The following is a 72,089-nucleotide window of genomic DNA, read 5'->3' on the forward strand; positions in this document are numbered from 1 at the left end:
CTCCAATATCATGTATTTAAACCTGGTTACATCCTTACTTAAGAGGCTGCATCATCTATCATCTGTCCCTCCCATGAATACTGGCTTCCAACAACTCCTTTTACAGTTGTTATTGTGCTTCAGTGATAATGACCACAGTTGCAACACTTGCCCAGAGCATGCAGCAAAATGTGAATAATATTGTGTTTTCTGGTCATGGTCAATTTGGCTTTTGGAATGTGTGAGTGTGGAATAGCACATCTTCCAATTGCAACTTCTCTGGAACTGTAAGATTACAATCATTTCATTACCAGAAAGTGGTCTCTTTCAGTGATGAATGCAACTACTTCCTTCTGCATATTACCATTCAAGGAGCCATGGGTGGAACAAGAAGAGTAGTACCATCCGTGCAAGGAATGATCATCACTCCTGAAGTCTGGCTTAAGAGTAACCTGGAAAAGCACAGTATCACTCTTTCAATAAAAGGCAAGAACAGACACCAATGGGAAGAGCCCATGGCCTTGAAGAACAATAATCTGAGAAGTCCTTGAGTCATTTCAGGAAATGTTTGCAGCCACTACTGGGGGACTACCTGATATGTAGTGAGGCTCCTGTGAAAGAGAATGACCGATTTCAGTGTCAGTGAAATGGGTAGGTGCACAGTTAAATGTGGTGGGTACACAGGATAAAAGATGTCCACTGTCATTCACCTCTGCTGCCCTCAGGAACTATAGACCAGAGGTGGCAACATAGTGGGAACACTGACAAGTAAGTCCATACATGTGGCTTGAACTCAAGGCTTGATGATGTCTGCAAGAGCTCTGAAATTATCTCATGTCCCATGTAAGTGAGAATTATCCTAAACATTGTCGTCACCAAGGTCGGCACCATCCTGGTGGTCTAATCTAGCTTATTCCTGTGAAAGAAATATTGCATTTGCCTGAAGAGGAGAACTCTTGCCAGGGCCAAGCCATAGGGCTATAGAAACCTATAGCCTATAGAATCATATTCAAGGGATCTGGAACCTATGTATGGTGTAGAGACTAGGAGAGCATACTGAAGTGTTTTGAAAAACTGATATGGGTTCCCATGTTGGATCTGGAGCTAATATAGGAGCAGTTATGACCTTGGATTTCTTTGCCTGAACAGCACTGTTAATCTCTGCTGATCCCAGGCAGAGGAAGGGAAGCACTTCTTAATCAGGGGACACTATGAGTGTACTGAGGCCTCGAGCCCAGGGCAGAGGTCTAAGGGTGATAGCATAACTAGGGCTGAGCATATGCTAGGTTCAGTAGTAGCAAAATAATGAACATGGTTTTGTCTGCATATTAAGGAAAACATTAGAAATTTATTAATGTGATAAATTCTCTATTGTCTTGTAAAGGTGAATATATCTTAAACACTTGAAGTTGTTTAGTTATATATATGCATCTAGGTATACATATATATATAGAATATTAAAATTATAAAGAAAACATAAATAGTGAAGAGAAAAATAAGAAAAAATGGTATTTAAGTATACAATCTGTTCTTAATAAAACTATAGCATTATTGTACAAAGCATGCAAGTCTATGTGTCAGACTCTACTTTTTAGGGAGAAGCTAAGCTAAGGCAAATATACAAAATGCCTCTGCTGAGTCACCTTACTTTTCATGGAAATGTAGTGATTTAAGTATATTTCATAAGAATTTGTCTTCTTTCCCAAAAATATATAACTGGACAAATCAAATTAGTAATCATGGCTGTGATACAAATGTCACATTTACATATATGTATAATTCCACAGACATAATAAGCCTGCTACAGAGAAACAAGGATTTCCACAAGCACTCCCAGGAAAACAGCCTCACACCTGATCTGTGGCTTATGCCATCCACACCTCGCAGGCTTCATGTGGGAAAATTGCCCTCATAGAGTTTGGCCTTGTGGAAGACAACATAAAATTCTAAAAAAATACATAAAACTGATATCATTTTAATATGTTTTGGATTGTATCCTTTCACAACTTTCTAGTGTGGTATCTTTCAGATATTTTTATAAGTACCTAACAATTGATATACACAGGAGAGTACACACACACTAATCTGTGTACGCCTAAATACACACATACACACACATACATACACACACACACACACCCCCAAACAGGGCTTTAGATGTCTTAAAAGTGATATAAACAAAGATTTGCAGCACAGAAGCATCATGGTTTTACCTTTCAAAGGATTTGTTTTTATTTTCTCTAGAAATTATACATGATAATTTATATTCTTGTTCCTACATGTATAGTATTGGGTACATGCTTGCCTATGTGAATCTTTTAAATTGTTTTAAACTATAAAAGTCCACTCTATTTCTAGGCATGTTTTGCTCAGTTACTTAAAGTGGTTGAGGTGGTAGAATTAAGACCATAAGGTTAATTAGGACACATTTTGTTGCATAGCCACTAAGCATATTCCTAACAGCAGTCAGTGAAATCACACTGAATATGTAGTATATGCACTCAAATTGAACTTCAAAGGCAAATCGTTCTAATACGGTAATGGTCACATTTGTTCTATTTTTGACTGGAATGCTACAAATTGACCCAATATTTATGAAGGAACCTAAATTTGTGCTTTAGATATTAATCACAAATATGGCTCTTCATTTGTCTGATATCACAAAAGGTGATAAGTTTTAAGTGTTCTGGGCCTCTTTTAAGGCCTGGAAAGACTCTTCTTTTACCATTTTTTCCTGCTTTTATAAGCAATCAAAATATAATATAAACCAAAGTAGAATTCGCTGATCTTAGTAACTTAAAATCTAAAAGAGTCATAAAAATTGGTCACATTAAATACATTTTTACTAAATAAATATAAGGTAATACTATAACATTGCTTAAAAATATGAATATAGCCATGTTGAGGAAAACCAGTATTTTCAGTATGAATGAGAAATTAGCAGTAAGAATGATTATCTGTAGGTAGAAAACATTTATTATAATTTTTGTTCTTTTCTCCATTTTTCTCCTCTGAAAAATGCATTTATTTTCTTTATAAAACAAGTACAAGATAGGCTGGGCACGGTGGCTCATGCCTGTAATCCCAGCAGTTTGGGAGGCCTAGGTGGATGAATCAGTTAAGGTCAGGAGTTCGAGACCAGCCTGGCCAACATGCTAAAACCCTGTCTCTACTAAAATACAAATATTAGCTGGGCGTGGTGGCATACATCTGTAATCCCAGCTACTCGGGAGGCTGAGGCAGGAGAATTACTTGAACCCGGGAGGCAGAGGTTGCAGTGAGCCAAGATCCCACCACTGCACTCCAGCCTGGGCAACGGAGTTAAACTCCATCTTAAAAAAAAAAAAAAAAAAAGAAAAAAAGAAAAAAAAGTACAAGATATTAATATTTTAAAATTGCAAACAAACCAAAACCAGGTACTTCTCATTTTAACAATTAAATGTGCTGAAATATTACAGTTAAATACAAATTGTTTTAAAATTGCAATTAAGACCAGCTATATGCAGTTGTAAAACTTTCTACAAAGCAAATGATGTTGCTATAAAATAGTCATTTCCTAATTAATGTACAGATTTTTATACATTAGAGATAAAGGAGAATACTATATGTAGTGGTCTATAAGAAACCTTGGTTCTGACAAAATATAAATGATATATTTTGTCAATATACTGTGTTACAAAATACATATATTTCTAGATTAATATCAAAGATGTAAACAAAAGTTCTCTGAAAAGGAATTTGGAGAAAAGGGACTTTATTTCAGTGAACAGTTTGCAAACTGGTGAGAGACAGCCTCTGGTGTAAAATGAAGGTGCACTATAGAGAACAAAGAAAAGGTTTTGATTTTATAGTAAAAGTGTCTGTCCAGATTCCTAATCAAGTCTATTTATGAAAGTAAAGGATTGAAATCCACACAGTTCTAATTGGTCTGTATAGCTGAATTCTGATTCGTTGGTTTTCAAGCCCCAAACCAGAAGTCTCTGTCAGATGTTTATTTCAAACAGTCAATGGGAGTAGTAGTTTCTGGCCAAAGTTTAGCTTGGCACTGATGGCAGGAAATGGTTTGGCTTGACTATAGAAAGAGGTCCTGTGACATCTTTACAATGTCTTTCTGAGAACACGGACATCCTTCACCCAGCTATAACTTCCTGGCTCAGTTGTAACTTTGAATACCTCAATTAACCATGTGGAGTCTATTTTGGTTGTTGGCCAGGGCTTACTTTAACAAAGCTGTAAGAAAGATAAATTAAGTGGGTTCATAAAGGTTTTGAATATATAAAGACTATTTTATGTTTATAAATATAAAGCAAAATAAAACCCCTTATCAAAATTTAAATTTGTGTTTTTATTTGAAGCAGCCTCTGGATCCTTAAGCGTAATCTGTGGCTACATCATGAATGTTTCAGAGGGAAAACTGCTGGGCATGGAAGTATGACTCAGGACAGCCAAACAAATTAAAAGCAAACAAGTAATCAAAATAAAAAATCAAATTGAAACTGGTTATTGACCATTCAGATCTAGATTTTGCAAATGTACGTATGTCTGAAAGTTTAAATATTATAACAGTCGAAAAGTGCAAATAGAAAAGTAGGGTTCTATTTTTATTGCACCACCTACTGGAATTGTTATATAATTGTAATACCAAAAATATAGTAAAATAAACTAAATCAAGTGCCTTTTTTTATTTCTCTTTCTGGACTCTGTCCTGTCTATAACATTTATTTTTCTGCATAGTTAAACCTCTCACATAAAAAATGATGTATTATTGTTTAGCTACTGGCATTTTTGTACAAGATGAATGCTTTATTATTATGTTTTACTAGTCTCCATTCTTTTTTTTTTTTTAATACTTTAAATTCTGGGATACATGTGCAGAACGTGCAGGTTTGTTACATAGGTACACGCGTGCCATGCTGGTTTGCTGCACCCATCAACCCGTCATCTATATTAGGTATTTCTCCTAATGTTATCCCTCCCCTAGCCCGCCACCCCCTGACAGACCCCACTGTGTGATGTTCCCTTCGCTGTGTCCGTGTGTTCTCATTGTTTGACTCCCACTTATGAGTGAGAACATGTAGTGTTTGGTTTTCTGTTCTTGTGTTAGTTTGTTGAGAATGATGGTTTCCAGCTTCATCCATGTCGCTGCAAAGGACATGAACTCATCCTTTTTTTATGGCTGCATAGTATTCCATGGTGTATATGTGCCACATTTTTTTGTCCAGTCTGTCATTAATGGGCATTTGGGTTGGTTCCAAGTCTTTGCTATTGTGAACAGTGCTGCTCTGTTCTAAAATCAATGAGAATAAACACCAGCCTTCTAGGATTAATCTCTAGTGTGTCTAAGAAGCAGAGATAAAGCATTAGTATTAATTTCTGTTATTAAACCAAAGCTGATATTTTCTTTTCTTTTCTTTTCTTTTCTTTTTTTTGAGACGGAGCCTCACTCTGTCACCTAGGCTGCAGTGCAGTGGCACAATCTTGGCTTACTGCAAGCTCCGCCTCCCGAGTTCACGCCATTCTCCTGCCTCAGCCTCCCCAGTAGCTGGGACTATAGGCGCCCGCCACCATACCCAGCTAATTTTTTGTATTTTTAGTAGAGATGGGGTTTCACCATGTTAGCCAGGATGGTCTTGATCTTCTGACCTCGTGATCTGCCTGCCTCGGCCTCCCAAAGTGCTGGGATTATAAACATGAGCCACCGCGCCCAGCCCAAAGCTGATATTTTCATTCAGAAATTCAAAATTTGCAGTAAAAATGCTGGTTTGCTATACATTGGCATTTGTATGTGATTTGTTCCCTCTTTACTATTTATAAATATATGAATATGCTTATTATATTGTGTTTTCTCCATGCAATCACTTATTTTCTTTTCGTTTCCTTTTTTTGTTTTTTTTTTTGTTTGTTTGTTTGTTTTTTTTGAGACAGAGTCTTACTCTGTCCCCCAGGCTAGAGTGCAGTGGTGCGATCTTGACTCACTGCAACCCCTGTTTCCCGGGTTCAGGCGATTCTCCTGCCTCAGCCTCCGGAGTAGCTGGGACTACAGGCATGCACCACTATGCCAGGCTAATTTTTGAATTTTTTCAAAAATTAGAGACAGGGTTTTAACATGTTGGCCAGGCTGGTCTCGAACTCCTGACCTCAGATGATTTGGACTCCTCGGTCTCCCAAAGTTCGGGGATTACAGGCATGAGCCACCACACCAGGCCAGTTCTTCTTTTCCAAATGTAAAATGTTAGATATCTCAGTAAAATAAAAATATGCCCATGATTATTACAGTATGCTATAATTTCAATGGCTATTAAAATACTTTCAGGCCAGGTGTGGTGACTCACGCTTGTTATCCCAGAACTTTGGGAGGCTGGGCAGGCGGATCACTTGAGGTCAGGAGTTTGAGACCAGCTCAGCCAAAGTGGTGAAACCCTGTCTCTACTAAAAATACAAAAATTAGCTGGGCGTGGTGGCTCGTGACTGTGGTCCCAGCTATGTGGGAGGCTGAGGCAGGAGAACTGTTTGAACCTGGGAGGTGAAGGTTGCAGTGAGCCAAATCGCACCACTGCACTCCACCCTGGGTGATAGAGTGAGACTCTGTTTCACTAAAAGAAAAAAAAGAAAGAAAAATTACTTTCTATTTTGTACGTATTAAAAGGAAGAATTGGAGAACATTTAAGAAGGTAAAAATATATCCTTACGAAGTGTAGCCTAAAGTTTTATTTTATATCTAGATCAGATAGTTCATTTAATCAATATTACATAGTGGTTAAAAATCATAGCTCCTGAAAGCAACATGTCTGATTCCAACTCTGGCTCTGCCACTTACTGTTTGGCCTTAAGTTTCTTAACCTGTTTGTGCCTTATTTTTCTCATCTGCAATTTGTGTATTATAATGGCACCTGTTTCATAGAATTAATATAAAAATTATGTGAGTTATTATATTTGAACACTTAGAAAATATTTATAACTGGCAGTTATTACACACTATAAAACTGTCAGCTTTATCATCATTATCATAACTTAATACTATTGTTATTTAACTCACTATTTTTTCCTATACATTTTATTTTATTTAGTTATCTATTACTAATATTAATATTACTAGTACTATTATTATTTCCTTGTTTAATCCATTTATTTTACAAATGGAGCCAAGAATATGACTTGCTAATGGTCAACCATCTAGATTAGGGAACTAGATTTCAGTTAAGAAAAAGAGGAGGAGGAGAAACTAGCCTCCTGAAGGACAATATTCAAGCGTATTATTATTATTTGATGCTACAGAACAAAACATTCTTCAGTTTCTCTATTGGTCCTTGTCCCATTTTTTTGCTTTTAAAAGGAAAAACAAATATACAGATTCTTGCGTAGAGTTCTGAACAAAGCTTGTTCTTTAGGTTTTCCAAGAAATCTAAATCCCTGGAAGAAGTAATATATTGTATTACAATCTGAAAATAAAAGTCAGAAAATAGTTTCTACCAAGAAAGAATGATGACTCCAAGCATGAGGTCTGTGGGCACCCTGAGATCCAAGCTAAATTGGTGATGTCTGTTTCATTAGATTGTAGTTCATCCTTTTGCTTAAATGGCATCAAATGTAGTAAAACACAGTAGTTAAAAACATAAAGTTTTGTGGAATCATATCTTAACCTTATCATTTATTATCTGAGGGATATCAGGAAAGTTACTTGACCTTTCTGAGCTTCTGTTTCCTCATTTGTAATGACAGAGTACCATTCTCATAGATGTGTTGTGAGAATTGAGTAAAGGATGTAGTACAATTTCTAGCATAGGATAATTTCTCAGTATTTAACGTTATCATAAACAGGTATAAAATGATTAGTATTTTAGATGTTATTACTTATAGGAAAACATTTTTTAAAAAAAGATAATCTGGGCTGGGCATGGTGGCTCACGTCTGTAATCCCAGGACTTTGGGAGGCCTAGGTGGGCAGATCACAAGGTCAAGAGATCAAGACCACCTAGCCAACATGATGAAACCCCTTCTCTACTAAGAATACAAAAATTAGCTAGGCATGGTGGCATGCACCTGTAGTCCCAGCTACTCAGGAGGCTGAGGCAGGAGAATTGCTTGAACCCAGGAGGCGGAGGCTGTAGCAAGCAGAGATCGCCCCACTGCGCTCCAGCCTGGCAACAGAGCAAGACTCCATCTCAAAAAAAAAAAAAAAAAAAAAAAAAGATAATCTGCCATTAATTTGAATACTTCTGTTACAAAAATTTAAAGGCAATTTTGGCACATGCAACTATATAATATCTGTTACTATAGTCTCACAAAAATTTCCCTGGGTAATTAGTTTCAAGGAATATTGCTGAGTTTGCAGATCATCGTCCTTTACAGCACTTTTGAGAATAATTAAGTACAGCTCAGAGACAGTTTCTCTTATCACAGATTTCTATTAACACATTAATTAACACAAAATATTTAGTGCTCGCCAAATAACACTGAGAACCCTCAGTTTTACTTGCTATCAAGTTTCTCATCTCCTGGGGTCTCTCTATTTCTTATCAATGATTAAATATAGAGCAAGTCTTTCCTACACTCCTGGAATCAATCTTTGACTTCAAAGTAGCCTTAGCTTGCTCTTCTGAAGTCCAAGATTCAGGTGAATAAAATTTTTTTGTTTTCTCTGGAAAAGGAACTTTTTTTCCCAAAGATTGGCCATGTTTTCCTGTTTATTCCTGGGCTCTATCCCTTTACTGTCATCATCTCACCTGAAGAGCTTAGCTCTATCCACGTGTTAGGATCCTTTTCCTGTGGCACCTCTGACAGAACTTGCTTGTGAGTTTTCAGTTTTCTCTAGTGTGTATAATTTTCTTGGTACTAACGTGTTAACTAGAGTTGTTTGAGATTTAATGATTGAAATTATACTTTCCTGGCCAATGGATACTCCATCACAACTAGAGATGAAAGTTGTGGTTAAAAGTATCAGGAGGCTGTGTGTGGTAACTGGGATTAACTGTGAGCCTGGAATCAAGAGATTGGGGTTTTATTCTGTATCTGTCCCTTAATTCCCTCTGTCTGTCTCCTTCAGTAAATCGTTTAATCTCACTGAGGTTCAGGTTCCTCACAGATTAAATATAATAATAACATCTACTCAAAAGGTTATTCTAGGGCAAAGATCCTTAGAGCATAGTCTGGCAATCTCTTGCAGATCTCAGAGATGCTTTGACAGGGTCTATGAGGTCAAAACTCTTTTCATATTAATACTAAGACATTATTTGCCCCTTTCACTCCTATTATTTCACAAATGTGCTGTAAATTTTTCCAGTGGCTATCTGACACATAATATCACAACAGATTGAATATAGAAGCAGCTCTCAGAGCCCATCTGTATTCTATTTAGCCAGAAATTAAAGATATTTGAAAAAAGGTAAAGCAATGTCATTGTTCTACTTCTAAAAAATATAGTTATTTTTATTAAACTGCAATAAAATTGGTATTGTTATTTTGAATGAATTAATAGATACTTTAGACATTTCTCTATTTTAATTTCTAATATGGCAGATACTGATGGATATAATTGTCATAAACAAAAGTTCTTTATGGTTCCCAATAATTATTAAGAGTGCAAAGATCCTGAGACGCTGTTTGAGAGGTTTTGAGAACTGCTGTTTGTTCTAAGGATTAAATGAGATATCTCCTACAATAGTGCCACACAAAATAAGTATTCAGTAGACATGTTAAGAATTACATTGGCTCTGGTAAGATGAGATGCAACTGTATTTTTAGCTTCTTTTCTTTTTATTATCTATTTATTTTATAATTTTATCTTTTAATTTAGAATCAGTGGGTACAAGTCCAGGTTTGTTGCCTGAGTATATTGAGTGATACTGAGATTTGGGATAAGAAGAATCCCATCACCCAGGTAGTGAGCATAGTGCTGAGTATAGACACTGGGGACTATCGTTGCCATCTTTATGTCCATTAGTACCCAATGTTTAGCTCCTACTTATAAGTGAGAACATGTGGTATTTGGTTTTCTTTTCCTGCTTGTTTGCTTAGGATAATGGCCTCCAGTTGCATCCATGTTACTGCAAAGGACATGATTTCATTCTTTTTTATGGATGCATAATATGCCGTGATATGTATATTTTCTTTATGCAGTCCACCATTGATGGGCACCTGGATTAATTCCATGCCTTTGCTATTGTGAATAGTGCTATGATGAACATACACGTGCATGTGTCTTTTTGGTAGAATGATTTATTTTCTCTAGGATATATGTCCATAAGGGGATTGCTGGATTGAACAAAATAATGTTATTATTGCTATATTTCCTGTCCTTATAGTTTTTTAATTTTACTTTTAAGTTCTGAGATACATGTGCTGAATGTGCAGGTCTGTTACACAGGTATGCATGTGCCATAGTGGTTTGCTGCACCTATCAACCATTCATCTAGGTTTTAAACCCTGCATAAATTAGGTATTTGTCCTAATGCTGTCCCTCCCCTTGCCTCCCATCCCCTGACAGGCCCCAGTGTGTGATGTTCCCCTCCCTGTGTCCATGTGTTCTCATTGTTCAGCTCCCACTTACTAGTGTGAACATGCAGTGCTTGGTTTTCTGTTCCTGTGTGTGTTTGCTGAGAATGATGGTTTCCAGCTTCATCTATATCCCTGCGCAGGACATGAACTCATCCTTTTTGATGGCAGCATAGTATTCCATGCTGTATATATGGCACATTTTCTTTATCCAGTCTGTCATTGATGAGCATTTGGGTTGGTTCCAAGTCTTTGCTATTGTAAACAGTGCTGCAATAAACATACCTGTGCATGTATCTTTATAGCAGAATGATTTATAATCCTTTGGGTATATACCCAGTAATGGGATTGCTTGGTCAAGTGGCATTTCTGGTTCTAGATCCTTGAGGAATCACCACATTGTCTTCCACAATGCTTGAACTAATTTACAACCCCACCAACAGTGTAAAAGCAATCATATTCCTCCACATTCTCATCAGCATCTGTTGTTTCCTGACTTTTTAATGATCGCCATTCTAACCGGCACGAGATGGTATCTCATTGTGGTTTTGATTTTCATTTCTCTAATGACCAGTGATGATGAGCTTTTTTCACATGTTTCTTGGCTGCATAAATGTCTTCTTTTGAGAAGTGTCTGTTCATATCCTTCGCCCACTTTTTGATCGGGTTGTTTCTTTCTTGTAAATTTAAGTTCCTTGTAGATTCTGGATATTAGATGTTTGTCAGATGGATCGATTGCAAAAATTTTCTTCCATTCTGTAGTTTGCCTTTTCACTCTGATGATAGTTTATTTTGTTCTGCAGAAACCCGTTAGTTTAATTAGATCCCATTTGTCAATTTTGGCTTTTGTTGACATTGCTTTGTGTGTTTTAGTCATGAAGTCTTTGCCCATGCCTATGTCCTGAATGGTATTGCCTAGGGTTTCTTCTAGGGTTTTAATCGTTTTTGGTTTTACATTTCAGTCTTTACTCCATCTTGAGTTCATTTTTGTATAAGGTGTCAGGAAGGGGCCCAGCTTCTTTTTTCTGCATATAGCTAGCCAGTTTTCCCAGCAGCATTAATTAAATAGAGAATCCTTCCTCCATTGGTTGTTTTTTATCAGCTTTGCTGATCAGATTGTTGTAGATGTGTGGTGTTATTTGTGAGGCCTCTGTTCTGTTCTATTGGCTTATATATCTGTTTGGGTACCAGTACTATGCTGTTTAGGTTACTGTAGTCTTGTAGTATAGTTTGAAGTCAGGTAGCGTGATACCTCCAGCTTTGTTCTTTTTGGTTAGGACTGTCTTGGCTATATGGGCTTTTGTTTGGTTACAAATGAAATTTAAAGTAGTTTTTTTCTAATTCTGTGAAGAAAGTCAGTGGTACCTTGATAGGAATAGCATTGAATTTATAAATTTCTTTGGGCAGTATGGTCATTTTTATGATATTGATTCTTCCTACCCATGAGCATGAATTTTTTTTTTCATTTGTTTGTGTCCTCTCTTCTTTCCTTGAGCAGTGGTTTGTAGTTCTCCTTGAAGAGGTCCTTCACATCCCTTGTAAGTTGTATTCCTAGGTATTTTATTCTCTTTGTAACAATTGTGAATGGGAGTTCACTCATGATTTGGCTCTCTGCTTGTCTATTATTGGTGTATAGAAATGTTTGTGATTTTTGCACATCGATTTTGTATACTGAGACTTTGCTGAAGTTGCTTATCAGCTTAAGAAGTTTTTGGGCTGAGGCAAGGGGGTTTTCTAAATATACAATCATGTCACCTGCAAACTGGGACAATTTGACTGTGTTTCTTCCTCTCTGAATACTCTTTATTTCTCTCTTGCCTGATTTCCCTGGCCAGAATTTACAATACTATGTTGAATAGGAGTGGTGAGAGAGCATCCTTGTCTTGTGCCAGTTTTCAAAGGGAATGCTTCCAATTTTTGCCCATTCAGTATGATATTGGCTGTGGGTTTTTCATAGATAGCTCTTACTATTTTGAGATATGTTCCATCAGCACCTAGTTTATTGAGAGTTTTTAGCATGAATTTTCTCAAAGGCCTTTTTTGCGTCTATTGAGACAATCACGTGTTTTTGGTCATTGGTTCCATTTATTTGATGGATTACATTTATTGGTTTGCATATGTTGAACCAGCCTTGCATCCCAGGGATAAAGCCAACTTGTCCGTGGTGGATAAGCTTTTTGATGTGCTGCTGGACTCAGTTTGTCAGTATTTTATTGAGGATTTTTACAACAATGTTCATCAGGGATATTGGCCTGAAATTTTCTTTTTTTGTTGTGTCTCTGCCAGGTTTTGGAATCAGGATGATGCTGGCCTCATGAAATGAGTTAGGAAGGAGTTCCTCTTTTTCTATTGTGTGTAATAGTTTCAGAAGGAATGGTACCAGCTCCTCTTTGTACCTCTAGTAGAATTCGGCTGTGAATCCTTCTTGTCCTGGACTGTTTTTGTTTGACAGGCTATTAATAACTGCCTCAATCTTAGAACTTGTTATTGGTCTATTCAGGGATTTGACTCCTTCGTGGTTTAGTCTTGGGATGGTATATGTGTTTAGGAATTTATCAATTTCTTCTAGATTATTTTATTTGCATAGAGTTGTTTATAGTATTCTCTGATGGTAGCTTGTATTTCTGTGGGATCAGTGGTGATATCCCCTTTATCATTTTTTATTGTGTCTATTTGATAATTCTTTCTTTTCTTATTTATTAGTCTGGCTAGACGTCTAATTATTTTGTTAATCTTTTCAAAATACCCATTCCTGCATTCATTGATTGTTTGAAGCGTTTTTTTGTGTGTCTCTATTTCCTTTGGTTCTGCTCTAATATTAGTTATTTGTTGTCTTCTGCTAGCTTTTGGATTTGTTTGCTCTTGCTTCTGTAGTTTAATTGTGATGTTAGGGTGTTAATTTTAGATCTTTCCCACTTGCTGCTGTGGGCATTTAGTGCCATAAAATTTCCTCTAAACACTGCTTTAGCTGTGTGCCAGAAATTCTGGTACGTTGTGTCTTTGTTCTCATTGGTTTCTAAGTACTTCTTTATTTTGCCTAATTTTGTTATTTACCCAGTAGTCATTCAGGAGCAGGTTGTTCAGTTTCCATGTAGTTGTGCAGTTTTGAGTGAGTTTCTTAATCCTGTGTTCTAATTTGATCACACTGTGGTCTGAGACAGTGTTTGTAATGATTTTCATTGTTTTGCATTTGCTGAGGAGTGTTTTACTTCCAATTATGAGATCGATTTTAGAATAAGTGCTATGTGGCACTGAGAAGAATGTATATTCTGTTGTTTTGGGGTAGAGAGTTATGTAGATGTCTACTAGGTCCACTTGGTCCAGAGCTAGGTTCAAGTCTGGGGTATCCTTGTTAAATTTCTCTCTCCTTGATCTGTCTAATATTGACAGTGGGGTGTTAAAGTCTCCCACTATTATTGTGTGGGAGTAAGTCTCTGTGTTGGTCTCTGAGAACTTGTTTTATGAATCTGTGTGCTCCTGTATTGGGTGCATATATATGTAGCATAGTTAGCTCTTCTTGTTGCATTGATCCCTTTACCATTATGCAATGCCCTTCTTTGTCTTTTTTGATCTTTGTTGGTTTAAAGTCTGTTTTATCAGAGGCTAGAATTGAAACCCCTGCTTTTTTCTTTGCTTTCCATTGCTTGGTAAATTTTCCTCCATCCCTTTATTTTGAACCTATGTGTGTCTTTGCCCATGAGATGAGTCTCCTGAATACAGCACACTGATGGGTCTTGACTCTTTATCCAATTTGTCACTCTGTGTCTTTTAATTGGGGCATTTGGCCCATTTAAATTTAAGGTTAATATTATTATGTGTGAATCTGATCCTACCATCATGATGCTAGCTGGTTATTTTGCAAATTAGTTGATGCAGTTTCTTCATAGTGTCATTGGTCTTTATATTTTGGTGTGTTTTTGCAGTGACTGCTACTGCTTTTTCCTTTCCATATTTAGTGCTTCCTTCAGGAGCTCTTGTAAGGCAGCCCTGGTGGTGACAAATCCCTTAGTATTTGCTTGTCTGGAAAGGATTTTATTTCTCCTTTGCTTATGAAGCTTAGTTTGGCTGGATATGAAATTCTCGGTTGAAAATTCTTTTTTTTAAGAATGTTGAATATTAACCCCCACTCTCTTCTGGCTTGTAGCGTTTCTTCAGAGAGATTCACTATAGTCTGATGGTAGTCTTTGTAGGTAACCTGGCCTTTCTCTCTGAGTGCCCTTAACATTTTTTCCTTCATTTCAACCTTAGAGAATCTGATGATTGTGTCTTGGGGTTGCTTTCCTTGGGAAGTATATTAGTGGTGTTCTCTGTGTTTCCTGAATTTGAATGTTGGCCTTCTCATTAGGTTGGGTAAGTTCTGCTGGATAATATCCTGATGTGTGTTTACCAACTTGATTCCATTCTCCCTGTCACATTCAGGGTCCCCAATCCATTTTAGGTTTGATCTTTTTACATAGTCCCATATTTCTTGGAGGCTTTTTTCATACTTTTTCATTATTTTTTCTCTATCTTATCTTCATGCCTTATTTCAGTAAGTTGATCTTCAGTCTCTGGTTTCCTTTCTTCCACTTGATCGATTCAGCTATCGATATTTGTGTATGCTTCACAAAGTTCTCATGCTGTGTTTTTCAGCTCCATCAAGTCATTTATGTTCTTCCGTAAGCTGATTATTCTAGTTAGCAGTTCCTGTAACCTTTTGTCAAAGTTCTTAGGTTCCTTGTATTGCATTAGAACATGCCCCTTTAGCTCAGAGGAGTTTGTTAGTACCCACCTTTTGAAACCTACTTCTGTCAATTCATCAAACTCATTCTCCGTCCAGTTTTGTGCCCTTGCTGGGGAGGAGTTATGATCATTCAGAGGAGGGGAGGTATTCTGGTTTTTTGAATTTTCAGCATTTTTGCATTGTTTTTTTCTCATCCTCATGGATTTGTCTACCTTTGATCTTTGAGACTAGTGACCTTTGGATGGGGATTTTGTGTGGGTGTTGTTGATGTTGATGTTATTACTTTTTGTTTGTTAGTGTTTCTTCCAACAGCCAGGCCCCTTTTCTGCAGGTCTGCTGTGGTTTGCTGGAAGTTCACTTTGGACTCTGTTTGCCTGGGTAATACCAGCCGAGGCTGCAGGACATCAAAGATTGCTGCCTGCTTCTTCCTCTGGAAGCTTCGTCCCAGAGGGGCACCCATCTGGATGTCAGTTGGAGCTCTCCTGTATGAGGTGTCTGTTGACCCTTGCTGGGAGGTGTCTCCCAGGCAGGAGGCACAGGAGTCAGGGACCCACTTGAGGAGGCAGTCTGTCCTGTACCGGAGCTCGAGCACTCTGCTGGGAGAATCTTCCTTGTCAGGATTCACTGCCCTCTTCAGAGTCAGCAGGCAGGAACGTTTAAGTCTGCTGAAGCTACACCCACACCCGCCCCTTCCCCCAGGGGCTCTGTCCCAGGAAGATGGGAGTTTTATCTATAAGTCCCTGACTAGAGACGCTGCCTTTCTTTAAGAGGTGCCCTGCCCAGTGAAGACGAATCTAGAGAGGCACTCTGGCCACAGCCACTTTGCCACGCTGTGATGAGTTCCGCCCAGTCCAAACTTTGGTCTCCTTAGCACTGTCAGGGGAAAACCACCTACTCAAGCCTTAGTAATAGTGGACACCCCTCCTTGCACCAAGCTTGATCATCCCAGGTTGACTTCAGATTGCTGTGCAGGCAGCAAGAATTTCAAGCCAGTGGTTTTTGGGTTGCTGAGCTCCGTGGAAGTGGGACCTGCTGAGCGACACCACTTGGCTCCGTTCCTTCATCCCCCTTTCCAGGGGAGCAAACAATTCTGTCTTGCTGGGGTTCTAGGCACCACTGGGGTATGAAAAAAATACTCTTGCAGCTAGCTTGATGTTTGCTCAAGCAGCCACCCAATCTGTGCTTGAAACCCAGGGGCCCTGGTGGTGTAGGCACACGAGGGAATCTCCTTGTTTTTGCAGATTGCAAAAACCATGGGAAAAACATAGTATCTGGGCCAGATAGCACAGTTCCTCACGACTTCCCTTGGCTTCCCATACTTCTGGAGGTCCGCTCCTTGCATTTCCTGAGTGAGGCGATGCCCTACCCTGCTTCTGCTTGCCCTCTGTAGTCTGCACCCACTGGCTAACCAGTCCCAATGAGATGAACTGGGTACCTCAGTTGGAAATGCAGAAATCACCTGCCTTCTTCATTGGTCTGGCTGGGAGCTGCAGAACAGAGCTGTTCCTATTCGGCTATCTCCTGTTCTTTTAATTTTTAAGTGATACAGTGTAAACATAAAAAGGAGAAAACTGTGTTGAGTATAGATTGTTCTGTATAAATGTTTTGATAACATTTTATTTTTTTTAAAGAAAGAAAAAGTTTAGACATTGCAGGTTTGTTATTTCTTGAGAATACTGGGATATACATATATATACACACACATACACACTGGGCATTATATATATATTTCATGTTGTATATATATGTGTATATATGCAGTTTTTTATGATGTAGTCAGTTTTATACAGTATTATTTAACTCATATCATTTAACAAATGAGAAACTTTAAAAAGTATTATAGGTTATTCACTTCCATTATTTTCAATTTGTACATTAGCTAGTATTTCATTAATTCATGTGGTCATCCATATATTTTTACTTCAATCAGCATATATGTATTGATGATCCACTATTCTAGCTACTGTGAGCATTTCTGGGATGCAATGATATTCAAAACTTAATTCTTGCTCTCATCAACATTATAGTTAAGCTGAAAACAACCACAAACAAAGCAAATGAGTATGACCAAGTGCAAGCTGTAGATTCTCTAACTTGCTATCAAACTTGAAAATAGGAAACAGATTTTTTTTTTTCAAATCCACTGCTGGAAACTATGAATATCCTGAAGAAACCATTATAGAGTATGGAGAATGAGATTAGATGAGGAAGAGCAGATGATGGCCGGCCAGAAAATGATGCGCTTCTGAAAAGCATGAACATGTGAAATAAAATTATGACTGCAAAGATGCTGTGTGTTTGCAATAATTAGCCAGGTGTGGCCCTGCTGATAGTGCTTGGCAGAATTATCTATAGAACAGAAATGGAAAGTTTGCAGAGGATTCTAATTTAAATAGAACAGCTACTCTGTGTAGAGAAAAGTGTAAATGGAGAAAAGTGTAAATAACAGCTGGCAGTAGTTATGTGTCTCAAAAATCCAATAGTGTTCTGTTTTTGAATATAGGTTAAAGTAGATCTGATATGCCAGTGCTTTTTTTAGGATCTGGAGTCCTAGAAGTCTGTAGAAACAGAGACTGGTGTGATTTTGTCCTCTGCAGGATGTAGGCGCTCTTGGTTTACTTATTTGATAAACCTGCTGTGAACTACTGGGAAAACTTTATTATTTCAGAAACACTTTATCCATCCAGTGTACACTTATTCCTACATCAATTTTTAAGTCTATCTGGTTTTAAAAGCCTATCCATACACCTGGTAATAAGAAAAGAATGTCTAACAACCATGTCTTTACCACTGTTAGTGATATTATCACACTACTCTTTCAATAGAGACTGATGGTTTACGTGAAAAGCACTTGAAAATTTCATGAATATTCTTCTTCTACTTACAGTGAACAGCATTCCTGGATTAACATGCTTTCGGCTATAAAACAATATGAATTAGTGTGTTCCCAATTTTTCAGAAGGAATATGCAACTTTAGATTCTCTATCTTGCATTTTCAGGGATATTTTTGTTTTATAGTATCTGTTATTCCTATAAAATGTGATTCTTTGTGATAGGTATATATCTGGCTATTGTTTAGTAAGCAAGGTTTAAAAAACCTCAAATTATGTAGGAAACATCTTTAATTTTGGTAGTTCTATAATTTAAGAGAACACAATTGGCATCATGAAACTGAAAACAACAAAAAAGAAAATGAGTATAACTAAGTGTAATCTGCAGATACTCTAGCTGCTGAACTTAAAAATAGTAGACTTTTTTTTTCAATTATGCATGTTTACCTGTGAAGTTTGTAAAACGTGCTTTTTTTTTTTTTTTTTTTTTTTTTTTTGCAGATTACAGCATTCCTATTAATTCAGAAAACCAAATCAACAATCATGCTAGAGTAATAGATTCTCACCATCAGAAGAACAAACACAAGAAATTCAAGTAGCTTAAACATCCGTATTTTGCTTGATACTATCTATTATTGAGTACTTTTGTTGACAGCAAACTCATTAATCTTTAAGACCTTCAACTCTGTTTTTACATGTCTCTACTTGTTGGACTTTACACTCTCAGCTATTGGCATTTTCTCTCTAACTACAGTGAAGAGTTTTGCCTTTTCTTTCCCTTTTAGTGGTGTGATTTCATCATCTCCCAAAAGGTAGCCCTAACATCCTTGCTCTTTTGATAATCACATAATAAAAATCAATTTTTCTATCTGGTATTTTTGTTGTTTTGTTGACAAAGTTTTAATGTTTAGATTTCTTAAGACTTACAATTTTTGTAAATCTATGCTACTCTTTTTTTTAGTGGTCCCTGATTACATGCATGTATTTTTAAAATTTGTCTTTTTTTTTTTTTTTTTTTAATCAGTGTCTCCTAGAAATCTCTGGGCAGTGCTATCTACTATATATATTTCTACAGTTTCCACTTCTTTTTATTTCTTCTTAGTGTAAATGGTCATTTTATATTTAGAATTAGTTATTTTTGTTTTTCTTTTAGTCTCTTACAATGGAAGCAAACTTAGGAACTTTTTAAAGGAAGGTGTCTTCTAACAGTTGAAGTGTGTAACATTTATCTGCTTACATGGCTGCTCCTGTTGCCCTCTCATATAAAGGGATTTGCTTCTGTATTCCTATAGAATTTACTAGCCTAAACAACAATTTCCTATGAAAACGTTGTGCCTACTTGTAGGAAAATAAAAATATTGTAACATGTATTTTATAATTATGACCCAATTTAGCTTTGATTCTCCAACACAGTGTACTTAATTTATTTTCCTGCCTTTAAAAGAGCCACCAAATTGTATCTCATGACTGGTTACTCAGGAATGCTACATTGCAAGATGCAAAATAACCTTTGCTAATAAGCTTTGGATGCAATTATTTTCTACCCAAAAATCATAGTAAAAATATCAAGTAAAGGCCGGGTGTGGTGGCTCATGCGTGTAATCCCAGCACTTTGGGAGGCTGAGGTGGGCGGATCATGAGGTCAGGAGATCGAGACCATCCTGGCTAACATGGTGAAACTCCATCTCTACTAAAAAAAATACAAAACAAAACAAAACAAAACAAAAAACAAAAAAACAAATATAGCCGGGCCTGGTGACGGGCACCTGTAGTCCCAATTACTTGGGAGAGGCTGAGGCAGAAGAATGGCGTGAACCCAGGAGGCAGAGCTTGCATTGAGCCGAGATCGAGCCGCCACTGCACTCCAGCCTGGGCAACAGAGCGAGACTTTGTCTTAAAAAATAAAATAAAATAAAAATTTAAATAAATAAATAAATAAATTAATTAATTAATTAATTAATTAATAAAGAGTTTTTAAAGTTATATATGCAGTATGTTATTTCCATGGTGGAGCAGAGTTTTCTAAGTTTTGTTTCTTTTTTTTTTTTTTTTTTCAATCAAATACATTGTTTCTGGGGTCTAATAATATGTAGGAGACATCTTATTAGAATGATAACTGACTTTTTATTTTCATAACCTAATTCTTGTTGTTTTCCTCATCACTTTTTCTTGACATGTAATATAACCAACGAAAAGCCTAGAGATATCATTTTAGAATGTGGTTACTTCTAAGATAATATTTAACATATCACTTATTTATGTATTAGCTTCTCATCTATAGATATGATCTTTAAATGCTTTAATATTCAAAGTACTTGATTTGCTTTGCCTCAAACTAAGAAAATTAATGCAAAATTATTGTTTCTTTGCATAATGCATAATGGATATAAACTAAGATTTTAGTAAGTTCATGAGTCTTTCAGTGAGTTTTGTTTTGTTTGTTACTTTATGATTTAGTGAGTTCTAATCATCCACTTTAAAAACTATGTTGACAAGTTCACAGCAATATGTTAACCTCTATCTGTTTTTTTCTTTTATATGACAGGTTGATAGTTTACTTTTTCTTGTAACTCCAATTTTGTTGAATTGTTAGAAGAGTAGCAGTTGAAAATCACTTTGCCCTCCATTTTCTGAGAGCCAGATGAAATAGTTGCTTTTGTTACATTTACCAGAGAGAATGTAAAATGTACTTAAATCAGCCTTTATTCCTCTCAAGTTCCAAGAAAGGAACACTCTTAGTTTTCTATTGCTAACCATTGTTCACTCTTGTGCCTCCTCATCTCAACATTTTTCGACCAACTGTGGGATAGTGGTAGGGAGTTCATTCGTTTCTTTTCATTCTTTTTTACAAGGGGTTGGGCAGGAGCATATAAGAGTCTACTGAAGAATTGCCATGGGTGAAAGGGAAGGGAGAGAGAAAAATGGTTTAATGGTTTTACTTTTGTCCACAGGACATGATCATTTCTGTAGGTAATGCTCTGGACTGCAATAGCCATTTTCCAATTCTGAGATAAACTAAGCCAAAATGTTGAGGTAACAGAGAGAAATAACTAGCATCCTTGACGATGCAATTACCACATCCCTTGAACTGTTCTACCTTAGTGCTTAATGTTTTATTAAATAATAATCACATTATTGCTTTAAATGTTTTGATTCAGGTCTTCTTATACTTGTAGTGAAACATACAACCCTTTTTATCTTATGATTAAAGCCCTTTAGTTTCTCTAACCTCTTTTATTCACTTGTGATTGGAGCTTCCATTTTATTTAAATTTATCTCCTTTACACCATTTTTATTTCCTTCTCTTCGTACTACAAGTAGAGAAGATGAGAGACATTAAAAATAACAGGATGATAAATTAAAAGAAAGGAGTTGGGTTGACTGTAATATTCTACTCCAATTATATTTAATAGTATTGACTCTGTGAATAACGTTATAGAAATCAAGAACTAGAAAACAACAAATGTTGGTTATTTTTCATATCACTGATCAATATGCTAAATGTGTATCACACTAAATACATATTTTTAATGGTTATATAACTTCCCAGAACTTTGTTAAATAAAAATATAACATTTAAAAGTATTTTAATAATTTTACAGCTCAAAAACTTAGTAATGCAAAAAAATATTTCTCTTTAAGTTTTTCTGAAAGCCAAGCTTAATGTTTATATTGAGCTCCCATTTTGCTTGACAGAAGGGAACTTTTAAATTCCCAGAAATTTTACTTCCAAAGTCATTCACTGAGAATATAGCATATTTTAAAGTTAAGTTTTGTCAAATTCAGATTTTTCCTTCTCATCTTTTTTATTTTTGTTGTATTCCTGTGGGTTTTATGGCATTGTGATATTTCATGAAAAAATATGTCCACACTCATTTTTTGGTGGCATCCCTGAGAAATAGCCCACATAGACTTTAGTTATTGGCACCAACCCACAGTGGCTCTTGTCAATATCTCCATTGTCCTCTTGCACTTTTAGTGATGTTCAACTGCTTTTCCCTAACCTGGTTTTCAGATCCATTTAAGCCACCGGCTTGCCATAAATACTGCCTATACCCTTTTAGTAGTCCCAGGGACAGTTTACTGTATTTCCTTTATGTGGGGTATTTGAGGATATCAACAAAACCTCTCTGTTCCTAACATTTCATACAGTGGTCTTATTTCAGGATATAACTTAAAACTGACAGGTGAGGCTGCACCAGTCCTTTTTGTGATATTTAATATGCTACCAAATATTTATAAAATTTGAAAGCAGAGTAAGTATGGCATAAGAAGTAACTTGAATATCCTTATTGATCATTGACATATTAGAATACAACCAAGTGGAAACTTTCAGAATATTAGCTTTGCCACTACTAGAAGCATTCTTTGAAATGGAATTCTGTTTCCTAAGAATTAGAACTGCCAACAATAGTTTAGGTGGGGAATTGTCCTCCCTCTCTCCCTACCACCAAATCCCAGTCTGAATCAACTCCTTCCTCAATCACCCATGTAAATAAATACCTCTTTATGATACCTTTTATTACAACTAGATCTCCATGACTAAGGCCTGCTTATATAGAAAGCAGAATACGACTCTATCATAAGTACTCTCACTTTGTTATGTAGGAGATACTCAAATTTGCAGTTTTTTATAGTAAAGAGATCAAATAAGTACACACTTTTTTATTTAGTATTCCTGAGTAAGTAAAGCATGATCCTTATGAACTTGATTTAAGCTATTTTTATGTTTATTTTAAACTTTATTTCATTTATAATTGACATAATAATTGTACATATTGTGCAATGTGATGGTTCAATTCATGGATACATTGTATAATGATTAATCAAGGTAATTGGCATATCTATCATCTTAAACATTTCATTTCTTTGTGGAGATAATATTCAAAATTCTCTTGCTATCTTAAAATATCCTATAATAATTAATAGCTGTGGTCACCCTACTGTGTAATGGAACACTGGAACTTATTCTTCCTGACTAACTGTAAATTTTAGAACCTTGATATAAGTCTCATCTCTTACTTGAATGAGAATTTATTTTTCCAATATTTCTAAGAAGATTAGTCATGGTTCTAGGAACTCTCTGATCAAATTATCTTTCGTAGTCCTGTGGTCTCTTAGAAATTATAATTTTTAAAATCTTAGTGAAAACTAAAAAAAAAAAAAAAGTATGACTGTTAATTCCTTTTATCCAGTAAATAACATTATCTGTGTGTACTTTTCTCAAAAATACATATTTCCTATTATTGCAGCAAATAGAACTTTGCAAGAGTTGCACATTACTGAAAAATATATTTATTCAAAAATTGTACTAGGTAGATCTTTATTGTTACTCTTAATTAGCTTTGGACCCATCTTAAATAATGGAGCTGGAATTGGACATCATCACCGCCAATCATTTTTTGCTGCAGGGAGAAAAGTTTGAAGAACAAAACAGCTCTCTTCTCTTTGAAGCAGATATCTGATTTGAGGCAAAACCTTCTGAATCTCTTCCTGAATTTATAGCTGATACTGTTGTGGCAATATTTGAGCATTGCATAATAGCATGTGGAACATAGCTGATGACTTTCCTTTAGCCTCTTTGTACTCTGAAATTTCTATCTCATTGCTTATCTTAAAAGAAACAAAATCAAGCCTAGCTTACTGAAGCTACTCCTGACTTTCAGCCAGAACCTAGTATACTGAATTTCTGACTATATTTTATTGTTAGAGTTCTCAAAATACTGAGTACTTTTTTTTTTTAGTTACTTAACTTCTATCTCTTTATGATACACACCTTCACATATTTGCTCCTACTCTTCTCTCTGGAGCAACAGAAGAAACGAATACAATCTTTTCACATAAGTCTGTCTGGGGGAAACTATATATGTCCCGGCTATCTCCAAGTCCTTTCCTTTGCTATATCTCTATTTTCTGGTTCTTTAACCAGTCCTCACCATTTTTTTTTTTTAGTACTATGTTGAAATACCCTAAATGTAAATTAATATAGAGACATCAAGTTAAATCTATCCTTTAAATGCAAACAAAACATTCAAAACGTGGGAGGGTTTTTATCTTTTCCATAAAAGAAAAGATATTTCACTTTTTTTTTATCTATATCACTTTTTTTCACTTTTAAAAAATCTATATCAAAGGGAAAAATGCAGCTGAATGTCTCTGCACCTGTATGAGTGATCGATTGCCACAGTAATGCTGAGTGACAAGCCACTACAAAACCTTATCATAATAGAACAATAAGCATTGATTGCTTACACATCTGGATTCATCTGGGGACTGGTAAGGTGCTTCAGTTGATGAAGCTTACGTTTAATCAAAATTTTAGAGGTTGGCTGGCTATTGGCTAATCTAAGTTGCCTTTGGCTAGAGTGACTGGATGGTGAGCTTTATTCCCTAATTTAGTTTTCTTTGAAATAAGCCAGGACTTGCTTTGGCTATTTATGCATGTGCACAATAGAGTGGCAAACACCCAAGAGCATAAAAGGTAGAGTGCAAATGTGTAAGCATTTGCAAGCCTCTGCTTGTATATTTAGCATCCTTTTGCCTAAAGAAGTTCATATAGATAAGCCCAGAATCAATATGGCAGAGTACTACAAAGTTACCTAGCAAAATGAGAGGATGAAAGGAGGGATGAAAATTTGGGGCCAGTTTTGCAGTCTATCTAGAAATGCTTAATTCAGCAAGCATTTAAAAAGAGTCTGTGAATTCAACTCTGTGCCAGGAGGTCTGAAGATTTTAAAAGAATAAACATGGTTTCTAATTCTATGACAAATGAGCGCACATTTATTGTTTATAGTGATGATAACATTTTAAAAATGATTATCGACTTTGTATAAGCTGACATACTACATACCTGTTAATTGTTGAGTTAAATTACAGTTTGTTAAAATTGTGCAATAAATCATTATGAAGAAAAAAGGAGAATCCAAAACTCCCAGTTGATCAGTTATTTAGAAATAAAAAACTGAACTTATACCTGAAAAGATTTACCCCAGATTTAATGAACCTGAAATTATCTTCCATATCTTTAGAGTGGTTCTAAATCTGTTCCTGGTTTTTTAGGTTAAATGTGTAAGGATCTTCCTGAAATTTGAATAAATGTAGAATCATGATAAACTGTCCTCCTTTCTTCCCTCTTCCACTCCACTGTTCCCCTCTCTCCTTCTCTTCTCTTCCTTTCTCTCTTTCTCTCTCCCTCTTTTTCCTCCCTCTTACTTTCTTTTTTTTTTTTTTTTTTACCAAATAAAGTCTGATTTTAAAAGTTATTAAGTGATGCAAATGTCTGAATATGGTTTATCCCAAGCAATAAATAATCTAAAGCTCTTTAAAACAAGTACATATAATTATTTTCTTTAGGTGATAAAAGTGACATTTGATTGTCATGATCCATTTCACTTCATTTCCAACATGCAACAGAATCATCATAATGCTTCATGTGACAATTGAACCGTTTAACATTTATGTGACAGACATGAAAATACTAGAAAATATAAAGTATATTAATCCTTTTGCCATATAGTTTGTATAATAACATATTTCTACCAGATTAGGTTTCGTTATGAGATTATACAATTCCAGTCTCACTTTTGACTACCCTTTTTTTTAAAAAATATATTTTACTTCAACCCTGGTATATTTCTTTCCATTCCTCAAATACACTTGTCTTTTTCTTATAAACTTGTTTTTTTGAACTCTTAAATCAAGAAAGACCTTAGCCTCCATGAGATCATGGTTAATGTCTGAGTCACTCATTATTGTGTCTCTGGGTGTCTAGTGGAAGATTCAATGTAGAATAGGCTGTAATAAATATTATTAAGAGAATAAATGATGTTTATTTTATATATGAATAAATTCTGTTTCTCTTCCTCATTGTTTCCATTTGCTGCCTTGAATGCACTCCTTTTTTATTCTCATTTTGTCCCTAGGTGATCATTCTAAACAGAATTAGCTCTGCTGATTAAAACCCATAAAACCCGTAGGAATTCCTGCCCCACCCCCATGCTCAGTTCAGACCCTCTAGGATTCTTCAGCACTTAGAGTTCCTGCTTGTCTAGAATACGCCTTACTGCTAAGAATGTAGATGAGCATATGAGTTCTACAATATTTAAGTAAGGATAATGTTTGTTATTAATCAAGAAATTTTTATTTTTAAATCAAAAAGTTTGACAAATTATGAATTATATGAGTATATTATTTATTGAAAAATTTCTTACATATTTTAGTACGTTATTATTTGTGAACTTTTAAGAAAGATTTACTGTTTGATGATCATCTCAAACTTACTTTGCTATTGAACCTTGTGTGTTTATGAATCATCCACAGTATTATCTGTGCTATACTTTGAAAGCACTACAGGCAGATTAAGAATATATATAATTATAAGATTAATTCAAATTTTTGCAATGTGACATTTGAGACCATTATATTAATTGAAATAAGCCAGGCACAGAAAGATAAACATCACATGTTCTTACTTATTTGTGTAATCTAAAAATCAAAACAATTGCGCTCATGAACATAGAGAGTAAAAGAATACTTACCAGAGACTGCGAAGGGTAGTGAGGACCTGGGAGAAAGGTGGGGATGGTTAATTGGTAAAAAAAAAAAAAAAAAAAAATAGAAAGAATGAATAAGACCGATTATTTGATAGCACAACAGGGTAACTATAGTCAATAATAATTTTACATTTTAAAATGTACAATTGGATTGTTTGTAACTCAAAGAATAAATGCTTGAAGGGATGGATAACCCATTCTCCATGATGTGCTTATTTCACATGCCATGCTGGTATCAAAATACCTCATGTACCCCACAAATATGTATACCTACTGTGTACTCACAAAATTAAAACAGTAATTTTAATGAAAAAAAGCTAAAATTGAAACAAAATAGCTAGGTGTCACTAAATGCAAATGGAAGACATTATTGGTATTTTCATCAGATGCCACGGAGTATAACTTTTATATAGAAATAAACAAACACTGTCGCATTAGAATATTGAATCTCTGAAATCTATAAATTCTTTATCATGACTTATATGACCTTTATTAATTAATATCAGGGGATACCTTAGTCAAATGATCTGGCAGCATTTGGATAACCCACACTCTACTTTAAGAACAATATTCTCATTCATTAACTCATGTTTTAATTAAAAATCGATTAAATGGTAGATACTGAGTTGGGCACTAGCGCAACAAGGATAAGGAAAATATATGCAGACATTTTAAACTCCACAAGAGCAGAATCACTCCTGTAACTTAAATGTAGTCACCCTTAGAAAGCAGCATTTTAGTTTTGCCAGTAAGTAATACATACATCAGTAGATTTAAATTCTTGATTACAAGCATGAGAACCTTAGAGTACAAAAAGTTAAAGGGTAGGAAGTTGGGACACAACAGAGCAGGAGAAAACAGTAGGTGAAAAATGAAGAAAATGAATATTAATTTACTCCCTTCTATATGTGTTAAGTTCTCTACTAAAAGGAATGTAACACAAACTTTCTACCTATTTTCAGACATAAATGTTATGTCCTAAAATTTGCAATGATTTTTATGAGTACACTTAATTAGTACAAAATAATTTTGAATAAGTAAAGAATGGGTATTATTATGTAAGCAACCAAATGACTAATTCACAGATAGTAGTAGGTAATAAATTAATACTTGTTGCACTGAGTTGAATTAAAGCTTTTGGTTTCAATAAACAGCAGTGCTTTATATATTGAAAACTTTTAAAATTATAGCCTTTTTTAAAAGCAGAGGAAATAGAAGAGTTTCTTTGTTTGCTATATTAAAAAATCTTGTATTTACTACAGAGGCAGATTTTAACTCCCCAAAAACGTAATATAATTACCTATTCTATTTCGACAACAGTACCATCTGATGATTTATGGCACCAGAGTTATAGGCACATTGAACTTGTAGAATAAACATGACTGAGTTTTCTTTGTGGACCAGGGAGGAAGAATCAGTAACCATTCAGCAAAGGCAATGGAAAATTGGTCCGTAAGTCAAAATACACATTGTACTCCAGGGTTCTAAGAACTTTGGTGATAACTGTTTTCAGTGGAGTCTCCAAAGGCTGAGGTACTCATATAATGTTCATTATTTGTCTCAAATTAAAAGTAAACTTTTGTTTTCACATTAGTGCCAACCAATACATAATGTTTCAAGTGTTTAATTTGAAAGGGAATTATATCTATGTAAAGCTAGAACCAATTTTAGTTGTCTCCCCAGAGGACTATATTTTCCTTAAGAATGTGAGAGACATACACATTCTTAAACTCACTTGACCATAACCTCAAAATATGGAAAATATAAAAATGTGCTTTGAAAACAGTAGTTTAAAGTATGTAGATCTAAGAAAAATATCAATAGTTGTCAAATAGTCAAATTTAGTTGTAAATTAAAGTCCTTTGAAATAATGTCTTTGGATGATTTTTAAAAAAATATCTTTTTTTTTGGTTTGAACTTTAATCTTGTCTTATCTCTCATAGCTGACTTGAAAATGCCCTGCTCTTGATATATTATGTATATATATAATATATGTAATATATAGATACATTATATAATATATGTAATACATGATGGATAAGAGTTCAAAAAAAAACTATTTCCAGTTTTTAAAAATGCTATATTTGTTGATTAATATGCTGACCACTTCAGACCAATTTGCCTTAACTTTTATGTAACAAAGTTGTGGGCTGGTTTTCGTTAGCATGGATCCTAAGGTAATGTAACCTGAGCATACCTGGATGAATTAAGTGTGCAACTACATGGGCAACCTAAGTGCTTGGACTGAATTAAGAAGTAGATACCACATGGCAGGATCCAGGACCGTGGCATAGCCCCATGAAAGGATCCAGTCAGATCATGCCTCCTGGCATCACCTTATTGTAAGATCCAATCACATCACACTTCATTACCCTATGCTTACAAAACCCAATTCAAATGTCAGCTCAAGGAGACAGATTTGAGTGTTTCCTCCTGTCTCCCTGTCAATAAACTCACCATAAAGCCTTTCTTTTCTCAAAAGATCGTGCCATGGCATTGGCCTCCATGCATACTGGACAGCGAGCTCACTGATTACTTGGTAACAATTTGTTTTAAATAATAAAATTAATTAAAAACCAAATAATAAATATTATCAACAATAGTGGTCACTAGAGCAGATCCAAATTTATAGTCAAAACTTTTTACCCAAATACTTTTATATTTATATATAATTTGGATATAAGAATGTGCTCAAAGTTTAAGTGTATAGATCGAGAAACTTTGACAAATATAGGCATTCGTAAAACTATCACCCAAATCAGGCTATGAGATATTGACATCACCCCAGAAAGTTTATTCATGCCCACTTACTATTCCCTACCCTAAGAAACAACTGATTTCTATTACAAAAGCTTAGAAATTTGATATCTGTATGTATTCTTTTGTATTTTGCTTCTTTCAATCAATATAATGTTTTTGAGATTTAGTTTTTTTCTTATGTCAATAGTTATTTGTATTATGGATTAATATTCCAATGTGTAAATATATCAGAATTTGTTAACATTCATATTTTAACATGGGTTTTTCCAGTTATAGATAAAACTGCTATTAACATTCTTGTAGTAGTCTTATGTGTACATATGTTTTCACTTCTCTTGGCTAAATAAAAAGGAGAGAAAGGAAATTGAATGTCTGAATTAAAAGAAATTGTCAAATAATTTTCTAATTTGATTATATACTTTCACACCTCTAACAGGAAAATGTGTGTGTTCTAATGTTTTAGTCAATTTGGACTGCTATAAAAAAATACCATTGACTGCATGGCTTATAAACAACAAATTTATTTATCCTCATTCTGGAGGCTGGAAGGTTTAAAGTAAGGTGCCAGTGTGTTCCAGTTCAGGGGAGAGCCCTCTTCTAGCTTGCAGACTTCTGACTTTTCATTGGAACCCCTCACATGGAGAAAAGAAGATGAGCTAGCTGTCTGGCTTTTTGTAATAAGACACTAATTCCATACATGAGGCCTCTACCATCACGATCTAATACCTCCGAAAGGCCCCATCTCCAAATATCTTCACACTGAGGATTACATATCAACAAATGAATTTCGGGAAAAAAATACATTCAGTTCACAATATCCAATTATTATACATCTTCTCCAAACCTTGGCATGGTCAATTAAAAAAAAAAAACTAGTGGATATAAAGTGGCATATCATTATGATTTTAATTTGAATTTGTGTGATAATTAATTAAAGAGACATTTGTATATTTTTGGTGCAGCTACTTTTCCAGATATAGGCATTGTGAATTTTTTTTTTTTTTTTTTTTGAGACGGAGTCTCGCTCTGTCGCCCAGGCTGGAGTGCAGTGGCCGGATCTCAGCTCACTGCAAGCTCCGCCTCCCGGGTTCACGCCATTCTCCTGCCTCAGTCTCCCGAGTAGCTGGGACTACAGGCGCCCGCCACCTCGCCCGGCTAGTTTTTTGTATTTTTTTAGTGGAGACGGGGTTTCACCGTGTTAGCCAGGATGGTCTCGATCTCCTGACCTCGTGATCCGCCCGTCTCAGCCTCCCAAAGTGCTGGGATTACAGGCTTGAGCCACCGCGCCCAGCCATGAATATTTTACCCTAAACTATTTTGCCTTTTTATTTTCTTAATAATGGCTTTTGAAAAATAGACATTTTTCATTTTGAAGAAGATAAATATGTCAATTTTTTTTATTTAATGGTTAATTCTTTTTGAGTCTTAAAGACTCAAAGAGTCTTTTTACTTACCATTGCTTTTCAAATATCACTTTTCTGGGTTTTTTTGCCTAGAAATTTTATTATTTTTATCTTCTATGTTTTGGTCTATCTCTTTGAGATAGTTTTTGCTTTTTTATGTTTGGTGAGAAGTAAATGTTAAAGTTCAATTTTTTAACATTTTTTACATGGATATCTAGTAGTTCTAGCACTTTTATTGAAAACACATGTTTTTTTTTTTCCTGGTTGACTTACCTTGGTTCTTTGTCAAAAATTAATTGGCCATATACTTGTGAGTCTATATTTGGATAATCTATTGTGTTCTACTATTTATTTGTCTTTATGGAAATAATAGTCTTGACTCATGTAGTTTTAAAGTAAATCTTTAAAAAATGCAACATAAACCTTTCAAATGTGTTCTTTACTGAAAGTTTTGCCTATTTTAGTTCCTTCGCATTTTTATATAAATTTAAAAATCAGTTTATCAACATTTCCATAATAAATGATTAGAACTTACACTTCCAGAGTACAGGGAATAGGAGGACACAGTTTCATTCTCCTAAATGAGATGACCAAAGAATGAACAAAGGGTATGAAAGGATAATTAGGCAAACTCTGGCTATAAGAGAATGAAGAATATTGATCCTGAAGAGATGAGAAACAGATAAGGATGCACCAGGTTGTGGCCTTGAAAAATTTTCTAGGCCATGATACAGGGAGGTGAACATGGGTAGAAACTAGCGAGGTCCCTGAATTGAGGATATAGAGCTAAGATTTTGCGAAGAATACAATGACTAGAGTTCACAGGACAGAATGTCAGAGAAGAGAGATCTATGTTGAGAGAAAATTCTGGAAATCTGCAGATAGATAGTCCTCCTTGAGTACTAAGCTTAGTACTGATTAGGGAGTGCATTTGTATGAGAAAACTACCTGCCCCTGGGGAAAGTACTATTCAAAAGGATTAGTGATTACAGTACTCAGTTCAGTACTCAGCATTCACTCAGGACAGAGAATGGTGCTTCTTCCCACCAGCCAGACTGGAAAACAAGTCTCGTGAGGATTTGGGGAGAGTATACAAAAGTCTAACCTCAATAGTGGAGAATAATTAGCTCTACACTGAGTGCTATTTCACTACCACCTACAAAAGGTAAAGGAAATATATACAATAAACAAACAGTTTCTAACTAAATTAATTCTATGTGAGAACAACACTCAAGAATATATATATATATATTTTGAAACCAAAATTTCCAGTACTCTGTATGGTAAAATTGATGATGTCTGACATCTGATCAAAATTGACTAAGCACAGAAATGGAAAAATGTGCTCCATATTGGGAGCATATGTAGAACTGATACCTGTTTTAGAGTAATAAATAAAATCATTTTTTATGAATAGATTCCATTAAAAAATGATGCTATAAATAAGATATAAAGAAGGACCCAATCAAACTTCCAGAAATAAAATCTTCAAGTGTGTGATGAAAACTACACTGGATGATATTAAGACAGATTAGACATTAAGGAAAAATATTACTGAATTTGAAGTCATAGAAACAGAAATTATCTACAATGATAAAGTTTAAAAAATATTTTTAAAAAGGTAACACACAGTGAATGACATATCAGTGAACAAGGGGAGAACTTCAGGCAGCCTAATATATGTGCAAATGAAGTATCTTAAAGAAAAAAAAGAGAGGAAGAAACAGAAAGAAACATATATAAATATATGACAAAAATTTGCCAAATTTGATGAAGCATGAAAAAATTACACCCAGGCATATCCTAATTAAAATGCTTAATACCAGTGATAAAAAGGGAGTTATAAAATTAGCCAGAAGAAAAGACATGTTATAAACCAAGCAGCAAAGACAAGTGTAACAGTTGATAAAAACAAACAAATAAACAAACAAACTGCAAATGGGAAGTCGATGGGATTTAACATATTTAAAGTACTAAAACATGGTGTCAACCTAGAATTTTATACAAAGCACAGATGTCCTTTCAAGAAGACAGCAAAATACTCATGTGGACAAACAGAAGTTAAAAATATCACAACATATCCACATTTTAAGGATATTTTTAAAAATATCTTTAAAGCATAATTGGCAATTTCAACAAAAATAATAACAATAAATTTGGGATTTATAATGTGCAAAAATACAATGAATGAAAATAAGACACAAATTAGGAATGGAAAATATGAACTATACTATTTTAATGTTCTTGTACATGAAGTTGCATAATATCACTTGAAGGTAGACTTTGATACATTAGAGATATAAAATATTGGCTCTAAAGCAATGAATAAAATAACACACACAGAAACACCTCATAAACCTAAGTTAATTATGGAACTAAATAAAAACAAAAACATCAAAATTAATGTAAAAGAAACCAGGAAGAAAAAGAAAAATGGGACAAAAACAGGTGAGACAAATAAATATATAGCAAATTGTTAGATACAGACCTAGCCATATCAATAATTAAATTAAATGGAAATAGTCTAAATATAAAAAAGCAGAGATTGGCAGATTGAATATACAATATAGGCTGCCTAATAGAATTTCAAATTAAAATATACAAATGGGTTAATAGTAAAAGGATAGAAAATAACATAGCATATTAAAACATTTGAAAATATATTTATATTAGTATCAGAGAAGGTAGATTACAGAGAAAAGTGTATTAACAGGAATAATTTCATTTCATAAGGATGTAGGAGTCAAGTCATCAAGTGGACATAAGAATCCTAAACATTTACTCACCTAATAAGAGAGATTCAAAATACATGACACACAAATGGATAGAATTGAAGGAAACTATAGAAAAATCCGTGAATATGTGTTCAAATTTCAATACTACTCTTTCAATGGTTGACGGAACAGGTAAGTAGAAAATTAGTTAAATATAAAAATAATTGGAACATTAGCAGCCAAATTAACACAATTGGCAAATTAACCAAATAACCAAATTAACTTAATAGTACTTGCCACCGAATAATAGCAATTATCAATGAGACAATGCTTGAGTCCATAAAACAAATGTTAACTTATAAAGATACAAGTCATGCAAAGTATTTTTCTGATCACACTAGATTAAAATAGAAATCAATAACAGTAAGTAAATCTCTGGAAAACCTTCAAATATTAGGAAATTAAACAACACTCTTCTATGTAACCAAGAAGTCAAAGGTAAAATGAAAAAGAAATCATTATTTTGAAATTAAAGAAAATAAAAACACAATATATCAATATTTGTTTGATAGCATTAAAACAGTATTTAGGGATAGATTTATACCAATGAATATTTATATTGGGAAATACGAAAGGGTTAAAATCAATTACCTCAGTTTCTACCTTAAGAAATTAAAAAGAACACAAAGTAAATCCAACATAATCAGAATAAATAAATAATAAATGAACATGTAAATAAATTTCTGAGCAGAGGTCAATTTAAAAAAAGAGAAAAATAATTGAGAAAGTTAATTAAATCTAAAGCTTTACAAAACAATACCATGTTGGCCAGGCTGGGCTTCTTTGCCCATTTTTTAATGGGGTTGTTTTTTGATTTTTATTTAATTGAGCTCCTTATAGATGCTGGATATAAGACCTTTGTCAGAATCATAGTTTGCAAATAAGCCAGAAGTTGTGACACACGCCTGTAATCCCAGTCCTTTGGGAGGCCAAGATATTTGGATCACTTGAGGTCAGGAGTTCGAGACCAGCCTGGCCAACATGGTGAAACTGCGTCTCTACTAAATATACAAAAATTAACCAGGCATGGTGGTGTATGTGTGTAATCCCAGCTCCTCAGGAGGCTGAGGCAAGAGATTCGCTTGTACTCGGGAGGCGGCGGTTATAGTAAGTTGAAATCGTGCCACTGCTCTCTAGCCTGAGTGGCAGAGTAAGTGAGACTCCGTTTTTGTTTTTTTTTTTTTAAAAAGGCAAAAGACGAACAGGCACTTCTCAAAAGAAGACATACATGCATACACGCAGCTATGCAGCTAAACAAATAAGCATATAAAAAAATGCTCAATATATATTTTCCTAATAAATAGGGAAATGCAAATCAAAACTACAATGAGATACCTTCCCACAGCAGTCAGAATGCTATTACTAAAAAGCCAAACAATCAAACAAACAAACAAAAAAAACAAACAAAAAAAGCAGATCCTGGTGGGGTTGTGGAAAGAAAAGGGAACGCTTATAAACTGCTGGGAGGAATTTAAATTAGTTCAGCAACTGTGGAAGGTAATCTGGAGATTTCTCAAAGAACTTAAAATACAACTACCATTCCACCCAGCAATTCCATTACTGAGTGTCTACTCAAAGGAATATAAGTTATTTTACTATAAAGACACGTGTATTCATATATTCATTGCAGTACTATTCACAGTAGCAAAGACATGGAATCATCCTAAAGGCCCCTCATTGAATTAAAAAAATGTGGTACATACACGCCATGGAACATTATGCAGCCATGAAAAAAGAATAACATCTTGTCCTTTGCCACAAGGTAGGTGGAGCTGGAGGCCATCAAACTAAGTGTACTAACACAGAAACAGAAAACTAAATACCATATATTCTTGCTTAGAAGTGGGAGCTAAACACTGAGTACATGTGGAGACAAAGAAGAAAACAAGAGATACTGGGGCCTACTTGAAGGTGGACGGTGGGAGGAGGGTGAGGATGGAAAAACTACCACTAGGCCCTATGCTGATTACCCGGATGATGAAATAATCCACACACCAAATCCTCATGACATAAAATCTATCCATAAAATAAACCTGCACATGTACCCCTCAACCTAAAACAAATTTTAAAAAAATAATTGAAATTGATGAGCATGTAAAAATGCTGATTAGAGAAAAATATAATGAAATTATAAATTACCAATATTGATCCTGAGCAAAATGACAGCAGTAAAAATTCTACAGATATTCAAAGGTTAATAAATAAATATTAGTCATTGTGTGGCAATAAATTCAACAACTAAGATAAAATGGACAAATTCCTTGAAGTAAATAAACTGTTAAAGCTGGCTAAAGAACAAATAGATTACTTGACTAACACTATATGTATTGATATAAACACATATCCACAAAGTAAGAGTAGAAGAGAATTTCCTCAAACCGATTGATAAAGGGCATCTATGTAAAACCTAGTATAAATGAAATACACAGGAGAAAATATTTGTGACCTTGGGTTAGGCAAAGATTTCTTAGACACAATACCAAAAATAAAATGGATAAATCGGACACTATCCAAATTTAGCATTTCTATTTTTCAAAAAGTATTATAAGGAGAATGAAAAGACAAATCAAAGGCTGGGAGAAAATATTTGCAAATCCTGTATCTTGTAAAGCACTGTTATTTCTAGTTTTCTGAGGTTTTTTTTTTTGCTTTTAATTATGAATGTACATTAAATTTTTTTAAAAATATTTTTTTCTGCATCTATTGAGATGAATACTTTGTTCTGTTAATATCGTGAATTAATTAGATTCATTCTTGAATGTTGAACTAACCTTGCATTATTTTTATTACTATCACCTCATCATTATATAATATCCTTTTGTTACTGGCTGGATTCAATTTGCTAACATTTTCTTAAGAAATTTTGGATCTTAGTTCATGAGGGACTTTGGTCTTTTCTGGTAATTTCTATGTCAGGTTTTGCTCTTTCTTCTTTGACCCATGAGTTACTTGGAAATTTTTTTTTTCTAGATAATTGGGATTTTTCTATGTATTTTAATGTTATTGATTTCTACCCTGTTGTAAAGACAATGGACTTTGTATGACTTTTTTCCTTTGGAATTTGTCAAAAACTTGTTTTATGGTCCCAGTGTAAAGTCTATCTTAGGGTTGGCAAAGTATGCTCTGTAGACTGGCAGTTTGGGGTGTGTGTGTGTGTGTGTGTGTGTGGTGTGTTTCTGAATGTACTATGCATACTTCAAGAGATGTATACAGTTAGCCTTCCATATCTTCAGGTTATACATTCATGATTTCAACCACTGTGGATTGAAAAAATGTATTAAATACAAGAGTGAAAGTGAGCAAATAAAAATACAGTATAACAACTATTTATATAACATTTACACTGTATTTGGTATCATAAGTAATCTAGAGATGATTTAACATAAATGGTAGCATGTACATAGGTTATACGGAAATACCACACCATTTTATATACAGGACTAGAACATCCATAGATTTGGTATTTGCAGGGGTTCCTGGAAACAATCTCCTGAAGATACTTAATTTTCTTTCATTGGTGTTTTATTTATAGCTATCAATTACCATGAATTGGTTTAAAGTGTTGTTTAATCTTCTATATCTTTATTGACTTATGGCCTTTTTAAAAATTAATTATTGAAAGAGGAGTGTTGAAATATACAACTAGGATTGTGGGTTTTCTGTTTTTCCTTCAATTCTGCGAATTTTAGAATATTTTAAAAGAGTTAATTCACTTACGATTTTGAAATAATGTTTTTGTATTTTTGTATCACTCTTAAAATATAGCATATCAACATCTTTGTAATTTGTTTTTCATGATATATCTTTTCCTATGTCTTACTTTTAATTTGTGTATCTTTAATATGTTAAATATATCTCTTGAAACTAGACAGCATGTAGTTGGTGATTTCTGCTTCACTCAGTCTGACAATCTTTGACTTTTGATTGGAGTTTATTAACAACAAATATATTAATAATTATAATCTACTTATTAAAATGGCAGACTCTATCTGCACTAACATACTATTAGTTTTTTCTTTGTTTCCTCTGTTCTTTGTTCCTTATGTCTATCCTTTTGTGTCTTCCATAGGGAAAATTGTGTAATTTTGACATTTTTTCAGCTATAATTATTTGCCTTTAATTAGCAGTACCTATTTGATTTGTAGTTGTTTTACATATGACATATACAGTTTATTCACATTATACCTTGGTTTTATATTATACTATTTCCCATATAAAGTAACACTTTAAAACAATATAATTTCACTTGTATTTCTTCTGTCCCTTGTGTTATCACTCTCATACATTTTACTATGACATCTGTTACAAACATCGCAATCCCTTGTTATATTTTGCTTTAAATAGCTAATAGACATATACTTTTAAAGAAAAGAAGGAAAGTTTTATATGTACTCCATATTTTCCATTTGTAATGTTCATTTTCCCCTGTGGACCCAAATTTCCATCTTGTACTATTTCTTGTTGGACATAAAGAAGTTTTCCTTGCAGTTTTTGTAGAGCATGTTAGTTTTTGTTTGCCAGTAAATATCATTTCTCTCATTTTAAAGGATATTTTCACTTTGCATAGAATTCTAGGTTGACAATTTTCTTCTTTTAGCATTATAAAAATGATTTATTGTCTTCTGGCCTCTATTGTTTCTGAGAAGTCAGCTTTCATTCTTATTCCTTGTATGTAGTATCTCCCTTTGCCGCACACCCCCATAAACTCCCATTTTCTACTTTCAAATTCCAAGCAAAAGCTATCTTTCTTTGGCAGGCTTGCTCCTTGGACATTTTGTCCCCTAATCGCAGCAACTGGCACAGATATGAGAGTATCTTCTGTCTCTTGCTCACTTAAGGAATACTTGTCTTACAGGAGTTTGTTAGATTATTTTATGCTCACAGTTCTTCGATGGATTTAAGGCAAAGAATAACATTTTTGTGTATCATTGACTTCTTGTTTCAGTGGTTGTGACTGAATTTTATATTTTTCTACATGCTAACTAAAAGTAGATCATTATACATATAAATGTTAAAGGCAATAAAATGATAGAGATTGATGTTTTTGTCCTTTAAAAAAATTACGCATATTTACTTATTTAATACATGGGTGGGTGTATATATGTGTGCTCTCTCTATATATACATTTATTTGTAAATAAATAAATGTCTATATATATAATATACATTTATTTATTTACCTTTTCCAAGGAATAAACAACTTTGAGAGAGATTTGATGACAAGATTTGGTCATAATTTAGAGTTTTGTATTGACATGCATAAACTATTTATTAATTTGATATGTACTTACTAAATGTCTACTAGGTCTTAAAATTATACTAAGTGTTGTGGAGACATTGTATTTGGAGATATAGTTATGTTAGCTCAGAAGAAACCACATCTTAATACATATCATTTGATTGTTAAAGAACAAAATGATTACCAAAGCCATTTTTATTTTAGAAATTTACAGAAAGAATACCAATTAATCTTGGCTGGAATGAACAGAGAAGAATTTCTATTCAAACTAATGGGACTGATAGGAGAAAATGTGGAGAGTATCGGATAAACAGCCATTTTGAAGAGAGCATAAGCAAATACTGGTGAATATGTGACTTATTTAAAGGAAAGAACAAGAATCATAACAACCTATTAAAAATGAGAGCAGTTTTAATCACTTGTTCATATTTATTTGAATATTAATAAAATGAAGGGCATATAATTTTACATGTGAGGGTCAATTAGCTTATACAAACACACTCATCCATGCCACCACCACACAAATTAAGATATAAAGGACTAGTAGAATCCTAGAAGCCTTCCTCATGTCCCCTCCCAGCTATTCTCTCTCCTGAGGGTAATCATTATTGTGACTTTCAATTTCAAAGAATAAAGCTTCCTGTTTTTGAATTTTTCACAAATAGAGTCATATCATATATGACATTCTGCTGTGACTGGCTCCTTTCAGTCAATGGCAAAATAACTGTTCTCTATTACAAGGAATTCCTGAGAAGAGTAGAAATAAAAGAAGGAAAAAAATATAATAATTATAGCCAGTAAGCTGAGCCTGATACAAAGGTCAGTATGACATGGACAATATTCCTCAAATCTGAGATGTAAGGTGCATTTTGAGTTCTTTCTATGAAGTCAGGTAATTTAATAATGTTCAATAAATTACTTGATTATTGATCTCAATGGTTTTTGATGTAAGAGATACAGATTCATAAGACAGAAGTAACGTAATTATTTCATGTGCTTCTAATGATACAAAGTCTTTGAGGGGTGACAAGTTTGCAGAAGCTGATAGGGCAAAGTGTGCATTAAATGAGAAAAAGTAGTAAATAAAGGGTTAGAGGGAACTGAAATAATATTACAGAAAAGCTATTTTTTACTTTTAAAGACATTGTTACATTACTATATAATACTTAATTTTATATAAAATTTAGCAATGAAAAATAGTCAATTTGAAATTTAAACAAGTATCTTTGAAGAAAACAGAGTTTCATATCTGTCTTCTTTAGATCTTTCAAAGAAAAAAGAAAAGTTGAAAGTGTACATGTTTTATTCTCTTTGCTCATTAATTTTTAAAGTCCCGTCTTTGAAATGTCTGCTGTACAATGATGTTTCACCTGATTGGTTATGGCATACACATTATGGCATACACATGTGTGACATGTCATGTCACACAACATGCTGCTTCAGAGAGTTGATTAATTTTGAATACTTAGTTAGAATTGAGAAAACATTGGTAGGTTGATTTTGAAATAAAGAATCTATATGGAATTAATAATGCAATCTACAAGTTCAAGCAAAAATTGCCTATGTGCAGCATTTATGTTAATCATAGAATCACTGAGGTGATTTGCCCAAAAGGCATATTGATAAGGTAGCTAAATTTTTTCAGACATCAGGGACATAATAATTAATGTTTCATTTATTTTCATCACGCTGAAAAATGCACTTGTAATCCAATATTTGGACAATATAGAAAACTTATTACTTTAGATATAGGCATTTCATAATTTTAGTTTAAACAATCTCTTTTTCAACAAGGATGATAAAAAATGTAATAATGATTTATAACTTTCAGTATCTTTACAAGTACACAGGTTACCTGCATAATAATGGTATCACCTCATGACCTTCACTCCATTTGTGTCTTAAAATAGGGCTTTCTTTTGGATGCCTGTTAAATATGTTACGATAGACCACCAAATTAATTAGCAGAAACTAGAAAGTTGCTTTAGATCACAATATGAAAACACCATATTGTTTGAAAAAGAAAAGTGAGAGAGGAAAAGGGAATGGAGGTAAGAGTAAACAGAAGCATTACATTTAAAGTGAACAGGAGATGAAGGGGAAAAAAGTATGGTTTGTTGTGTTAGTCTTTTCTACTCCAAAGATTTCTTTCCTTTCTTTCTTTTTTCTCCATTTATGACTACTCTTTTTATTACTTTTCATTTTACAGACTTCAGAGGCTAAGATTCTGAGGGGCATCTCTCCAGTCAGTGTACTAGATGTAGAAATCCTTTACCTCCAGCTTAAAGGTTTAAACATACTTGGGTCAAATTCCCCTAAACTTCCGACAGAAAAGATGAGCTCTCTGGGACATTTGGGACATTTGCCTTTATTGACAACGTACAAATAGAAAATTCATTTTTTTTTTCAATTTTGCAATTTAACAAAAGTTAATAGGTCTTTACTGAGAATAAGATAATAAGTTCACCTATGAAGTCTTAACCCAATAAGGGCTATTACCAAACATCAGTGAGATAGGCTTCATGAAATAGTGCAAATATATGCCAAAACCTGTGTTACATGTTCTTAAAAACAACGATTTGATAGAAGATAGCTAGCTTGGACAGTATGTCCAATCCAAAAGCTCTACCAAGCTGAAACATGGTTTCCATATGCCCACAATGTCATCTTCTATTTGTTGTCAATGCTTTCCAGCCAAAGACTATAAGAAATACACCTGTAGGTAAGCAAGTTAGGTTTATTAATCATTGCAGTGAGAAAAAATGCACATGGGGGGCACCCATGAGGCGTGTCAGTAAGAAGGTGTCAGAAAGGACTTAGAGAACTTAGACTTTGGTTGGGTGATTTGGGGCACAGTCCAATGAAGCAGGGGTTCACTTTAAATTGAAAGCTTTCAGAGAGCAGAAACAATTTTATGGTGGTACATCTCACTAAATCTTATCCATAGACTGGGGACACTAGAGCAAAACTAAAATTGTAATTGATAAGTGGTCAGCAGTCACTCAATTTGCCTGAGATGAGGATGTTAGACATTTTTTTGAGATTTGGACTTGTTGTTTGTGTTCAGACATGATTATGGAGTTGTTTTGTTTTTGTCTTGATACACCGTGGTCACAGAATGGCCTTGTCTGTGGATAATCTTTGAAACTGTTCATCTTCAGCAGAACACCAACACCTTATGGTAATGCTGTTAGAGCCTGGATACCAGCTCTGGTTTTTGTTACACAGTGGTCCAGGACATAGGGTACAATTACTTCTCCCTAACAATGACAAAGTCATGTTTTATTTCTTATCTCTTCTTTATCATAACATAAAATTCAGCTGCATGATAGCCACTAAATGACTAATAGGTGAATGAGACTGAATAAATGAATAAGTATTGAAATAGACACATAAACCAGAGGTTAGGCTAAAAAATGAGCTGAACAGGCAAAATGATCAGTCACTCAACCAAATATCCATTGGCACTGACTTGAGCAAATTTTATTGAAACCAGGATGATTATAACAATAATAATAATTAATATTTGTTAATAATCTATGATAGTCTAGTCTGCTGCATAATCTATTCAATTATCAAATGAGTTTTTAAAGTAAGATTCATTTTAAATTTAAAACTAGTCTGGAGAGGATCAGTTATTATCTCAAGGTCATTGAAATGATAAGGGTGAAGTTGGTACTCAAACCTTAAATCTCAGGTGTCCCACTCTCAAACTTCCACTTCCTCTTTATCCTTGAACCTATTCTATTTTTATCCTGTTCCCTGTCATCAAAGCTGAATATACTGCAAATAGCCACCCAATTGCCGTATTCAATAGCCTCTTTTCAAAGATAGTATTACTTAGTTCTTCTATAGGTTTCAAACAGTACTGGATTCTTTTTTATATATTAATATATGGTTTATTGATCGTTATTTTTGAGGCAATATTTTGTTTGGCAAAAATTATTGTCATTTCCCACGTTGTGTTATTTATAGTTCCAAAGATTGAATTTTTAGATCAGATTTTAAAAGATCAATTGCAAGAAGCTTGAGGTAGTTTGGGGCATTGTACATTTTTTTAAATCTCTAAAGGTTTAAAGGAAGTACAGTTTTGTACCACATAACGACATTTTAGCCAATGACAGACCACATACACAATGATGGTCCCATAAGATTATAATGGAGCTAAAAAATTGCTATTGCCTAGTGATGTTGCGGTTGTCCTAATGTCATAGAGCAACACGATCTTCACATGTTTGTTGTGATGCTGGCTTGAACAAACCTACTGTGCTGTCTGTCATATAAAGGTACAGCACATACAATTATGTACATAAAACTTGATAATGGTAATAAATGGCTGTTACTGGTTTATGTATTTACTATATTTTAATAGTTATTTTATTTTTTTAAATTTCAATAGGTTTTGGGGGAACAGATGGTATTTGTTTACATAAATAGCTATTTTAGGGGTGATTTCAGAGTTTTGGTGCACCCATCACCCAACTAGTGTACACCAGTGTACACTATAACCTGTGTGTAGTCTAATTTTTTTTTTTTTTTTTTTTTAAAGATGGGATCTTGCTCTGTCACCCAGGCTGGAGTGCAGTGGCACGATCTTGGCTCACTACAACCTCTGCCTCCCGGGTTCAAGTGATTCTCCGTCCTTAGCATCCTAAGGAGCTGGGATTACAGGCACATGCCACTATGCTTGGCTAATTTTTGTATTTTTAGTAGAGATGGGCTTTCACCATGTTGATCAGGCTGGCCTCAAACTCCTCAATTCAAGTGATCCGCCCACCTCGGCGTCCCAAAGTGCTGGGGTTACAGAAATGAGCCACTGTGCCTGGCCCACTGTGTGTAGTCTTTTATCCCTCAATCCCCTACACCCTTTCCCCAGAGTTCCTGAAGTCCATTGTATAATTCTTATGCCTTTGCAGCCTCATAACTTGGCTCCCATTTACGAGTGAGAAAATATGATGTTTGGTTTTCATTCCTGAGCTACTTCACTTAGAATAATGGTCTCTAATTCTATCTAGGTTGCTCAAAATGCATTTATTTTGTTACTTTTTATAACTGAGTAGTATGCCATAGTACACATATGTGTCTATATATATACTCATATATATATATATATAATGTGATATATACATAATATATATATATATCACATTTCTTTATCCACTCATTAATTGATGGCCATTGGGCTGGTTCCATATTTTTGCAATGGCAAATTGTCCTGCTAGAAACATGCATGTGCAAGTATCTTTTTCTTATAATGACTTCTTTTCCTCTGGGTAGATACCCAGAACTGGGATTGCTGGATCAAATAGTAGATCTACTTTTAGTTCTTCAAGGAATCTCCACACTGTTTTCCATAGTGTTTGTACTAATTTACATTCCCACCTACATTGTAAAAGTATTCCCTTTTTGCCACATCCATGCCAACATCCATTATTTTTTGATTTTTTGATTATGGCCATTCTTGCAGGAGTAGAGGTGGTATCACATTAAGATTTTCCTTTGCATTCCTGATTATTAATGATATTGAGCATCTTTTCATATGTTTGTTGGCCATTTGTATATCTTCTTTACAAAATAGTCTATTCATGTCTTTAGCCCACTTTTTGATGAGATCGTTTGTTTTGTTCTTGCTGATGGTTTGATTTCCTTATAAATTCCAGATATTAGCCCTTTATCAATTGTATGGATTGTGAAGATTTTCTTCTGCTCTGTGGGTTGTCTGTTTGCTCTGCTTATTATTTCTTTTGCTGTGCATACACATTTTAGCTTAATGAAGTCCCATCTATTAAATTTTGTTTTTGTTGCATTTGCTTTTGGGTTCTTGGTCATGAAGTCTTTGCCTAACCCATTGTCTACAGAGGTTTTTCCAATGTTGTGTTCTAGAATGTTTATTGTTTTAGGTCTGAGATTTAAGTCTTTGATCCATCTTGAGTTGATTTTTGTATCAGGTGAGAGGTGAGGATCCAGTTTCTTTCTTCTGTATGTGGCTTGCCAATTATCCCAGCACACTTTGTTGAATAGGGTGTTCCTTTCTCCACTTTATGGTTTTGTTTGCTTTGTCAAAGATCAGTTGACTGTGAGGATTTGACTTTATTTCTGGGTTCTCTATTCTGTCCATTGGTCTATATGCCTATTTTTATACCGGTACCGTGCTGTTTTGATGACTATGGCCTTATAGCATATTTAATAGTTTGTAGCGGGTAATGTAATGCCAGATCTGTCCTTTTTTCTTAGTCTTGCTTTGACTATGCGGGCTTATATTTGGTTCCATATGAATTTTAGGATTTTTTTTTTCTAGTTTTGTGAAGAATGATGGTGGTATTTTGAATGAAATTGCATTTAATTTGTAGATTTCTTTTGGCAGTATAGTCATTTTCACAATATTGATTTTAGCCATCCATAAGCATGGGATGTGTTTCCATTTGTTTATATCCTCTATGATTTCTTTCAGCAGTGTTTTGTAGTTTTCCTTGTAGAGGTCTTTCATCTCCTTGGTTAAGTATATTCCTAAGTATTTTATTTAATTTTTGCAGCTATTGTAAAAAGGATTGAGTTCTTGATTTGATTCTCAGCTTGGTCACTGCTGATGTATAGCAGAACTACTAGTTTGTGTACGTTAATTTTTTATACTGATATTTTGCTGAATTTATTTACCAAGTCTAAGAGCTTTTTGGATGAGTCTTTAGGGTTTTCTAGGTATAAGATCATGTCATGAATAAACAGCAACAGTTTGACTTCCTCTTTACTGATTTGGATACCCTTTATTTCTTTATCTTGTGTGATTGCTCTGGCTAGGAATTCTAGTACAATGTTGAATAGAAGTGGTGAAAGTGGGCATCCTTTCTTGTTTCAGTTATCAGGCGGAATGCTTTCATCTTTCCCCCGTTCAGTCTAAAGTTGGCTGTGGATTTGCCATAGATGGCTTTTATTGCCTTAAACTATGTCCCTTCTATGCAAATTTTACTGAGAGTTTTAATCACAAAGGGATGCTAGATTTTGTCAAATGCTTTCTTTGCTTCTATTGATATGATCATGTGATTTTTGTTTTTAATTCTGTTTATGTGGTGCATCATATGTACTGACATGTGGATGTTAAACCATCCCTGCACCTCAGGTATGAAACCCACTTGAACATGGCTTTCAGTTTGCTAGTATTTTGTTGAGAATTTTTGCATCTGTGTTCATCAGGGATATTGGCCTGTAGTTTTCTTATTTTTTTGTTATGTCATTTCTTGGTTCTGGTATTATTGATACTGGCTTCATAGAATGATTTAGGGAGGATTCTCTCTTTCTCTATCTTTTGGTATAGTGTCTATAGGATTCTTATCAATTCATCTTTGAATGTCTGATAGAATTCAGCTGTGAATCCATCCAGTCCTGGACTTTTTTTTTTTGTTGGTAACTTTTTAATTACCATTTCAATCTTGCTGCTTGGTATTGGTCAGTTCAGAGTTTCTATTTCTTCCTGGTTTAATCTAGGAGGGTTGTATATTTCCAGGAATTTATCCATCTCCTCTAGGTTTTCTAGTTTATGCACATGATGCTGTGCATAGTAGCCCTGAATGATCTTTTGTATTCCTGTGGTATTGGTTGTAATATCTCCTGTTTTATTTCTAATTGAGCTCATTTGTATCTTCTCTCTTTTTTTCTTGGTTAATCTTGCTAATGCTCTATCAATTTTATTTATCTTTTCAAAGAGCCAGCTTTTTGTTTTATCTTTTGCGTTTTTTGTTTCAATTTTATTTAGTTGTGCTCTGATCTTGCTTATTTCTTTTTTTCTGCTGGGTTGGGGTTTGGTGTGTTCTTTTTTCTCTAGCTCCTTGAGGTATGACCTTAGATTGTTTGTTTGTGCTCTTTCAGACTTTTTGATGTAGTCATTTAATGCTATAAACTTTCATCTTAGCAGTGTCTTTGCTCTATCCCAGAGGTTTGGATAGGTTGTGTGACTATTATCATTCAGTTCAAATAATTTTGTAATTTGCATCTTGAATTCATTGTTGGCCCAGTGATCATTCAGGGACAAGTTACTTAATTTCCATGTAATTGCATCATTTTATGGGTTCCTTTTTAAGTTGACCTCCAGTTTTATTCCACTGTGGCCTGAGAGAGGACTTGCTATAATTTGGTTTTCTTAAATTTATTGAGACTTATTTTGTGGCGTATGATATCGTTTGTCTTGGAGAATATTCCATGGCTGATGAATACAATGTATATTCTGCAATTGTTGGGTAGAATGTTCTGTAAATATCTGTTAAGTCCATTTATTCTAGGGTATGGTTTAAGCCCATTATTTCTTTGTTGATTTTCTTTCTTGATGACCAGTCTAGTGCTGTCAGTGGAATATCGAAGTCCTTGCTATTATTGTGTTGCTATCTATCTCATGTCTCAGGTCTAGTAGTAACTGTTTTATAAATATGGGGGCTCCACTGTTAGATGCATATATATTTAGAATTGTGATATTTTCCTATTTAGTCCTTTTATCATTATATAATGTCCTTCTGTCTGTTTTAACACTGCTGTTGCTTTAAAGTTTGTTTTTTCTTATATAAGAAGGGCTAATCCTGCTCATGTTTGGTGTCCATTTGCAATGAATATCTTTTTCCACCCCTTTACCTTAAGTTTATGTGAGTCCTTAGGTATCAGGTGAGTCTCTTGAAGATGGTAGATAATTTGTTGGTGAATTCTTATCCAGTCTGCCATTCCATATCTTTTAAGTGGAGTATTTGGGCCATTTACATTCACTGTTAGTACCGAGATATGAGGTACTATTCTATTCATCTTGCTATTTGTTGTCTGAATTCCTTTTTTTTTTTTCATTGTTTTGTTGTTTAATAGGTCCTGTGAGACTTATGCTTTAAGGAGATTCTATTTTTGTATATTTTTGATAGAGACAGGAGACAGCCAAATGCCACCCAGGCCATTGTGAAAAGGGAGTTTGCCTAAACATGGCCACAGTGAAAAATTCCATCCTTTAACACACGCACAGTAAGGAAACATAAATTAATGTGGAGTGACTCAGACTAAGGGCCTGCCTGCGCATGGGGAGAATGGGGTGGAGCCACCGGGAATTTGTGTTTTATGCATGGAGGGGATTCTGGCCTCTTCAGCTCCTGTGTGGTGGCCTGGTATTCAATATGTGAGGTAGGAGCCTGTTGGCAGAAGCCCCTCCACCCCACCCCCCCTTTTTTTTTTCTCTGAGAGCTTTCTTTTAATTAATTCCACTCTCCTCACCTTTCAATGTGTCAATATATCTAATTTTTCCTGGTCTTGAGACTAGAACATGGATATAAACTGAACTAAGGAGCAAAAAAATCCTTCAATATTTTGAGGATTTGTTTCAAGATTTAGAGCTACTTTTCGCAGCTCTTGTAGTGCTGGCTTGATAATGGGAAATTCTCTCAGCATTTGTTTGTCTGAAAAGGACGATCTTTCTTTCATTTATGAAGCTTAATTTCACTGGATACAAAATTTTTGGCTGATAATTTTTTTTGTTTAAGGAGGCTAAAGATAGGATGCCAATCCCTTCTAGCTTGTAAGGCTTCTTCTGACAAATCTGCTGTTAATCTGATAGGCTTTCCTTTATAGGTTACCTGGTACTTCTATCTCACAGCTCTTAAGATTCTTTCCTTCATCTTGACTTTACTTAACCTGATGACTATGTGCCTAGGTGATTATCTTATCTTTTTGCAATGAATTTCCAAGGTGTTCTTGGAGCTTCTTGTATTTGGATGTCTAGATCTCTAGCAAGGCTGGGGAAATTTTCCTTGATTATTCCCTCAAATATGCTTTCCAGACTTTTAGATTTCTCTTCTTCCTTGGGAACACCAATTATTCTTAGGTTTGGTCATTTAATGTAATTCCAAACTTTTTGGAGGCTTTATTTTTTTAAATTATTTTTTCTGTGTCTTTGTTGGATTTGGTTAATTGAAAAGGCTTGTCTTTGAGCTCTGAAGTTCTTTCTTCTACTTGTTTGGTTCTATCACTGAGACTTTTCAGCGAATTTTGCAATTCTCTATTCATTTCCAGAAGCTGTGATTATTTTTTATTTATGCTATTTATTTCACTGGAGGTTTTTCCATTTGTATCCTGTATGTTTTTTGTTAATTTCTTTAAGTGGGACTTTACCTTTCTCTGATGTCACCTTGAACTACTTAATAGTCAATTTTCAGAATTCTTTTTCTGGAAATTAAGAGATTTCTTCTTGGTTTGTATCCATTGCTGGTGAACTAGTGTGATCTTTTGGGGGTGTTAAAGAAACCTGTTTTGTCATATTACCAAAATTGCTTTTCTGGTTCCTTCTCATTTGGGTAGACTATGTCAGAGGGAAGCTCTGGGACTCAAGGGCTGCTGATCAGATTCTTTTGACCCACAGGGTGCTCCCTTGTTGTGGTTCTCGCTTCTATCCCCAGGAATGGGGCTTCCAGAGAGACAAACTGCAGTGGTTATTATTTCTCTTCTGGATCTAGGCACCCAGTGGAGATGCCAGGCTCTGGGTTGGCACTGGAGAGTGTCTGCAAGGAGTCCTGTTTAAAGCTAATTGCTTTAAGTGTGGCATGCCCCTCCTTGTCACATGACACACTGACTCCCCTTGCCTTCTGCCATTAAGTTGAGCAGATACCAGTGCAGTAGTATACTTCTTGTTTTTGTTTGTTTGTTTGTTTGTTTTGGAGACGGAATCAGGATCTGTCATCCAGGCTGGAGTGCAGTGTCCTGATCTCGGCTCACTGCAACCTCTGCCTCCCGGGTTCAAGCAATTCTCCTGCCTCAGCCTCCCGAGTAGGTGGGACTACAGGTGCACACCACCACCCCCAGCTAATTTTTCCATTTTTAGTAGAGACGGGGTTTCACCATGTTGGCCAGGCTGGTCTTGAACTCCTGGCCTCAGGTGATGCACCCACCTCGGTCTCCCAAAGTGCTGGGATTACAGGCATGAGCCACCGCGCCCAGCCACATGCTTCTTGTAAGGCCTGCAGAACTATGAGCCAAATAAATTTCTTTTCTTTATAAGTTATCTAGTCTCAATTATTCCTTTATAGCAACACAAAATGGACTAACACAGATAGATAGATAAGATAGATAGATGATAGATAGATAGATACAAAGCTCTCTCTCTGTGTATATATGTGTGTGTGTATATATATATAAAAATATGCAGTTATATATACATATGTTAGATACATTTGTGTGTCTATATTTATAAATAACACCTTTCACTAAATGTTTTTGTTTTATCTTTCTCCAGCTCACTTAAATGAGTTCACAGAGTTGCCTGAACACAAACTTTAGAGGCAAGAGCAATCCTGATTCTTATTTCTCATGCTCAGTTGGTGATAAAAACCTATCATTTCAACCTCCCACATACCTCCCATCATTCAGGGTACTTACAAGTGCCTCCATACAGATATTCATCTCTTCAGTAAAATTTAACTCTTCTTACTGTATTTAAAGCACAGATCTGATTCAGGTTTTTTCCCCACTAAATTCTTACCCTTTTCTAGGCTTATAAGATAGTTAACCATTTAATCCTAACCTGACATCGCAAATTTATTGTCATTGCTTTTCCTCCAATTGTGATCTCTACCAAAGTACATGCTTAACCTAACTAAGCCCTATCATTTTCTCTTTACCATTTCTTCCATGTGGATTCCCCTGTCTTTACTTGGCCTCTTGGAAAATTCCTACTCATGTTAAAACACAAGATTTATGAAATGCTCCTAATTTCCTAACATTCTATTAAGCCCTTTATATAAAATTTCTTGTTTAATCTTCAAAGCTACTTTATGGCAAAAACACTTTTGCATTTCCATTATACAGAGGAGGGAACTACAGACTAATGTGGATAAAAACCTTGCTCATGGGCATACCATTATCATGTAGTAAAGTTTGTATTTGAACTCATACTTTTTACTATAAGCTATATTTGTCACTTCCAGTGCCAACTCATACAGTTTTTCCTCTGTAAATTCATTTGTATTTGCCCTCTTCGCTTGCCATAATAATTATTATATCCCCTTGACCACAGAACATACTTCTAAGCTTCTACTGTAGAATTTGTATATTTACATGTAATTGCTGTGTCTAGTAATTAAAATTGAGTATCTTGATAGCAGCCATTGTATCTTATTTGTATTTAAATCCAACAATAGTGCATGGTAGATAGTAAGTTTTGTTGAATGAAAACTAAATAAAGAGATGACCCAAAATAAAAGAAAGTATAATATTTTGGTAACTAACATAAGACAGTTATCATGTGTTTATTTTCTAGTTTGAAAACAATGATAAAATACAAAAGAAAAATATTATTTATTTTCATTTAAAAGATTTTATATGAACTGTATGAATCCTCTTATCCCTTTTTTCTAACATTCTAAACCCCATCTCTGAAACCTACCTAAAAATAAAATTCATATAAAATGAAGAATAGGAAATAGTGCCTTAAAAATTTCTAGCATTGATTTATATTAGTCTTTTGAATTACTTTTAAAGTGTTCAGTTAAACCACTGTTTTGAAATTTTTTTAGCATATGAATTTTCTTGACAAACCATGTTGTGACATTTATAAAAAATATTATACCAGAAATTCAGAGTTGCAGTGTCAAAAGTTGTTTTAAAACATCCATGAGTAGGTAGACAACCAATTACATTCTTGTAGTTTTCATCTACTGACCATTGTACATTATTATTTGGGGAAAGGATTATCCATGACATAGAAATATCACTCTTTTCAGTAACTCTTCTCAAAGCCTGAGACATTTTCAGACTCTAATCACCTGGAAAGTGAAACACCAATTTTTCTCTGAGTTGACAGGAAAATAACTTCTGTAACAGGTGCAAGGATCAATACAGAAGTTATATAGTACACAAAGTTTACCTCTTTTTACCTCAAAAACTTCACTGTGGCCTCTGTGCTACTGGATAGTAAAAACTAAACTAAATAAACTAAAAAGCAAAGAAACCAGTGTTGTAGGTGGGCCGGTTCAGGTTCTTGACTTTGCCACTCAACGTTGTGCACATGTACCCTAGAACTTAAAGTATAATTATAATAATAAAAAAAGAATTTGTGAGTCCAAAGTAAAAGTAAGCAAAGAAGTTTATTGCAAAGTAAAAGTAACACTCTGAGAGGCAGAGCATCTTATATGTCTGTAAAGATTCTAAAACACAACTTCTAATATCTGGCTTCCATCAAATTATCGAAAAATACATATTCTGTGTCTTCTTCCTGAACCTAATGGTTCAGAATTATTAAAAAAGGTACCCGGATATTGTATGTAGTTTTATTCCAACTCAGTATTTCAAACACTTATGCATGAATGCTCTTATGCTTTACTGTAACCCATTTAGGATGGAAAACAAATGAGAAATCAAAAGAACTGTTACACTACCAGCCAAGTACATTTTACTTCCTACTATGAAGATTACCTTGATATATTGAGAGAAATAAGAATTAAGCCTACTTAATGATTTTAAATTATCAGTCACAAAAATGTCGTTTATCCTATTCTCCATCTATGACTGGGACTGTCACTATTTGTGCTATACCTGTTTCATTAACTCCTATCTGAACTAATTAAAGGAACGGGCTAAGTGGACATTTGTCTGGAATAGTCAAATATCACTCAATTGTAAAGAAATGGAGAAAATTGATGAGACCTCCTCTCAGAAGAGTTCTGGGTATGTTTGGTAGTAATCATTTGATAAACTGCTTGCTGGTTATATGGGGCGGCAGTGAAGAGAAGTGGACTGATGACACAGAACACCTAAGGGTAAAGGACAGATTTCTGTATGCTTACTTGATAACCATCCCTCTGACACATCTCAAACAGGCATAGTCTATTATTGACCTGGAATAATATTTTGATATGCAATTTTTAATTAATCATAGCTCTTCCTATATTGGAATTTAGAATAGTTACGAAAAAGTCTATGGAATACTACTTTATACTATTCAGAGGGTAAATATTTCAAATAGCTAAAGTTTTTTAAAATGGTAATCATTCATGAGTCGTGTGTGCTTATTTTCTTTAACCAAATTTATATTGTATATATAAAATAATTTGTGTCATTTTGTTGGGGGTATTAAAATTGTTCGAGAAGACAACTTTTCCAAAAATCTGTAAGCATAATGAACCCTTAAAATTAATAGTACAAGCTACTTACAAATAATTTCTATCCATTCATTAGGGTAAGCTATTTCAAACTTATGTTGGGAAGCATTTCTACAGCCCATATTTGAGCTAATCTTCATATCTGAAGGTTAAAAAGCTTAAGATGTAAAGAATCTTGCAAATATGTACTGAATAGCTTGCTATTTTTAATGTCCAAATATCAACTTTTTATCTTCATATTTTCCAATATAAAATGCTTATTTTTAATTTTTAATGTAAGTACTAATTTGATATGTTTAGGTTATATTTTGTGATTTATTTTACATATGTATATTTTTAATTTCACTATTTTGCTGAAGTTAAGAAACTCATGGTACCAAGATGAATAATACACCCAGCCTCATTCTGGTATTGTTTCAGAAAGAAATCAGATGGTTTGTGATTATTTCTTGCTATGATGTTTGCTTGCAATATTTCATTACTCACTACTGTGATATTGGAGGACACCATCTTGATGTCAATAAACTTGTCTATGTTTCTGCAAATCAGACTAGCTCTCTCTTACCCTAGGACCCCAAGGATCCTACAACTAGTAAGCAGATATTTTTAAATATATATTAATGTTGAATTGTTCAAAATGTTATTGATTATTCTACTTCTTTGTGGCTGCTGCTTGGGTAAAATTATAGCCAAATTAACTGAAATAAATATTGAACATTCTTCCCAAATATTTTTTAAACATTGTTTTATTAATATCCAAATTTATTAGATCGGTAAAAAGATAGTTACTACTCTTTGTCCTTAAATATCCCTTTTTTATATAATATATGTGAATTACTGCCTCAGGAATATAATATTCTAGCCTGCACTATTCTGTACCTTTCAGGATATTGAACACAATGACACTTTGACTTTTATGCTCATTTAAAGTATTGACTATTTTATTAGAGAAAATGACACAGCATTTCTTTACAGACACTTAGTTTTTGTTTGCTGATTTCACTCTTATCCTATTTTATCAGAGAATCATGATCTTTCCTGACATCACATTTTATATTCATAGAGAATTATTTTTTACAGTGTCATCAGTGAAATTTTTAAAATGGACTTTACAGTTAGGTGTAAACACAATCTAGTTCCCCATAGTCACTGTGAAGGTTTTATTTAACTATTTAACTGAATACACTTTTTGTAAAATTTTATTCACCTTCTCTTGAATTTGGATTGTGTAAGTTTTACGTTTCAGATATCTTCTATGAAAATAAAAGTAATTTTACATAATATGGCAACAAATGACTTCAACAAAGGGCTGTGGTTCATAATATATTTTTACTAAAGGTTAGAAAAAAGCAGAGGGTAGTTGGGAAAATGAAAAAGGAGCAGCTTTCTACTGAATACCAGATAACTTTCAAAAAATTTATTGGTCTTTATTCTTTATAGAGAAACTTGTACAAACTATGAAGCCCCAAGTTCCATAACTGTGATTATCTTCCTTACCCTTGCTTTGTCCTTCAAGGCCTTTCTTTTATATTTCCCCTTATTTAAGTTCTTCTCGTGGCTCTACAGTTAATAGGATAAAAATGGAAACCTCTCTCCTCTTATTATCGATCCCAATACAAACCTCCTTCTTCTACACTATGTAAATGGGACCATTTGTTTCATCACCCCAAATACATGTTTTTATGACTTGCAAACTAAGAAGACATCTACCATGAATAGCAATACATTTACAACTACAAAGACTTGATAATTGATTGGATATAGAATTAGAGAGAGGAAGCATTAAGAATAATTTTTAGATTTCTGGAACTGAGCACCTTGGAGTTCTTTATTGAAATAGGCAGTATAACCAAAAGCAATTTTGTGGAGAAGATGATGAAATCGGTTTGAATGCATCAATTTTTGAAGTATTGAATGGATTACTGTAGGGCTGGGATTTTACCTGGCTGGGGCTGCAGATGATAATGGGGCAAATAATTTGAGAGTATTGGCAAAAGAATAGTTGGCTGGAACAAAGGATTTGAGAGTATTGGCAAAAGAATAGTTGATTGAAGCAATGTGACACAAGGTCTGAGCTATTTAGGGAAGCAGGTGAAAACTAAATGGAATTAATAGGAAAATGTAAATAGGTAAAGGAACTAAAGATTTCAGTATGCTTAAAGAACAAATAGATAATGTGAGAGTTGGAAGAATGAATGCTAGTTTCAGGATTTCATAAATACTTCTGGGAGATGACTAAATACTTTCAGTCATGGAGATGACTGAAAATATAACCGACGTTGTTAGTGTTACAAAAGTAAGCAGAGTAAATAGCTGAAAATCTGGAAATGTTATTTTGCATTATCAAAGGACACCAGAATGATGACAAGATTTAAGTTAGAAAAGAAGTATTTGAATAATGAGAAGCCATGCAACTGACAGATGAAAATGATAATAAGAGAAATATCTCATTTATTAGATTGAGCTTAATTTCAAAGTAGGTTTTATTTAGTGTTGTTGGAGCATCAGTGATCTGGAAGTTGCACTGAGTATTCAGGGGCATGCTAAGACCACTTCAAGCCCCAAATTAATGGAGTATAGAAGAATGAGTGGAGTCCAATTTAGAGGGTGGATAGGAAAGCAATCCCTCAGGAAAAAAGCTAGAATTCTTTTTTGAGAAGAAGAAACAGTATATGCATAAACTAGTGGTCTACACAATGTATTTTTGAAGATAGTAGTGTCAGAGGACAAAGAAGAAAAGTGGGGAAGGAGGCAGACAGTGGAAATCTGGCTTAGATACAAGAAATCACAGGCCATATATAGATGAATGCATGGGGAGATGGACATATCAGCGGGCGGGGGAATTACTTTAGGAAAATGGCCAAGGATGGTGTTGACATGTTGTTTGCTGTAGTGATCTGGCTTTACAAGTAAGTACTTCATCATTCTCTAAAGAGATGGGATAAATTTTACCTTTGTTGAGAAAATGTTCCTCACCCTGGTAGCAGCAATAATGGGGCTAATTATTTTACAGGATCCTCACCATAATTAGCATATAGCACATACCTAGGAAATTTTGATTATATTCATTAAATCATTATGAGTATTTGTTAAATACTTCTATTACAGACACCATTGTAGAGATTACAGTTACAACAATTAGCAAGGCAAACAAGGTCCTGGCTCCCAAGGAGCTAAGCCTATGGAGCACATACTGATGTGAAAGTGCCCCTCTCTCTGGCAGGAAGTTGGAAATGAACTGTTGGCCAAAGTCCTTGAGTAACAAGAGACTTGCGTTTCTTGAGAAAAACTCCCTAGGCCCACTGAGGAGGAAGGATTAGCTAAACATTTTCTCATATGTTAAAAAGAAACTGGGCCAGGCACGGTGGCCCACACCTGGAATCCCAGCACTTTGGGAGGCCAAGATGGGCAGATCATGAGGTCAAGGGATCGAGACCATCCTGGCCAATGTGGTGAAACCCCGTCTCTACTAAAAATACAAAAATTAGCGTGGTGTGGTGGCACATGCCTATAGTCCCAGCTACGTGGGAGGCTGAGGCAGGAGAATCGCTTGAGCCGGGGAGACGGAAGTTGCAATGACCTGAGATCACGCCATTGCACTCCAGCCTAGGTGACAGGGTGAAACTCCATCTCAAAAAAAAAAAAAAAAAAAAAAAAAAAAAAAGAAAGAAAGAAATTGACTACTTTCAGAGAATGATAATTCTGTTTCCTAATTTTTAAAAAAGTGTATATAATGCATTAATGCCATGGATATAAGGCTAATTGTTTATGGTTCCTATAGTAGTCTGAATTTTAATAAGAGGTGGGAACAGAATTCTTTTTTCTTTGTTTTGGAAGCTGCAAGAACTTGACTCTATAATGTAGAGACATTGTTAATAGTAGGTGGTGGAAAAGTTAAAGGTCTGCATCTCTTTATACTGTTACTTGGGCAAGCATACCGAGTCTTGTGCAAGATATTCCAGTGAATCTTAAATAAGAGATAGAACATATACTAATGTTTTCATTTGTAGGTATTTAGACACTTGTATGGCTTAATTAATATTTTTCTTCCATATTTCTTTTCTTACATTGACGCTCATAAAATTTTTGAATAGAATGGTAAGAAACATTTTTTTCCGTGTCATTTTCATGCCATTCATTTAATATTTTTTTCATGATAATTGATTGGAAGTTTTCTGGGGAAAAATTATTTATTTATTTAATAGGTAACAAAATATTTTATTAAAGAAAGTACTGGTTGGTTATTTTAATACTTTGTTTTGAAGATAATCAAGTCAGCTTTATCTTTCCATTCTACCCCCACTTTTTCTTATACTCTTTTCTCCCTTTTTCTTAATCTATACCTGTGTATATGAGGAGTGGGCAGAGAAGGGATGGAAAATATATTGCCACCCTCCCACCTTATGGCATATTGTCAGACTTTTTTGTGAAATTTCTCCTGCATTGAGAAGTATTTGATCTCTACCTGAAAATCAAGGTGCAATTTGAAATAGTCATAATGTGAATAATGACTTATATTACTACACAGAGCTTTTATTCTTTCTAAAGTGGTGAATCTCATATTCCTGTTGTCTTCTGCTATAGATGATATATTAGAGGGATATGAAAAAGTATTTTTTTCTAAGAAACCCAGAATACACTCAATTTCACTTTTATTATATTACATTGTTGCATGTTTTATTAATTGAAAAATAAAATTATTAAATATCTGTATGCATGGATATCTATATATAAGAAGATGGAGAGATTATGTGAACATTCCTAAATTATCTGAAATACCCGTGTTCCTGATTTCTTATTAAAACGCAGTTTCATAAAATGGTCATTTATTTTCACCTAAGTACTCACGTTAAAGAAATAGCTCCATGCTCTTTAAAAGACTATGTGCTGCTTTCCGGACCTGGCAGAGCAGGAGGCGCCATCATGGGAGTTGACATCTGCCACAACAAGGACCGAAAGGTTCGCGGCAAGGAGCCCAAGAGCCAGTATATCTACCTGAAGCTGTTGGTCAAGTTGTACAGGTTTCTGGCCAGAAGAAGCAATTCCACATTCAACCAGGTTATGCTGAAGAGGTTGTTTATGAGTCGCACCAACCAGCCGCCTCTGTCCCTTTCTGGGATGATCCGGAAGATGAAGCTTCCTGGCTGGGAAAACAAAACGGCCGTGGTTGTGGGGACCATAACGGATGACGTGCGGGTTCAGGAGGTGCCCAAACTTAAAGTATGTGCACTGCACATGACCAGCCGGGCCCGCAGCAGCATCCTCAGGGCAGGGGGCAAGATCCCCACTTTCGACCAGCTGGCCCTGGACTCCCCCAAGAGCTGTGGCACTGTCCTGCTCTCTGGTCCTCGCAAGGGCCTAGAGGCGTACCGGCGTTTCGGTAAGGCCTCAGGAACCCCGCACAGCCACACCAAACCCTACGTCCGCTCCAAGGGCCGGAAGTTCGAGCATGCCAGAGGCCGACGGGCCAGCCGAGGCTACAAAAACTAACCCTGGATCCTACCCTCTTATTAAAAAGATTTTGAATGCCGACCAAAAAAAAAAAAAAAAAAAGAAAAGAGAAGACTATGTGCTTATCATCAGTATAGTGGCACTGGCTTTATTATTTTCTAATATTTTTTAGAAATTAATAAAGCTAAATTAATTTCGAAAATTTTAAATTTTAATCCTGACAAAACAAAAATTCAAAAACTTTAGCAACCACTTAGAAAAGCCAGGATAATAGACTTAAATATTATATTTTTAAGTGTTATTACTTAGGGTATTTGGGTGGAAATACTTCTTCTAACCTTAAAAATGCTAAATTTCCTTTGTTTCCAAACTGAACAAATGTTATTAATGTGAAATGCCACTTTAATAAACAGGTCTATGTTTATTATCTCCGTTACTGAGACACTGTAGACTAAAGATTTTTTTTTTTTTTGAGACGGAATCTCGCTCTGTCTCCCAGGCTGGAGTGCAGTGGCATGATCTCCGCTCACTGCAAGCTCCGTCGCCTCCCGGGTTCACGCCATTCTCCTGCCTCAGCCTCCAGAGTATCTGGGACTACAGGCGCCCGCCACCTCTCCCGGCTAATTTTTTTGTATTTTTAGTAGAGATGGGGTTTCACCATGTTCGCCAGGATGGTCTCGATCTCCTGACCTCGTGATCCGCCCGCCTCGGCCTCCCAAAGTGCTGGGATTATAGGCGTGAGCCACCGCGCCCGGCCAGACTAAAAATTTTTTGAAAAAATAAATCTGTTCTTGAATTTAACTCTTAAGGACAGGGTTCATGGTATTGAAATGGCATAACTATCATATGATAAGTATAATGATACATATTGATAATATGTTAAAATTTTCAAATAATTATATAAAATTATTCCCAGGTTCACACAATCCTTTGTGGGCAATAAATATGTCACAAATATGAACGAGATGGCCAGGTAAAAATGATGTGCACCAGGGCAGGTGCGGTGGCTCCTGCCTGTAATTCCAGCACTTTTAGAGGCAGAGGCAGGTGGATCACCTGAGGTTAGAAGTTTGAGAGCAGCCTGACCAACATGCTGAAACTCCGTCTCTACTAAAAGTACAAAAATTAGCCGAGCATGGTTGTGGGCGCCTGTTATCCCAGCTAGTCGGGAGGCTGAGCAGGAGAATCATTTCAATCCGGGAGGTAGAGGTTGCATTGAGCCGAGATTGTGCCACTGCACTCCAGCCTGGGTGACAGAGCACGACTCTGTTTAAAAAAAAAAAAAGATGTGCAGCTGTAGTCCCAGCTGCTCGGGAGGCTGAGATGGAAGAATAATTTGAGCTCAGGAGTTCCAGGCCATCCTGGGCAACATACTGAGACTGTCTAAAAAAAATTATTTTTAATGATAGTGATAGTACTTATGCCCGAGTGAAGGACACGTGTCTCCTCCTAAGTGCATTGGAATTAGAATTTTAAAAGATAAATATTCTGCTAGTCATTTACACACTGTTCTCATCACTTTGCTAATTCTACATCATTCTTTACTACCATTTTGAAAGTTTCTCTGTGAAGTGGCAAATTTTGGGACTAAACACATGTTTCTATTTGAAAAAAAATTATTTTTTCACTCAAAATACAAAGGCATACACTTGTATGTGATTCTTGTGAATATACAATCTTCTCTCTCTACTTGATGTGACTTTTCTAGAAGGACTTTGAGGCATGAATATGAATCAGGCCATTTTTGCTTCCCAGTATTCTTCCTTACATCTGGGTCAGAATACATCATCATCACGATGTTTGAGCCGACTCTTCAAATAGAACATATTGTTATAATAATTACCAAGCCCTAGCCTCTTATATTTGAGCTGCTCTCCTAAGTAAGAATTTGATTCATAACATATTGTAGGAATCTATGCATTTTAATTGTCCTTCTCTATAACCTGACTATGAAGCACTCCAATGTCAAGGATGTTGAATAATTCATCTCTGTCTTCTAGCACTTACTGCAGTTCCTTGCATATGATAATTGTACTTACAATTTATTGAAAATCTTCTCTATGCTAGGCACTTTGGTAATTACTCTATGTAACCTTAGCTAATTAATAAATTAATGAATGAAAGTTGAGTTAGTACTTCATGTTTGATGGCTAGAAGAAAAAGAAAAAGATTCATTTGTTCCATTCTGAGGGTGAAAGGACTGGTGTAATTGGAAATGGGTGCAGATAGTAGCAGACTCACAGTGTCGGGCCGGACTTAGTATCTGCTAGTCTGATGCCCATAAAGGAGAAAACCACTGCAAGAGAAGAAACTATTGGAAAAATACAACTTGTGGAAAATGCATTACTGCAGTTTTAAATAAGTTTATGGAATTTAACAGATAAATATGACTATAGAACAACATATTTCAAAATCGAAATAAAATATAATAGCATTAGACTGTTGGGCAATAATTATTCATAGATAACTATTATTTCTATGCATCTTAAGAATGAGGCACTTTTGAAAAGGCAGTCTCATGCATACAATCTTTGACCAGCATGAGGCCACAAACATTTGCTTTATATAAAACATTTATTTTATATAAAACTCCCATTATAAAACTTTTGTGTTCTCTAAGTTCAAGGTCCCTAGGAACTTCTGCAAAGCAACTCGCTATTTATATCATTTAATCCTCTTCATGGTACCCTTTACAAATTGCGGAAAGGTGACTAGTACAAAAGAATAATGATATACTAGCTACTGATATTGATCTGTGTAATAAAGTATTTTCTGCCTCTGCCTGAGGAGTCTTGTGTCTCTACCATAATCTGTGAAACTGGGGCCATCTCACGTGACAACCTGCGAGTAGAGTAAAATCTCAGTCCCTTCAGAGCTCTTGACATAGACCTGCCTGGAATTAGGTGTTCATTAACATTAGCCATGTTTGACAGTACCCTACCATCTTTTCTTAGTATCTTTTTCCAGCTCTGAGAATTTTAAAATAAATGGGTAAATGTAACAAATACTAATTAATACTTCTCAATGATGGCATAATTGCCAGTAAAATCATCTACTTTGGTATCACTGTATAACTTTTAGAGAGGAAAATATGACATGAAAGTAGGCTGGGGTAGAAAATTCACCATGGATTTAGATATTGATCTACATTCATATTTTAAGGACATAAGTAAGGCAAGTAATAGCTGTAGTAATCTACATAAGTAATGGAAAGACTGTTTTGATACTTGCATAAAGGTATTTGAAATATAATTATTAAAATATACAGAAGTTTTTAAATCAATACATATATGTGGTACACTTTAAAAATCTGTGGGTTGTGAGCTCAGGATAATTTTATTTAATTTTCCTTACTGAAATAAAAAAGATCTACTAAGAATGAGTATTCCTGTGTAATGAGAAAAAAAGTTTTTAAAGAGTTTCTATGCTGAATATTTTAAATATCCACACATTACTGAAATCTGTAGACCACAGAGCATGGCAGATTCTCATGTTGGAATTGTGAAGTTAAATATTGTTGAGTTACTGCAACGGAGCATATGTTTGTGACTTAGTCTCTCACCTCTAATAATAGTCTTGTTATAATTGCACTGCAAAAAGTGTTGGTTTTAAAACATCAGATTATTAGGGAAAAATGCAATAAAATATTCTAAAATATTTTAATACTTACAAACACTTAAAAACCATAAAGAAGGCTTTAAAGCAACTGTCTTTTAATTCCTTTTTAAATGTTCTTTTTAAAATTTTTTCTCTGCCTTTTCAATGCAATACTTAATATATTTAAGCAGCAATTTCAAAGAAATACTTTTCTGGTTATTCTACTTGAAGGGTCTTTAACAATATAATACAGTGTATACACTACAATTCTTTAAAGGAGCTCGGAAGATATAGTGTATGTATAGAGCCAGTCCAAGTCCCAAAACTGAAGAACTTGGAGTAGTCAGGTGTTCGAGGGCAGGAAGCATCCAGCACAGAAGAAAGATGTAGGCTGGGAGGCTATCCCAGTCTGGTCTTTTCACATTTTTCTGCCTGTTTTATATTCCAGCTGCACTGGCAGCTGATTAGATGGTGCCCACCCAGATTAAGGGTAGGTCCCCTTTCCCAACCCACTGACTCAATCTCCTTTGGCAACACTCTCACAGACACACCCAAGATCAATACTTTGCATCTTTCAGTCCAATCAAGTTGACCCTCAGTATTAACCATCACACTATGTGATCAATCATATCATGGTAAATAAGATCTCTGTTGGGGCTCCCTTACTTGCATTCAGGTATCATTTTTCATTAGAATATAATTGCACGTGGGCAGGGTCTAATGTTTATGGAATGCAGTGTTCCAAACAATGTCTATTCATTTTCATACATAACTTTACCTTGTAGCATGTTGTGTGAGGGATCCCCAAAGCCACCCTCAGGCTTGATCATTTACTAGGACATTTAGGACTCATAAGCTGCTGTATTCATGTTTATGATTATCACCATGAAATAATACAGATCAAAATCAGCAAAAAGAAAAAGTGCATGGGGTGAAGTCCAGGAGAAACCAAGAGTAAGCTTCCAGGTGTTTCCTCCCAGTGAAGTCAAACATGGATGTACTTACTCTCCCAGAAATAAAAGGTGACAACATGTGTAAGGTGTTGCCAACCTGGGAAGCTCACATGAGCCTTTCTTCAGGGTTACTACTGGAAGTTAGTCACCTAAGCATGACTGACCTCAGCTATCAGATTCCAGCACCATGACCTCCTTCTCTCCCACTATGTCCTCAGCAAAATCAGGCATTCACCTTAAATTATAGTGTAAAAACACTGACGCTGCCCGTAGATCTAGATATATTGCCAGAGGAACTCAGTGAAGATAAACTTATTGAAATAAATGAGGAAAATAGTTGTGATGAAAAGGATCAAGAAGTCCCAGAAGGAATGATGCTGGCAAAAAAAAAAAAAAAAAAAAAAAATTACACTAAACAAACTCTAGGAGATATTTCCCAATATTGAAAGTGAAAAGGATAACATGTTAGATGATTCAAACCTAAAGAGCTGTATGACAAATTGTCATGGCATAGAAAATACTATTGTTCCATACTGCAAGTTATGGTGAGTAGGAGTTAAGTACTGTTTAAACTACTCTTGTTCATTTTTAATTTTTTTTTTTTACAAAAATACAACTTTAATGTTTAATGGTTTAAGTTGGTGCACTAAGTAAATACTAGTTTTATTAGTTTTTCATTTCCTGATACATTTATAACTGAAAGAGAGTTTTTAATGTTTTGACAAAAAAATGTTTAAAGGTCATGGGACAATTGTACTTTTTCCTATTAGTTGTTTTTAAAGTGTTTTTTGTTTCTACTTGTGGTAAGAAATATACAACATAAATTGTACCACGTTAATTATTTTTAAGTGCATAGTTCAACAGTGTTAATTATATTTACATTGTTGAGCAACAGATTTTCAGAACATTTCCATCTTGCAAAACTAAAATTGAGTACCCATTAATCAACAACTCCACATTTTCTCTTTCCCCTGGTCCCTGTTAACCACCATTCTACTTCCTGTTTTTATGAATTTGACTACTTTAAATATCTCATATAAGTGAAATCAATACTATTTGTCTTTTTGTGATTGACTTATTTGACTTAGCATGATGTTCTTAGGATTTGTCCATGCTGTAAAATGTGACAGAATTTCCTCTTTTTTAAGGCTAAATAATGCATCATACACATATGCCGTCTTTGTTTATCCATTCATCTGTAGGTGGACAGTTAGTCCCTGTGTCTAGAGAAATATGCTTGGAAAATAAATTTTATTAAGTGTTCATATAGCCTTAAAGAAAAATGTTCACATTCAGACACATTCATACTTATGCTCAGATGATAATACACTAATGTATATCTATAGATGTTCCTTTCACTGAGTTATTAATACTTTAATTTCAAAGACTCTTACAATCATTATCAGCATACAGATTTATTTATAGTCCTTCATGTTTCTAGGACTAATATTTTCATCTGCTATTTTGAACATGCATTCATCCAACAGGTGTTTATTTGACTTCTGCTACATTCCAGAAGCTGTGCTGGGTGCTTGGAATACATAAATTTATAAGCTCTTTGTCATATTAGAAAGTATATTTTCACATGGGGAGAAAGTAAACAAGTATGTATCATAAACAAGAAAATTGAGTAGTATGTTAGACGGTAGGTATTCTGGAAAAAAAATATATAGAGCAAGATGAAGCAGGTTGGATGTAAAGAGGAGATAGTAGGTAAGTTGCAGTGCTTAATAAGATGGTCAGGGAAATCTTTAGTGAGCAAACTTATATGTGGTGAAGGCTTTGTCCTTGTGGATATAGGGTGAAGAAGATAATCTAAGTGGCACAAACAGCCAGTGAAAAGCTCCTCAGGCAGGAGCAAACCTCATATGTTCAAAGAAAGCAGAATCCAGTGTAGCTTGAGCAGAGGCAACAAGGGTAAGAAAGGTAGTGGATGAGATCAGACAGGGGGCTCTGACCATTGAGAGGACTCTGGCTTTCACTGTGGGGAAATGGGAACAAAGCCATAGCAGGGTTTTGAGTAGAGGACTAAGTGAATGGACTCTCTTTGTTAAATGGCTCACTCCAGCTACAGTGTTCAGAAAAGTCCATGGGGCTAGGGGACAAAAATGGAAATGAAGAGATCACAGCAGAGATACTGTAGTTATCCAGACAAAACATTATGTTGGTGTCTGTGAAAATAGTGAGGACTCACTGGGTTTTAGATATATTTGAAAAGTAGAGAATTGGGTTTCCTAAAGTGATGGATTTGGAGTGTAAATGATGACAAGCTTGGGCCTGATTATTTGAATGTATAGAACTATTAATCATCTGAGATGAGGAAAGTTATTGGAGAAGCAAATCTCTGGGAAAAAATCAATTAAGTTTGACAACTTGATTTTGAGAATTTGATATTATTAAAAGGGGAATGCTATAAAGTCAGTATGTTAAAGAAGTTTTGAGTTATGGAGATAGGTATGAGCTGTAGATTTGTATTTGGAAGTTAAGAAATCAACAGTTTTGAAATCAGGGTCAACTACATAATAGGTGTGATCCAGGGCAATAAAATGTGAAATACCCTGTTCAAAAGACAGAAAAGCCATTTTTTTTAAATTCAGCACTCTCTCTTTCAACGAGTGAGTTCACATCCTCTTAGACACTCAGGTCCCCACCTGGCAGCAAAGGGCACAGGCCCCCAATTTTAACCCCCCTTACACCTGCATCCAGGCCCCTTGCAGGCTCAGAAGGTGGCAGTGATTGCTGGGTGTGGGCAATAAAGCAGGAGGCAGAGAACCTATCTTGGAGAGGTGGAGGGGTGGTGGAAGGAGAGAACGTATGCACCTACTGCGAAATGTAAGCCCTATAGCTTTAAATGACTTGGAATTTCTCTGTGGAATTTTGTAAGACAGATTATATTACTCAATGATTTAAGCACAGGGGTGTATTTTCTTTTTGTTTCTTGTTTTTGTTTTTTTTTGTTGTTGTTGTTGCTGCTGTTTGTTTTGAGATGGAATCTTGCTCTGTCGCCCAGGCTGGAAATACAATGGCATGATCTCAGCTCACTGCGACCTCCGCCTCCCGGGTTCATGCGATTCTCCTGCCTCAGCGCCCCCCGAGTAGCTGGGATTACAGGCGCCACCACCACACCCGGCTACCTTTTGTATTTTTAGCAGAGACGGGGTTTCACCATGTTGACCAGGCTGGTCTCAGACTCCTGACCTCAGGTGATCCGCCTGCCTCAGCCTCCCAAAGTGCTGGGATTACAGACGTGAGCCACCGTGCCCCGCCGCACATGGGTGTATTTGCTTAACATTTGGGCAGCCTGTGATTTTAAAGAAATCTTTTGGACAAAACCAAGATGGTCAAATCATTAATCTACTAATTTTTTTCCACAAACACTTTCTTGATCATTTAATATAATCTTTAAATCCCTAGGATAAATTTTTCAAAAGATTAAGTAAAATTATATTATTAACATTTATTTTAAAATTGTGTCTCTTATTTGAATACTCTTAAGACATTTATGTAAATAGCAGTCCTTTTTATAGATAAATACACGTTACAAAATATCAGTTGACTATTTTAAATAACATAATTTTTGATGTTTATTTTAAAAGCATCTTATTTCAATATTAGCATTTCTAATTTTGTTTTACCACCCACATAACAGTTTTTTAATGTGTAAAACCTGAGATAGAATAAACTTAGCACATAGCACATTTATGCAATGATAATTATAACAAGATTGTACTAAAAGCTTTCATTTCTAATCTTGATTCATCACTATTGACTTTAAAATGGAAGATGTACCTTTCTTTAAAAATTACGGAGATGCAAGATTAAAAACACAAAATAGCAAAAATGCATGTTAGAATAAATATAAAATAAAAAGAAATAGTGGAGTTTTGGAAAGAATAGTTATAAGGATAAAAACTTTTTCAGGAAGTAGACTATATACCAAAGCAATTCCAAAATTAAGTGTAATTATTTTTAACAGTGGTGGTTAATTCTTCTGAGACATACACATAGTTCTGTATTTTAAATATTTTCCATGCTGTTTTATGTTGGAAGTGACTTGTCATGGACATTAAATTTATGCAAAGTAAATTGTACTATACATTTATTACATTTAATGTAAATAATGATTCATATTTTAAAGATGATTGTTTATATGCAGAATAATGCTTTGATAGAAATAGTGATATTATAGTCATAGTGAAAATATATCAGCAATATTCCTACAAATTAGTGTATGATAAAATCTAGTTCTGGTTTTTACAGAAGCTAACTTATTAAACTTATTTAACCCATTTTAAAACCCATTTAAAACGTCCTTCACTTTTGCCTATTTTATTCCTTGTCCTGACAGAAAAATATAAGAGTTTCTTGGCTGCTCTGTGATGCAGCCAGCTACATGTTTTCCTCTGCAGGTTGAACCTAATAACGATGTTCAGGTTCTTGCCCAAAATACGACAGAAACTTGCCCTGGCCCTGAGCCAAGTTCCTTAAAGTTTCCTATAAACTCCATGCACCTTAGCCCCTTTTTGTGAATATATTGAGATAGAACATCCCTTGTATCACTTTCCTTTGGAGGACACACTGCAGCCCCACCGCTCCCAGTACAAGTAAGTTCCTCTGATAAATGCTTTCAATTGATCACCCTGGCATTTAGTGCTTCTTTCTTTGGAACCAGAACCGACCTCTCTTAAGATGGTTTGGGACACTTCCTCTTGGGAATACCTCTGCCATCACTTTGGGGTAACTACAGGCTCAGGTTCCGCAGGACAGAATCTGTGCTTAATTAAAAACAGCCATTTTAATTAAAAATGAGAAAATAACCAGGCTGGTTGCCATTTTGTTCACCTTCTTTCATTGTTTCCTTTTTCCCTTTTCTCCATTATTATTTTGGAATATCGAATTCGTCTGTGAGATTTACTTGCAGATTGATCTTTTTAGGCGCTTGCACTTATTTTGGTGGCATATAAAATGTAGCATTAAATGTTCAATTTTGTATTCTTTCCAATTTTTGAGGTTTTTACTTTTCTTCAATTGTAATTTGAGATTGTCTATAAGAGGTAAAATTTCTCATTTTAATTTTGTCTTAACCTCCAAAAATTATTACCTACAGTGTCAGAATGGTTATCAAGGATTGTTTTTGTGTAATGGAGGGAAGATAACTATCAGAACATCGATCATTTGACATTCTTACTCCTCACATTAAATAAATGATAAATATTCTGTATTTATGTAATTAATAATGTAATCAAATCATTCATTTTGAAAAATTTAGGTGAAATTTATAAGATAATTTATATAATGGCAAGTTGCTTAGTGTCTCTAGGTGAACCTATAATTGCATTATGAATGCCCCTGTAATCAGCACTGATAGCAGTCTCAGATGTGTCCTACTTGTTCCCATGAAGAAAGGTGCTCAAGCATTCTGTTTTGAATGAAAACTCATTTTAACATGCGTGGATCTATTATGTTATATATCCTCATATAAATTTCCCATCTTTTAAACTTTAGGAAATATGTATATGAATATGAATAATCAATCAATGAATAGGTTTTAATTATCTTTAACTTCTCCATGTTGTTGGAATTTAGAATTTCTCTAACAGAGCAAGCTTGACACTTCTATATGTAACTAAATATTCAAGATTCATGAGACTTATAATTTAGGCTCATTTTCTTCATTTTTTAATTGAAAGCATTCAACTCTGTATATAAAACTCCTTTCCTTCCTAAGAAATAAAACCAAAATCATGCCTGTCTAAAAGCAGAAAATTAAGTTAGATTGTGAGTGTGGCCCATTTAAAGCAGCTCTATTTTATGCCTTACAGTTTTAAGTGGACCAACTTATTTAAGTAACTGAACATAGGCTTAGAAGGGAAAATCTAACAACTGGAACAGTGTGATGATGATATCTTGTAAATTTCCCTCCTCTGTGATCCATTGGCTTGTTTAAGCTTTATTTTTATGTTTCCTTTTTTCTCTTCTGTAGGTTATTTCCTGTAGAGACAGTAGAAAAAAGTGAGGGTTATTTTTCTGTTCTTGCTATTGAAAAAAAAAATCTCTGTTTCACATTCAGTGTTTTGTTCTGCTCTAAATATCTTAGGTAATATGCATATCTACTTTATAGGTATTGCCTAAGGCACAAAATAATGTAACACAAAATTAATGAAACGGGTTCTCTTATTTCTTTTTTGAAGAGTGTGTCAATGTTTATGAAAATAATAAGTTGACTTCAGTAGCTAGGTAAGTTCAAGTTGTTCTTTTTATTAATAGAATTGTTGCTGGATAAACATTTTGATCAGAGACATGCTCACTGGAGGTCTTTCTAAGGACAGTTTGCTAGTGATGTCAAATTAAGAAGTGCAGGCTAATGTTCTGGGACCTCCTGTATACTAAAGCCAACATAACAGGCTTAGATAAAGTGCCCTGTTCCTGTCAATGTTAGATGGGTTGTATAAGCTTTGTCTGGCCAGCTTGTGAAATTATCTTTCCAAGAGAGACAAGAAGGGTGGAGATGTTATTTAAATAAGTATCAAAAGTACCCTCTGCTTAGTTATTCAGGGCCAAAAAATTAGCATAAAAATCCTAGTTCTGTGAAAATGTACATTTTCTCAAACAACATTAGGCAACACATAAGCTTTAGACAAACAACTGGCACATTGCTTCTGACATGAAAAATGAACCCAACCACATGGAAAGCACATTCCAGCTATAATACTTGTCTTCTCATCATGGATCATAGCTTTGGCCTGGAGTCTTCCATTCCTCTTTGCTGAAGTAACAGCACTGAGAGAAGCCAGTATCTTGAGGCTTTCCATTGTGTTCAGGTCTGAATCATGGCCCTACACAGGCAAAATGTGTTAAAGTGGTTGGCAATATAATGATCGAGAAGTGTTAGCCCTTTTGGCAAAATGCAGGCTAGCATAAGGTTGCTCCATATGTGCTTCCAATGAAGTGCTGATTTGCCAGATCTCTCAAACAGCCTAGCCATGAGCACTGCGAGCATTGGAAATTTACAATAATGGTAAATGAAACAGCAAAATAGCCTTTCATTAACTTCACATCTGAAGTAAGGACAGAATTCTAGGTCATGAGAATGTCTTATTTTTGAAATGCAGTCAAAATCATTTATGATGTACAATGATTGAGTTTTGGGACAAGAGGAAGCAATGACATAAATTTATTTCAAGTTTCTCATATTTGGATGAGAAAACAGAAATCTAGAGAAATTAAATATAATGTCCATAAAATAAAAAAATTGAAAATGTAATCTAGGTTTTCAAACCCTGGGTTATGAACTCTTGTAACTGTACAAAAGTGACTTTACCCTGCGGAGAGTTAAACTAGTAATTTGTTCATTTATTTGGCAAATATGTTTTGAGACTAGTGGTACGTCAAGTACTGACCCTAGGAACTGAAGATAAAGAGGTAAGTCAGACAAGGGGGTGTTGCGGGAAGTCAGGGACCCCGAACGGAGGGACCGGCTGAAGCTGTGGCAGAAGAACATAAATTGTGAAGATTCATGGACATTTATTAGTTCCCCAAATTAATACTTTTATAATTTCTTATTCTGTATTTACTGCAATCTCTGAACATAAATTGTGAAGATTTCCTGGACACTTATCACTTCCCCAATCAATAATTTCCTATGCCTGTCTTTACTTTAATCTCTTAATCCCATCATCTTCTTTGTAAACTGAGGAGGATGAATGTTGCCTCAGGACCCTGTGATTGTGTCAACTGCACAAATTGTTTGTAGAGCATGTGTGTTTGAACAATATGAAATCTGGGCATCTTAAAAAAGAACAGGATAACAGTGATGTTCAGGGAACAAGAGAGGTGACTTTGAACTGGCCACCGGTGAGCCGGACGGAACAGAGCTATATTTCTCCTCTTTCATACGCAAATAGGAGAAATATCACTGAATTCTTTTTCTCAGCAAGGAACATCCCTGAGAAAAAGAATGCGCCCTGAAGGTAGGCCTATAAACGGCCCCTTTAGAAGTGTGTGCCATCTTTTATGGTCCAAACCGAAGGGATGAAATAAGCCCCGGTCTCCTGTAGCGCTCCCAGGCTTATTAGGAGGAGGAAAATTCCCACCTAATAAATTTTGGTCAGACAGGTTGTCTGCTCTCAAACCCTGTTTCCTGATAAGATGTTATCAACAACAATGCGTGCTGGAAACCTCATTAGCAATTTTAATTTTGCCTCATCCAGTGGTCCTGTGATCTCGCCCTGCCTTCATTTGCTTTGTGATATTTTATTACCTTGTGAAGTATGTGATCTCTGACCTACACCCCATTCGTGCACTCCCTCACCTTTTGAAAATCGCTAATAAACCTTGCTGGTTTTACAACTTGGGGAACATCACCGATCCTGCCGACATGTGATGTCTGCCCCCGGACACCCAGCTTTAAATTTCTCTCTCTTGTGCTCTTTCCCTTTATTTCTCAACCCAGCCCAGACACTTAGGAAATAGAAAAGAACCCACGTTAAACATCAGGAGCGGTTTCTCCCGATAAGGGGATTTACAGAGCTTAAATTCTAGGGTGGGAAGACAAAGAATAATTAAGTAAAAAAAAATTTAAAAAAATTTCAGATGAAGAAAAATATTGCTAAATTATTCAGTCAATCAAATAGCCAATCAATCAAATAGCCAGTGTGAAGAGAGAATGGGGAAGGTTACTTTAGATTTAATGGTGAAAGGAGGCATTCCTGAGAAAATGATATTTGAGCTGATATGTTAATAGTAAAAATAAATCATCCTATTACATGGTCTTGGGGAGAACATTTCAGGCAGAAGGAACACAAAGTGTTAAGGCCTTAAAACGAAAATGATCCTCATGTGTAAAGGAAAACCATGGTGGCAATCGTAGATTTGACAAGGAGGAGAGTCTTGTAGAATGAGGTAGAAGAGGCAGCCACTCTCCAGATTATGAAAAGTTTAGTAAACCAGAGTAATAATTGCTGTTTTGTTCTGTATGTAATGGAATAGTTTTCTAGGGTATTAAAGAGGGTAGTGACATCATCCTATTTGTATTTTGGAAAGATAACCCTGGCAGGAAAGGTAAGGAGGAGTAAGAATGCATTTATGGAGACTGCTTTGGAGTCCAGGCAAGATAAATGGTGGCTTGGACAAGAATTTTAATATTGGAAATAGAACATAATATGGAGGACGTATTTTGGAGACAAAGTTGAAGAATTTGTTTATGGATAAATTTTAGGGATGAGGGAAAAG

The 72,089-nt window shown here is 34.9% G+C and overlaps 2 long non-coding RNA genes and 1 pseudogene across 3 annotated transcripts; 2 read left to right on the forward strand and 1 right to left on the reverse strand.

The window, feature by feature from the left end:
* Positions 1–4,146: 4,146 nt before the first annotated feature.
* On the reverse strand, positions 4,147–27,955 carry LOC103876369. Its single transcript, XR_002516188.2, has 3 exons — positions 27,878–27,955; positions 26,563–26,588; positions 4,147–4,209 (listed from the first exon to the last, which is right to left on the reverse strand). It is a non-coding gene; the product is annotated as an uncharacterized LOC103876369 (long non-coding RNA).
* Positions 27,956–30,675: 2,720 nt separating this feature from the next.
* On the forward strand, positions 30,676–39,167 carry LOC103876370. The gene is made up of 2 exons (XR_635581.4): positions 30,676–33,646; positions 38,957–39,167. It is a non-coding gene; the product is annotated as an uncharacterized LOC103876370 (long non-coding RNA).
* A 17,995-nt stretch (positions 39,168–57,162) lies between these two features.
* Positions 57,163–58,390, forward strand: LOC103876371 (annotated as a pseudogene). Its single transcript, XR_635582.4, has one exon. The product of XR_635582.4 is annotated as a 60S ribosomal protein L18 pseudogene (transcript).
* Positions 58,391–72,089: the final 13,699 nt, after the last annotated feature.

The sequence above is a fragment of the Papio anubis genome, chromosome 10 (assembly GCF_008728515.1).
Source record: "Papio anubis isolate 15944 chromosome 10, Panubis1.0, whole genome shotgun sequence".
Lineage (NCBI taxonomy): Eukaryota > Metazoa > Chordata > Mammalia > Primates > Cercopithecidae > Papio > Papio anubis.